The sequence below is a fragment of the Rutilus rutilus genome, assembly GCF_951802725.1.
Source record: "Rutilus rutilus genome assembly, chromosome: 13".
Classification (NCBI taxonomy): domain Eukaryota; kingdom Metazoa; phylum Chordata; class Actinopteri; order Cypriniformes; family Leuciscidae; genus Rutilus; species Rutilus rutilus.
Genome location: NC_140218.1, coordinates 37,503,680 through 37,575,768, shown reverse-complemented (window position 1 = coordinate 37,575,768; position 72,089 = coordinate 37,503,680). Strand labels below are relative to the sequence as shown.

At 41.1% G+C, this 72,089-nt stretch overlaps 1 protein-coding gene across 1 annotated transcript; it reads left to right on the top strand.

Moving 5' to 3' along the window:
- The first annotated feature begins 12,913 nt into the window (after window positions 1-12,913).
- On the top strand, window positions 12,914-39,449 carry tnnc1a (troponin C type 1a (slow)). Its single transcript, XM_084427737.1, has 8 exons — window positions 12,914-12,971; window positions 13,050-13,186; window positions 13,476-13,626; window positions 29,752-29,782; window positions 32,541-32,687; window positions 37,504-37,618; window positions 37,704-37,840; window positions 38,733-39,449. The coding sequence occupies exons 3-8, from the start codon at window positions 13,603-13,605 to the stop codon at window positions 38,762-38,764; spliced, it is 486 nt and encodes a 161-aa protein (XP_084283863.1). The 5' UTR covers window positions 12,914-12,971; window positions 13,050-13,186; window positions 13,476-13,602; the 3' UTR covers window positions 38,765-39,449.
- Window positions 39,450-72,089: the final 32,640 nt, after the last annotated feature.

Genomic DNA, 72,089 nt, shown 5'->3' with positions numbered 1-72,089 from the left:
TTACTTCACGACCACTAAAAAGGTATGATTTATATAGTATGAGTGTGTATAGTATGAATGTAATCCGGACATACTACATTTGCCATAGTGTCATCATCATGTGACCTACAGCATCAGTTGCGTCACTTCACTGCCATCCTCAAATCCTCTCCCGTGGCCTCATGGGATAGTAAAGTGTCCATGGAATGCACACTTCAGAATCCAGTAGTAGGTCGTCTAGGTATTTAATGAGTACTGTGAAGTCAGACATACATATTTTGTCACATACTGCTTTTCACCTACTATAGGGAAGTATGCCATTTCGGATCCAGCCTAAATCTCTGGCAGTCTGATTTGTCTCTGTGGTCTCATTTGAGGATTGAGGAACAACCCCGCCACCTAGTGGCTCACTCTGGGTTGGCATTTTATCAGAAATCATCTGCTGTGTTCTCTGTTCCTGATTTGACTGGTTCTGTCTCTGATTGGTTTTGCTGTTCAACTGGATCATCATTTACATTCTCACTGAAGAATTTATTCACAAACCTGGTGTTTCTTTTATGTTGTGCTCCACCTGAATCTTCAGTGGTCACAGAATTTCCCATGCCACGTAATGACCAGGAGATAAGGGATCATGATGCTGAGAGCAAAGCTTTACGAAAATCACCGCGAGAATTTACAAAAATCAACCACCGTAATGTGGACTCATGCATTTTCTGTAAAGCTGCTTTGAAACGATGTGTATTGTGAAAAGCACTATACAAATAAATCTGAATTGAACAACAGTAGTATTGTCAAATTCTGGTGAGTTTGCTCCACTACCACGACCCTCGCTGTGAGAAATGCTGCAAGCGGAGTGATACAAATGGAGAAATGGTTCCCGTGTTGATACTACCTCTCAGCCAAAAAACTCAACGAGGCTGGGAAAATGGACTAGTGAGTAGATGTGTTTTCCTGTTCTCCTTACAGAACGAAAATATATCTCTAAGTATTTATGATCAATATATTATATGGTGTAAATATACTGAAATTAACATAATGTGTTTTATAATAAAATACATTGAATAACACATAAGGAATTGCCGCTTTTCATTTATTGGAAAAAGTATTTACACTATATTTACACTGTAAAATGTAATTATTTGAGTGTACTTAGAAAACATGAGGAAAACAATTGCCTTATTTCTCAAGGAAATTTTACTCAAAGTTGTAAGTTGCTAATACAAAGACACACAAAAGAGTACTGGGACAATGATAGACTGCATTTATTTCTATTTATTAAACTGAAAGAAAAAAAACAACAAAAAAAAACATCAACTTAACAAAATAACAGACATCACTGCAATAGAGTTCTGCATTTTAAATAAAGCAACATGCAGTCCCAGCAAGCAATAGCCGTCTTTTCAACGTCTGGGTTAAATATAGACCCGATATAGTCCGGCTATGTGTAACCCACTTTTAGCCCAAATAACATTTAATTTGGATAAATGTATTTTTTTCCAAAATAACTTGTGAGATGTATGATATTCCATCATGTAAGCAAAGTCTACCGTGATTAAAAGTTGTTTGGTTTACTTTATTTTAGATGTTATATGTGTAGGCTGTGCGTAGCCACGATTTAGCTCGTATTCAGACCCGGCTATGCGTAACCCACATTTAGCCCAAATAACATTTAATCTGGATAAATGTATTTTTTTCCAAAATAACTTGTGAGATGTATGATATTCCATCATGTAAGCAACGTCTACCGTGATTACAAGTTGTTTGGCTTACTTTATTTTAGGCTACATGTTAGGCTGTGCGTAGCCACGATTTAGCTCGTATTCAGACTCGGCTATTGTAGCCCACTTTTAGTCAAAACTGATTGTAGTTTTTTTGCCAGGCAGTGCATGAAATGGTTGATATTCCATCATGTTCGCATTGGTATGATATCTACAAGGTTCAATATGTCATTTCACGACATGGTCGATCTGTAGTCACGATTTAGCTCCGAATTGGACGGCTATATGCGGTCTGCTTTAGCCCACCTGGCGAAATCAAAGCAATCTGGTCTACGTACGGCTTGGCTATAGCCCAGATTCAGACCAGCGATCTAGTATAAGAATATTACTCTTTTAAATGTTTTCGCTCACACAGCTTAATATGTTTTATGTCAAACATTCATACACAATCTACGATAAAAAATCAAATCAAATGCAATTGCATTTCCCAACCGCTAGATGGCACAATCGAAACACTACTGAGACATTGCGCGACTAGATCACTTTAGCCAAATTTCGCGAAAACATTTCCGCCATTTTATTTTACACGAGGCAGCTGTCGGAGAGCAACGGTCTGAGTGAAAATCTGAACATTTATACTTCGATCTTGTAAGTATGCGTGTTATTTTTGATATGTTCATTGTTTAAATTAGTTAGTTGTTATAATGTGTAGGAACCGTGACATTTTAACATTAACATTGCAGAGTACTATTTTTCTCCAAAAAGTTAACGTTACCTGCACGTGTATTGCAAATGTATAAATTCAATGAATGTGTAGCATGAAACTATGAAACTTATCATTACTATTTTTTTTATTATTAAAAAGATACCAGTGTTTGGTTTTTAAATTACAGTTGATTTAAAGCAAATTTTGTAAGTACTTTATATAAAATTTAACAGCAGCAGAGTGCAACATGAAAAGAAAAAAAACATAAAGTCTTGTTTGTAAATAATTAAAATATGCAGCATACATTCAGTTTTCAGTGAATTTGTTTCAGATATAAATCTGAATGCTGCTTCTCCATGTTTTGTTTGTTCAACAGAAGAAAGACATATACAGGTTTGGAACCAAGTGAAAGTGAGTAAATGATTACATGTTTTTTTTTTTTTTTTAAGTGAACTACGCCTATAAGTATCTTTTTATTTTTATTAGAGTTATATGAGTAAGTGATAAAGAATGATTTATAGTGATAGTTCACTTTGAAATTAAATTTTGATATGTTTTAGCTCACCTTATGGGCATCCAAGATGTAGGTGTCTTTGTTTCAGTAGTTTAAATTTTTATATTTTTAGGTTGAACTGTTCTTGTCTGTCAGTCATATAATGAAGGTCTATATGGTCACCACCTGAAAGAGCATGCACAGAGAAGTCCAAATTAAACAATTCCCCACCATAAGTACACACTGATGGCCTAAGACACGAAACGAGCGGTTTGTGTCAGAAAACGAACAGTATTTGTATTGTTTTTACCTCTTATACACAGCCACGTCTAAATGATCTGAGGGCGCGCGTGCCGTTTATTTATAACGCCGTTATTCCCATCACTGTGTATGTATATGAAGAGTTCAGATGCAAAAGCCTCTAAGTGTCATCTGAAATTTTCTTCTCGAATGTTCATTTTTATCAAGCTCATATATGTAAGTTCAGTAATTTCACTTAAATTTTCATTGCCATTTAAGTGAAATTACTGAACTTGCATATATGAGCTTGATAAAAATGAACATTCGAGAAGAAAATTTCAGATGTATATGTACAGGTGCTGGTCATAAAATTAGAATATCATCAAAAAGTTTCTTTATTTCAAGAATTCAACTTAACAGGTGAAACTAATATATTATATAGACTCATTACATGCAAAGTGAGATATTTCAAGCCTTTATTTGTTATAATTTTGATGATTATGGCTTACAGCTTATGAAACCCACGAAATCAAAATCCCAGAAAATTAGAATATTACATGAAATCACACAGTAATTACACAGTGATACCATGGTCATTGAACCAGGTTTTGGTTATTTTGGCAGTGTGGGCAGGTGCAAATCCTGCTGGAAAATGAATGAAGCATGAAGTGCTCTGAACATGTCCTGGTAGACGGCTGCGTTGACTCTGGATTTAATAAAGCACAGTGGACCAAAGTCCTCTTTTCTGATGAGAGCAAATTTTGCATCTCATTTGGAAACCAAGGTCCCAGAGTCTGGAGGAAGAATGGAGAGGCACACAATCCAAGATGCTTGAAGTCCAGTGTGAAGTTTCCATAGTCTGTGTTGGTCATCGGCTGGTGTCGGTCCACTGTGCTGTCCACTCAACGAAGCCGTCTACCAGGACATGTTCAGAGCACTTCATGCTTCCTTCAGCAGACAAGCTTTATGGAGATGCTGACTTCATTTCCCAGCAGGATTTGCACCTGCCCACACTGCCGAAATAACCAAATCCTGGTTCAATGACCATGGTATCACTGTGTAATTACTGTGTGATTCCATGTAATATTCTAATTTTCTGAGATTTTGATTTCGTGGTTTTCACAAGCTGTAAGGCAAGGCAAGGCAAGGCAAGGCAAGTTTATTTATATAGCACATTTCATACACAATGGCAATTCAAAGTGCTTTACATAGAAGAAATTAAAATAATAAAAGAAATAAGAATAATTAAAACAGTTTAGAAAAATAAAATAAAATACAGTACAGTACAAACAGTCGGACGAACAGTGGCACAGTGCTCATTCAGTAAATGCATAGCTAAACAGATGTGTTTTGAGTCTGGATTTGAAAGTGATTACTGTAGGAGCACATCTGATCTCCTCTGGAAGCTGGTAAGCCATAATCATCAAAATTATAACAAATAAAGGCTTGAGATATCTCACTTTGCATGTAATGAGTCTATATAATGTACAAGTTTCACTTTTTTAATGGAATTACTGAAATAAATCAACTTTTTGATGATATTCTAATTATATGACCAGCACCTGTATGTGTGTGTATATATAGCCTATATATGTATATATATATATATATATATATATATATATATATATATATATATAATATGCCTTGTACAGAATTGTTCAATACGCGTATCGTTACACCCCGTATTGCATCACCATTACGCGAGCAAAAATTTTCAAATATTGTCTATATTGATATAAATTATATAGTCTCAATCTATATTCTGTTAACTCTATATTGGCCAGCTCTAGTGTGCATCCTAGCAAAAGTGATTGACTGTAATTAGTTAAATGACTGTCAACAATGCTTTTCTTGAGCAATAATTCTTTCCTTTTTCTCATTTGGCAGACGCAGTGATGACCAGCTGTCCATCAGCTACGGAATGTGAAATAAAAAACGTTATTTCAAATCATTTCAAACAAGCTCCAGGGAGGGCAGGGGGTGGGGGTTATGGATCTAAATAAACAGTTGTTAATTAAAAAATTTAATATCTTAATTTGTTTTACATATTTTTCAAATGTTTTATTTGTTCATTTTTATGTTTGAATGTTGTCTATATAATTGTTCAAAATAAATCCCTTTATATTCAATTAGTTTGGATGGATTTTCATTTATGAGAACCTGTTATTTTTGAGTGAAAAGAATCCTTATGCCTCATTTTGTTGTCTATTACATGTATATGTAGTGTAATTGATGACTAGTCTATTCTTGGGCTATGGTTGGCGTCTATTAGATTTTCACTGACAGCCCAAAATAAGCCTTGTTTTAGCCTAGACCCATATTGCCTGTCTATTAGACGTATATATGTAGTCGTTTAATAGTGGTCTAATTGATGACTAGTCTATTCTTGGGCTATGGTTAGACGTCTATTGGACGTCTAAATATAGTCGTTCAATAGCTGTCTGATTGTCTATTCTTGGGCTATGGTTAGACGTCTATTGGACGTATAAATATAGTCGTTCAATAGCTGTCTGATTGTCTATTCTTGGGCTATGGTTAGACGTCTATTGGACGTATAAATATAGTCGTTCAATAGCTGTCTGATTGTCTATTCTTGGGCTATGGTTAGACGTCTATTAGACGTATATCTGTAGTCATTCAATAGCTGTCTATTCTTGGGCTATGTTTAGACGTCTATTAGATTTTCACTGACAGCCCAAAATTAGCCTCGATTTAGCCTAGACGTCTGGGCTGTGTTTAGACGGCTATTAGACGTCTATTAGACGCGAAATTGCTTGCTGGGCGTATATCATCGGTCCGTGTAACGCTTTGCAGTTCTTTGTTCAATTTGAAATTTAATAATCAGAAATGAGAAAACGGCCCCTTTATTCGTTTTTTTCGTTTTTTCAAAAAAACGAAAAAACGAGATTTCGGCTTGATTTTTCGTTTTTTGGTTCACAGGCAAAAAAAACAACAAATAAATGACTTCAAAATTCGTTTTCCACATCTGGGCGGCCTGACACGCCCCCTTCCGCCGATTGGTCAAGCCAATCTGAGCATGTGACGTCATCAGTTGTCGCTCAGGTCAGGTCTGTTCAACAAAATAATAGTCCTCTACTATGGCTACAGATTCTTAAACTGTACAGGGCAGGTCCTATTGGGCTTTCTTCTGTGCAACTTTACACGTTTCACAGAAATCATTACATCAGAAATATTAATTATTAGTCTGCCACCAGCCTGTTTTATTTAGCTGTGTGTGGTGAAGCTGCGCTTGACAGCGCCGAGCGGGAGAGGCTCACTGACCAATGTCCAGTCAGCAGTCAAAACTTTTCTTTTAGACGCTCCGTTTTGCCACGGGATGGTGATTGCAAATACTGTAATGCCAATCGGCTGAGGGTGGGTACCGATGATGGTGAAATACATTTTTACTGAAACTGTAGGCTAATCATATCCGCGACCCATGAGAATGATACAGGTGATTGACAGGACGATAGCGGAGGCAATTAAAGGCGCAAGATAACTTATGTTAACAAAAACATAAATAAAAAAAGTGTTTAATATAAGTGACTTTGTCTTTCTTTTATTGTTTTTGTTGTTTTTAATCAAATAATTGTTAACCACAAACTGAGCCTTTGTTTTAAAGGGCAATTTCCAAATATATTTTATTCATTTGTTATAATATGGGTATTTTATAATACAGCATAAATAAAAACAAACACACGTAATATGTATGCCTATAGGCAAAACACCACAGTTTTTTGGTTTTGTTTGTGTGAACTTTCATCCCCAACCATATTTCTTCATGCTCCACGCTCAGCACCCCTACTTCCCATGGTAGGCCTACTAACTGTAATTAACATGTAAAATCTTTGGTATATCTATATGTAATATTTAAAAACACTTTACAGTGTGATGGAAATAAACTTTTCTTAAAGCGTGTTGTATACTGTAATAGACAATTGTCCTGCAGAATGATGAGGTTTTTTGTAAGAAAAACATTGCGAGCAAATGTCGAATTGTTGTTTAAAATATAAATCAACAACGTAAGAGGCTTTAGGCTGTCTGATGAACTCTGTATGAACAAACACCCAGCTTTGCAGTAGGTGGCACAGAAGCAGCATCTGACCCTGCATTTAGATGTACTTTACACACTGTCTAATGCAGCTCAAAGGAGGCACTGTGAATTTGCATAGCAATTTAATTCTAAGCGGCCATTAAATGTGAAGTGACAACATGAAACACTACTTTCAATATATAAAAAAGCAAGTCAGCCTGATAATGATTGAATACCAAATTACTCATTTAGGCTCACAATAAGCAGATTACATAATTATACCATGAAAAAAAAATTATATAGACTATATATGTGTGTGTGTGTGTGTGTGTGTGTGTAATGTGTGTGTGTGTGTGTGTGTATGTGTGTAAAGGTATGTCACTTACTGGTGGAACCCAAACAGAAGTCCAGTTCTGGCTGTATAATCAAACAATAAAAACGAGAAACAATGCATGCCATCAAGAACATTTATTGATTCCACAGGAACTTGATCCAGTTTCCCCCATTTTTACTAATAACTACTTTGTGTTAATTCAGAGGACAGTAAGGCAAACTATTAAGCATGAACTCGATGAACAAGATCAATTAACATTTTCAAAGCATTTTGGAACTCTTCTTGGTGGAAATTGACAGCACTTTCAAAAAGAGATCAAATGTCAGGATACTGCATAGAAAACGTATGGAGTTCAATTGCCTTTGCAATATTTTGCATTTATATATTTTTGTATATATTTTATAGTTTTCAGATGATTTGATATAATTTAATTGATTAGTTTGTTAAATACACATACTTTATCTGTTTGATTATTGTATTATATTTAATACAATATCTCTTCAGTTTAAACCATAAACGCATGCTCTCCATTCAAGTGGACATCTGAAAATCTCTTTGAAAAATTTGTAAAATGAAAAATAAAAAATAAAATCTTGTTTTCCATGCCCTAAGAGCAATAAAAACACATAGGAAAAAAAATCCTGACTGAGGTTATCATAATTCATGCATGAAATGGTTAAACAGTTTTTTTATTTATGTTTTTGTTAACATAAGTTATCTTGCGCCTTTAATTGCCTCCGCTATCGTCCTGTCAATCACCTGTCTCATTCTCGCGGGTCGCGGATATGATTAGCCTACAGTTTCAGTAAAAATGTATTTCACCATCATCGGTACCCACCCTCAGCCGATTGGCATTACAGTATTTGCAATCACCATCCCGTGGCAAAACGGAGCGTCTAAAAGAAAAGTTCTGACTGCTGACTGAACATTGGTCAGTGAGCCTCTCCCGCTCGGCGCTGTCAAGCGCAGCTTCACCACACACAGCTAAATAAAACAGGCTGGTGGCAGACTAATAATTAATATTTCTGATGTAATGATTTCTGTGAAACGTGTAAAGTTGCACAGAAGAAAGCCCAATAGGACCTGCCCTGTACAGTTTAAGAATCTGTAGCCATAGTAGAGGACTATTATTTTGTTGAACAGACCTGACCTGAGCGACAACTGATGACGTCACATGCTCAGATTGGCTTGACCAATCGGCGGAAGGGGGCGTGTCAGGCCGCCCAGATGTGGAAAACGAATTTTGAAGTCATTTATTTGTTTTTTTTTTTGCCTGTGAACCAAAAAACGAAAAATCAAGCCGAAATCTCGTTTTTTCGTTTTTTTGAAAAAACGAAAAAAACGAATAAAGGGGCCGTTTTCTCATTTCTGATTATTAAATTTCAAATTGAACAGAGAACTGCAAAGCGTTACACGGACCTATCATCAGTGTTTCTTGGTCTTCTGCTGGACTGAAGCTCAGGCTCTACTCTTCAACACAATGATGACCCACAAAACTCACACAACAGAAACCCTTTAAATCCCGACAGAACATGAAACACTACCAGATCTCTCAAGATCTCAGCAGAGGAGGATTAAACAACAAAAACAGCATTACCAGCTCCACTTATTACTAACAGTTTGACTTTATTTCTGTCATCTATAGAATTTCTTATTGAGAATCTACAGAGGTTTAGATGTTGATGATTTTTTGAAAATAGTATAATGTTATAGTCACAGTTATGGTGATCGGTGTTTGCTTTAGTTGAGCTCTTGAATTTATAACATTAGTTTTTCTCTGCCTGCTGTAACTGTGTGTTTATAAGACCAAAGCCAAAGAAGATCCAAGAGAAATTCTGGGGATAATTTGTTGGGTATTTATTGATGGTGACATAATCATCATTAATTATAATAAGTCACAGATCTCATCCCAAAATTTGTCACTGATTGTGTGTTAAGTGTATTTTTGATATTGTATAATAAACATTGTGAAACTATGAAGAAAGATCCAGCACTGTTATGGTAAACAGATAAACTTTTGACACACACAGACACACACAGACATCAAGAATCAAGAATCAGCATATTAATCTCAACAACGGTCACACTCACACGCTTCACGCTGCAATGCATTCTGGGCACCACCGTAGTATAAATCTCCTCCTTGGTTCACCAAAATGCATCGCAGCATGAAGCATGTCACCATTGTTGAGATGCATCTGCTGATTCTTGATGTCTGTGTGTGGTTAGTAATAAGTGAAGCTGGTAATGCTGTTGTGGAGTTGTTTAATCCTTCTCTGCTGAGATCTTCACAGATTTAATGTCTTCTTTTATTCTCAGTTGATTTCATCTTAGGCTGTGGCTGAAGTCAGTTGTTCACAGTAAAATCTCACAGTAAAATGTACTAAACAAAAAAAGTAAAAGTATGTGAATTACTTTATGTGATTTTTATGTGCACTTAATGATATAGTGGAGATCTGTTAGTGTTTAATGTTCTGATGGGATGTAAAGTGTTTCTGTATTGTCTGTTTGTGGGTCATCATTGAGCTGGAGAGTAGAGCCTGTGCTTTAGTCCAGGATTAGCAGAGAAACACTGATGATATGCTGTGTGTTGCTTTATTTAAAATACAGTAACTGTGTAGTTGCTGATGCATTGAAGTTCGTCAACTCATTCATGTGTGCTGTTGTTATCTAGGATTTAGTTAAATTTATGTTAGTAAACTCATAAAGTCTTTTTTTTTTGGACTGAAATGTAATAAGCTCACAGTATAAATATGTAATGGCAATTGACCAATCAATTTCCTCAAATGAAATGAGTTATCTCAGGTTTCAATTCAGTGCATTATTACAGTTTTTTTTCAACTGCTTACACACAAAATCCTTACTTGTCACACAATTTCTGAAACCTGACACTCAAACACCATAACCACACACCAAATCTGCAAAACCATACACCAATTCATGGCCTTCGACTCAGTTTTCAATTTCATAAAACACTTTTTGCAAACCACAACACACAATTCTCTATGTAACACACAAATCTAGGAAGTATCTTGATTTCCTTTTTCAAACACAACCCCTCAAAATGCCACAGTAATTCATCAGAGCCTCACACACACACACACACACACACACACACACACACACACACACACACACACACACACACACACACACACACACACACACACACACACACACACTCCTCACATGTGCAAACACTCATTGCTTTAGAATAGGCCTATAAAAGGCCAAAGGTCGAGTTATAGGTTTTTGGGACTGTGTAATACTGTAATTCACAACCACAAATGCTTACAGTAAAAAAAGGAATAGTTTTGTTTCAGTCTTGCTTTCATGTTTACCGTGAAGTTTTCAACATCTCTCTGCCAATTACTTTCAGTCTTGTACAAAAATGTACATAGAAGCTCATGAAAGAAGAGCTTTAGGTTTTTAATGACTGTGTGCATATGATATATCCAAAATATAATACCATGGCAAAGGTGTTTGCAATGTAAGACAAATGTTTGATTTTGAGATGTGTTTGTGATATTTTGAATGCAGTGCTTCATTTTGCAAGAGATGTGAGGCGTTTTGCATGTTGTGTGTGCAATTCTTGGATTTGTGTGTAAAGTTTTGAAAATGTGTGTAAGCAGTTGAAAAAAAAACTGTAATAACAGTAACACACTGTAAAGATTACATTAAAGAACTGTAAATTCACAGCTGCTCTTGTTTTGCTGCTTTTTCAGGTGTGCTGTATAATTTTAGTTTATGATTTACAGTACTCTTATAAATATTCGTTTAAATCCCTGGGATCGATGCAGAAACGACCTTGTGTGGAGACCATTGAGGACACACACTCTGTGTAATGACTCCCAGTCTTGTCATGTTTTTCAGTTCAGCCTCTACTTTATCACGCATTGCCACAGGTATTCGACGAGGGAGCCGGACACCTGGAGTGACGTCTGGGTTGATCTTCATTGGGTACGTCACAGGTAGGGTGCCCAGCTCATCATCAAACGGGTCAGCATATTCTATGAACATTTCTTGTGGCAAGCTTATATTTTTATTGAAATCAATTCCATGCACTTCTTTTTTGAAGGGTATCAAGTTTATTTTTAGACAGTCTGGCAGGCCCAGCAATGATTTTACATTTGTATCAACCGCATGAATTTGCAACAGGTTCGTTTGCTGGTCAGACGCTGCAGCATCACAGTTCCTTTTGTTTCAATCGCTGTGCCTCCATAAGCCACTAATGTTACTTTTGACTTCTCATGAAATCTCTCTTCTTTCCAAACTGCTTGATACAAGTGGAGATGACATTGCACTTTGCTCCTGTATCAATTCTACAATCGAGGGGATTGCCATCTACTGTTAGGCTACAATGAATTTCGTGCTTGTGGTGATTGACTGCATCAATGTCACTGCCCGTCAATGTGAAATGATTCTTCACTGCTGTCTTTGTTCGTGTCAGTGATCTGACAGACGGATTTAAAATTGTCTTTTGATACAGATCTGCACTAGGACTTTTTACAACTTTTACAAACCTTTTACATCAATGGCATTAGCTGCGTTTCCATTACCCTTCAAATTGCGCAAATTGAAATTGCGAATTGAAAATACGCTCAATGGAAACACGTCAATTTCGCAAAAACTCCCATTTATCGCAAAAAAGTTTTTCCGCTCGCATGAGGAGGTTTTTCAGGCAAGGAATATTTCGCAAAACTGCAATGGAAACAGTTTTTGCGCATTTACAGGTCACCTGACTTAGTGTGTTTGGACAGAATACGAGACAGAGCTCTTTATCAAATTCATAAAAGACAAAAGAATGACAGAAATACTGGATTCTAAACCTCAAATAAATGCCACAATCAAGACCTCGAAGCAGATCTGAGGGAGAAACACCCAGAAACACCTCATATGAGCCGCTCACAAGTATAATAAGGGTCTTTCCTTCCATTAATGCTTGGAGAACACGCCTACGTTTCCTTCCATTAATAATAATAATAATGTCTAGTGCGGTGGCTGTGATATAAACTTACCAACGTCTGTTGCCATGATTTTTGGAATGACTTATCGTGAGATGAAAAAATTATGTTTTAGTCGCGTAACATCAGTTAATGGAAACGCCGTCATTTCACAATAGTTTTTTATCGATATTTAGAAAAAAATCGCAAAAGTTTTGCGCAAATCTTTAATGGAAACGTGCCTACTGTTGTCCAAAAGCCTTGCGTAGATCACGCTTTGCTGGATTTTTACAGTTAGCAATGTTCTTTGTCCCGACGGCTCACAGGCCCACTGCGCGGCGCAGCTCCTTAGGTTATTTTACTGATGCTATTTTACTGATTTTGAATGAGTTAAATCACTTTCTCTGAGCAACACTCTTCTCACGCCATCATCTTCTATGCCACACACCAGTCTGTCTCTGATTAATTCGTCTGTGCGGCACCAAAGTTACACGTTTCCTCTTTATTTCTCAGCGTCCTCAGGTAAGCCTTGAAGGTTTCTCATGGTTTTTAATTTCTGGTGTTAAACGAACATCTCTCCATTGTCATGTTTGTCTCCAGCATCCTTCTCTGAATCTCTGGATCTTCTCTTGACTCCACTGGTGTAATCACATCTTGCCCATTAGCACCCAGTATCGCCGGAGCATATGTGAATGAACGCTCTCTTTCAATCTCCGATGGTCCCGCAAGATTGAGGAGTATGTAGGCTTTAGTTTTATCTGGCTTTTCGCTGTCAAATTTGTTCAAATTGTTCACCAGTTTTCTGCCATGTTGCCTTTGAAGATCAGCGGGTCTGGCCATTGTGTCCTCTTCTATTCTCTTCCTTTATTGATTATTTTAACTTCTGACACCATGTAGTTCCTTAAACACATCTCAAGTAGAAGTGTGTCTTAACTACCTGGATGGCACATCATCAGTTATCTACACTGATAGTTTGCCCTTCCATTCTTGACTGAACCCCTATCATGACTATATCTGTTTTATCAGGGCTGTGACTGTGATGGGCCATCCCGCACTCAGAGGGGCCGGAGGGAACAGGCTGTCCCGTTCTCCTGCTATAAAGCTCCGTGTCCTGCACTAGCGCCACTTCATCTGTTCATCTGATCTCCTCACAATGAACGATATCTACAAAGCAGCGGTGAGTCTGTGCAGTTTTTCATAGAACTTTCTTGGATTGAGTAAAACAATGCATTCAATCTAGACGTCCTAGTGTTAGTGTTGAAATACTTTAAGCAATACTTATACTTTTTAATGAATAGTTGTGACTACAGTTATATAATACATTGTAGTTGCACTTCTAAAGAGTGTGGTATTTCATTTGTTGTCTTGACGCTTTCAGACATCTGTGCTAGTCTTTAAACTCTATAGGCTAATTGAGTGAAATCAATTAATCAGAATTGCCTTTATGTAAGTCATATTCAGATGAATCTCTTTTACTTTGCTTTGTCTGTCGATTTTTGAACTAAATTGTCAGAACACAATTTTAATAGAATGGTTGATTTAGTATTTTACATTAATGACACATAAAAAGTGCAACAATGACTGGGAATCATATTATAATGTGCATGAATTAGGCATCACTCAAGCAGCCAACATGATGTCGTAAGCTAAAAAAGACAGCTCAAAATACCTTGACTCTTGAGCATTATCAGAGTTAGATAGGAGCCACTCGAGAGGCCAGAGACACTATCCTTCATGACTACACATGGAGCACCACCTCCCCCCCATGGCTAATTCTGGCATGCTTTGCTCAGCTGTGCATGTGTGTCTGCGAGCTGGAAGAGCAGGCGCTTAAGATAAAACACTCAGTCAGATTCCAGAACTGTGTGTGTGTGTGAGAGAGAGAGAGAGAGAGAGAGAGAGAGAGAGAGAGAGAGAGAGAGAGAGAGAGAGAGAGAGAGAGAGAGAGAGAGACTTTATTACAATTTTTCACATGAACCATTTTTTCAACAAAGCAACATTTACCATTTTACATTTACCTTTTATACCACAAAGAAACACAAAAAAAAAACAAAAAAAAACGTTCTACATTAGCAGAAGAGAAAAAAATATTTTTCCATCAATAACAGAGCACAGAGCCTCATTCTTACACCATTTCATTTCAAATGTGATAACGTCATCCATGGAACTATAAAAACGAAAATCAATGAGTATTCTGGATTTAACTGTGGCTAAAAACAGAATATTAATATCTTGATCTGCACCCATTTCTATCTTGTTTTTTCTACTCATATAGATTGCCAGCTTTGCTTGACCTATAAGAACATTTTAACATACTGACAAATAAACCTATTTCTTCTAACATATTTAAAACCAACAATAAATATGTCTATAGAAAAAGATTCATTAAAAATAAAAAATAAATTATGTAATAAACTAAACAACCTTTTCAGTCTAAAACAATCCATATAAGCATGAAAAACAGTTTCTCTCTTTAAACAAAAAGGGCATTCTGTAGTGACATCAGGGTTTAGACCTGAAATAAAAGCATTGACTGCTATTGCACCATGTAAAAGTCTCCATTGTATGTCCCCAGCTCTTTTACTTAAAGGTGGCTTATACAGGGATCTCCATTCTGGTTTACCATCATCACATAGTTTTAAAACATTACGCCATGGTGTATCAACCCTCTTATCAAGTACTTTTTTGTTAAAAACAAGAACACAAGCTTTATAAAAAAAATGTACCAGTACTTGAAAAAAAATTAAGACATAGGGATTTTCCAGAGCTAAAAAACATTCCTGAAACATCATCTAACACAGGAAAAATTCTTCTTTTTCATTAGGAACATTTTTTTTTTTTCACAGTAATCTGATAAAAGTTTCAGCTCATCAGAAGTGAGTCTTTGTTTCCATTTTTCTAATATATGAAAAACAAATCGTCTAGACTTAATTTTCAGACTCAAAGCAACTTCTTCCATGTTCCCAAAGTCTGGCCCTGTCAAGTTAACTAGACTCCCCATTGTACATATTTTGGAAGCCACAAGTGTTTCCGTGAGTCCAGGAATTGTACAGTCATTGTGTGTTAAATCAAAGCGTGCTCCATATATTAGCGGTTCTTCAAGGAGCCAGTGAAGAGATTCAAAATGCCCTTTTACTTTGAACATGTTCCACACTTTAAAAACATTCCGATAAAAAATTGCCTAAAAAAATTGAGGTTCAGTTTTGACAAGTCCATAAAGAAAAGATTTCTGTCCATTTTCAAATTTCCAAGATTTTGTAGTATTTTACATGCAACTACTTTCCAACTTGAAATTATTGAACCATTAAGAAGTCTTTGCAAAAACTGTAAACGAAAAGCTGCTGCTCTACTTTTGAAGATGTACCAATCCTTGTCCTCCTTCTTCTGTAGGAAAAAACAAAACACTCTGAGGAACCCAATGTAACTTGTCCCAGAAAAAATTAACTAAAATCGCTTGAATCTCTGCTAAGAGACGCAAAGGAGGATCAATGCAGGTTAACTTATGCCATAAAGAGGAAGCTACTAAATTATTTATAACTAAAGGTCGACCTCTGTATGATATATTTGGGATTAACCACTTACATTTTTCGAGTCGACCTTTAACTTTTTCAAGAGTTCCTTCCCATTTTTTTTGCACAGTTGCTTCATCTCCTAAAAAAAAAAAAAAAAAATATTTAAAGCTTCCTTTCTTCTATGCTTTCTAAGCCAGGAGGAAGGGAAAAATAAAACATTTTCCAATCCCCTATTAGTGTTGCTTCACTTTTTTCTAAATTAATTTTAGCAGAGGACAGTTTTTTTAAATCTTCAAGTACACTCATATAAAGCTGTACATCACTCTGTTGACTAACAAACACTAAAACATCATCAGCATATGCAGAGACTCTTATACTTTTCCCGAAATTAGGCAAATTAAAACCTTGTAAATTTTTTCTCAATTGTTGTAGCAGAGGTTCTATTGCTAGCGAATAACATTCCAGAAAGCGGGCATCCCTGCCTCACTCCTCTAAAAACTTTAAAAGGAGTGCATAAGCCACCATTCATTTTGCTCTCAACATCACTGTACAAAACTTACTAAAACCAAAAGCTTTTAACGTTTCCCATAAGTATGTGTGTTCAACTCTGTCGAAAGCTTTTTCTTGATCGAGCGAAATCAATCCAATATCACTATTTGATAACTTAGAGACATCATACATATCCCTAATAAGGGAAATATTATCAAAAATGTACCTTATTGGGACACAGTAAGTTTGGTCTGGATGGATCACCTTATTCATAATTATTGACAATCTATTTGCTAAAATCTTTTAAAGAAGTTTAGTCACTACACAGAAGTGAAACAGGTCTCCAGTTTTTGATCTCCTTTTTTGGGAAGGAGGGTCAGGACTGTCATGAGTGAGAGAGAGAGAGAGATGTCATGAGTGGTGTCAGAGAGCCCCACAAGGATGGCAGTATCTGAAATCCATTTTGGACATTTTTGGTCCCCATGAGGAAAACAGCTTATAAATCACACTCAGTGATGTTTTTTAAAGATGTCAAACTGTTTTCTGTGATGGGTACTGTTTTCTGTGATGGGTGGGTTAAGGTGTAGGGGTTAGGGAATAGAAAATATATATATATATATTTTTTAATTTATTTAACCAGGAAAATCTCTCTGAGATTAAAAATCTCTTTCACTGGAGAGTCCTGGCCAAGAATGGACAGCAGTTACAGTCACAACTTACAGATTGAAACAACAAATATACAATTAAAACACTTTGCAAATTGCAAATCAATGTGTCTTCTTCGAGTGACCGAATAATAGATTTAAAATGTTCCATAGGCACCAGAGTTTGTAATTTCAATTTCGATTGGAGTAAATTCCATTCAAATGGAGCTGCGTACATAAAAGCCTTTTTCCCAGTTCAGTTCTTACAAATGGAACAGCGAGAGTAAAACAATTATCAGACCGGAGGGAATATTTCCCAACACTTTTCTTTTTAATTAGACAACCTAGATACAAAGGCAACAACCCCAGAATAGTTTTATAAATAATTAGGTAATAATTAATTTTCCTTCTAATAGACAAAGATGGCCAGGCTACTCTATTATACAATATACAATGATGAGTTAAAGGTTTACAATCTGATATAAATCTTAAAGCGCTGTGATAAACAGCATCCAAAAAAGAAAGAAGTTGAGAGGAAGCAAATTGATACACCACATCACCGTAATCAAGTACAGGCAAGAAAGTGGCAGAAACTAACCTCTTTCTTACATTAATTGTACAGTATAAAAAGCATTATGTCTATAGCCCCTTTCACACAGAGATTCCGGAAAATACACAGATAAAGTGACCCGGGATTTGACCCGGGTTCGTTTGATTTTGGTTCATTCACACTGCCAGTGATTTTCCGGAATCAGAGAGTGCGTTCACGTAAAAATCCCGTAAAGACACGTGACATCGATGTGACTAGTAATGTCTCAGCAACGTCTTCAGTTTGCTTATGAGCTGCGATTTCTTTCTCCAGAAACCACGCTTGTGCATTTTTTCTCTGATTCGATCATAAATTTGCGCATTACGTACCGTTTCACAGCTGGCAAACGATCCCGGCTTCAGCGTCATCACTACGACACGGCATTATTACGGCTTTTGTTCACACAGTGCGCGTTCCGGGACTGAACACGGCAATGTTACTAGGGTCCCCAACCCGGCATCAATCCCGAGTCGTGTTTGCGTTCACACAGTTCTGGCAATTTGCCGGCAATTTGCCAGGATCATCGCGTTGTGTGAAAGGGGCTTATGGAATGTCCTCATAAAACATGAAAAACACACGTTGTGTGTGTGCTTGTGTCTGTGTGTGAGTGTGTGTGTGAGGGGCACTAGGCTATCTCCACTGATCTCTGTCTGAGATATACATGAGACTGTGAGTCTGGGAAGAACATCCTGACACAGGTTTATGTGTCACATCAGTCTGGTGTTTGTGTTGGATCCAGCATGGAACTATAGACAGTAACTCTTACTAAAGCAGCTGTCTCATGAGTTAGCTTTGCTGGATTACCCCTCCATTGTTGGGCCACCTCATATCATGTCCTTTATATGCGGTTTGTTATTTTTAACTCTGATATACCTTTATCTGTACACTGTAAAATCCAACAGTTGTTCTAACAAACACTTTTTAGTTAACTTGTACTTAAAGGGATAGTTCACCCAAAAATGAAAGTTCTATTATCATTTACTCACCCTCAAGTTGTTCCAAACCTGTATAAATGTCTATGTTCTGCTGAACACAAAGGAAGATATTTGGAAGAATGTTTGTAACCAAGCAGATCTCACAACAACTTGAGGGTAAGTAAATTATGACAGAATTTTCATTTTTGGGTGTACTATCCCTTTATTGTCTTAACTTAATAGTAAAAATCTAGTAATTTGTACTATTCACATACTATGCCTTAGTTACTCAGAAAACCTAAGTTAAAATTAACTGGTTTGAGAGACATTTTATCAAGCAAAAATGGGAATAGACTTTTCACTCATTCAGTCTGTCTCTAGTTGCATTCACTCATTTCCCAAAGTCATCTTGAATGTTGAATTGTCAATACAACTGAAAAATTTGAGAGAACATCACATAAGCTGACTTCATAAATTAAATGTTGATTTTCCTAAAAATGTTTTTGTTTGAACTCACCATTATGGTGATCAGTGTTCCCGTTGGTTGGGCACTTGAAACTTAATTTCTATTATTGTAATTCTCTTTCTATTGATGCAATAAGAAATCACAGATATGTTTTCAAATAAAGGGAAATAATAAATAGGTTGCTTTTAAAAGGTGGTCTAACTTCTGTCTGAATCATTAACTTGTGCTAACACTTGCATCATAAACACCTTGAGAAACTTTTAATTTCGTTGATATAATCCATTTATATTTGAGGGAATATATCACACAATAATATATTCATTGATATATTCAGCATGCAAAACACAACAATGGTAACAATGAAATGGTATTTATTATATATTAGTTGTAACAATTACAGTTTTATTAGCTGTTTCTTGTTGTGCTACTGCTGACACAAGACAGCAAATAAAACTGCCAAATAAAACAAACATTCGATTTTTACAGTGTAGTGTGTAATCTGCAAAATAACTCAGATCAAACCTAAGTCTCTGAATTTTAATAAAATATGAGTATGGACTAAAGGAAACCTGTTTTTAATGGGAACATAACTTTGAAATATGTTTTGGCAATGTACACGAACAGGGTACACATTTAACCCATACATTTTCCTGGTTGAAACATTGAAGTGTGAAGCATTTGAGCAGAGTCCTTAATCATTTCATTGATTCATTTTTTTTTTTTTTTTTTGTGGTAGATTACTTATTGCCCACACATGCAAAGTTGATTACAGCATTAATTAATAATTGACATAATTCCTTGTTTGCATAGGAAATACATGTATAAAGTATTTTATATTATTTAAGCATCTGGAACCTTTTGATGATAACTGGATTGAGTTCAACCAACCTGAAAAAATGGTTTTATTGAAGTGAAACAAATGATTTAAGATTACTGATTATAACTGAATTCAACCAACCTGAAAAACAAGGTTCCCTTTCGAGGGAACTCGCGCTGTGTCGAGAATCGACACATTGGGGAACGCCTTCGGCGTGACGTGTCTGAAGTCTGTATAGAACTAGTCCAATCTCGATTGGTGTTGCATCATGACGTCACTCGTGACGGTGACGCGGAAGCTATAAAAGGTCTTTCTGGTTTCTGGTCTTCAGCAAGCGTTCTGTGTCTGCTGTATGTCTTATTTGGTGTTGTTTGTCCCTTAGTATGGCGAGCAAAAGCAAACAGTTCAGGCAGTGTGCGTCCCCTTGCATGCGCTATTTGAGTGAGGGTGATTCACACTCGCTCTGTGTAGTTTGTTTGGGAGTGGAGCATGCACGGGCAGCGCTCGAGGGCGCTGTCTGTGCAAACTGCGATCAAATGCCACTGAGAACGCTCTGCTCCCGCCTGAGCCTGTTTGATGAATCAGGCCAGGTTCGCGCTCCCCGTGGATCGGGTCCCGCGTCTGCCGAGGCAGCGCGGAGCCTGCATTCATGGGGATTGCAAATGGAGTTGGTGGATGATGCTGAGATGGCCTCGGCCCTTTCTCAGCATTCAGAGGCCAGCTCCATGGATCCTGCTCAGGGTTTGGAAGCCCGCTCTGCGGCTTCTTCCGCCCACGAGGAGGATCCTATACTCGAACTATCTGGCTCCGAGGAGCTGGATGTTTTGAGTATCGACGCAGGAGAATGCGAGGACTCGCCACCCCATTCTCCTGCCTTTGAGGAGCTGCTGGAGGTTGTGACCAGGGCTGTGGCTAAATTAAACATCGATTGGCCACAGGAAAAGCAGGAAGAGAAAAGAAAAAGCAAACTTGATGAACGTTTCCTGCAAGCCCGGTCACAACCTTCATGCCGGAGCCTTCCATTTTTCACTGATCTCCACACCGAGGTGTCGAGATCGTGGAACAAGCCCTACTCTTCTCGAATTGCGGGCCCCAATGTCCATCTATATTCCTCCATCCTGGGCTCGAAAGAGAATGGCCATGGGACGATGCCACGGGTAGAAGAATCATTTGCTTCCCATCTCTCGCCCGATTCTGCATCGTCCCTAAGAGCTCCGGCGCTTCCCTCCAAGCCCTGCCGTACAACATCGGCCTTGGTTGGGAAGGCATATATGGCGGCAGGTCGGGCTGGTGCATGCCTGCACACGATGGGGCTCCTGCAGGCATACCAGGCCGACCTCCTCAAAGAGGTGGACGACAGTGGGGAGGTCGCCCTCGACGACATTAAAGAAATGTGTCGAGCGGTCGACTTGTCTCTCCGGGCTACCAAGGAGACGGCCCACGCCATCGGCCGCTCCATGGCAGCTTTGGTAGCTACGGAGAGACATCTGTGGCTGAACTTGTCGGGCATCGGGGACAAGGGCAGGGCCTTCCTCCTCGATGCCCCGATTTCGCCCTCCGGCCTCTTCGGCGATGCCGTCAACACCGTTGTCGAGAGGTTTCAGGAGGCGAAGCGACAGTCAGCCGCCCTTAAACATCTTATCCCCCGCCGTCGTCCTAGGTCTCGTGGGTCTGCTGCCAGGGGGCAGTCCCACGAGGCAGCCGCCAGCTCCTCACACCTGCAGGTCCTGACGCGATGCGCAGGCCTCTGAGGGCGTTCCCCCCCGCGATCGAGCACCAACATCTCGCTCCTTTGTGGAGCCCTCAGGAAATCGATGTTTGCCTCCCGCCGTTAAACACGCTTCGGGACGCATCGGTTTCCAGCGAACGCGAATCGCAGAGTCCGCCCGAAAATACTGCGGCCCTGCTGATTTCGCGCCCTCTCATGAGACCTGCAGAAAAATTATTTCGGTTAGCTCCTGCCAGTCAACTGCTTCAGGTCACCGAAACCCAAAATATGACAACCGAGGTCAGTCCAGACAGACTGATCCCCCTAGTAGATTATTTTGACACCTGGAAGGGTCTTCAAAATATATTTCAGTGGGTCCTGCGTACAGTGGAAAAGGGATACAGAATTCAGTTCGAGTATCGTCCACCAAAATTCAACGGGGTCATTCACACACTTGTCAGCCCCGAGCAGGGTCAGGTCATGGAACAAGAAGTTCAGTCCCTCCTAGCAAAGGAAGCCATAGAGTTGGTTCCTCCTCAAGAGAGGGAAGCCGAGTTCTACAGCCGGTACTTCATAGTTCCCAACAAGGATGGGGGGTTACGTCCTATTATAGATCTCAGGGTACTGAACCGGTCTCTGAGGAGATTCAAGTTCAAGATGCTAACTATCCCCTTAATCGTGAGTCAAATCAGGTCCGAGGACTGGTTTGTCACGATAGATCTAAAAGATGCGTACTTCCATATATCCATCCTGCCCCAACACAGGAAGTTTCTAAGGTTCGCATTTGGGGGAAAAGCATATCAGTACAGAGTTCTTCCATTCCGGCCTAGCACTGTCACCTCGCACCTTCACGAAATGCATGGATGCAGCTCTTGCTCCTTTGAGACTTCAAGGCATCCGTATCCTCAATTATATCGACGATTGGCTCATTCTAGCACAATTAGAGGAGATGGCGGTTCAACATCGAGATGTTGTTCTAAACCAACTAAGGTGCTTGGGATTGAGACTCAATGTCAAGAAAAGTTCACTAATTCCTCTACAGAGAACTATTTTCCTGGGAGTAGAATGGGACTCAGTCACGATGCGGGCACAATTGTCTCCTGCTCGTGTAAATACCATCTTGACCACAGTAAAGAGTATCAAGCTAGGCCAGGCCATCACTGTCAAACATTCCCAAAGAGTTCTGGGTCTTCTAGCAGCAGCGTCCAATGTGATACCTTTTGGCCTGCTGTATATGAGAGCCCTGCAGTGGTGGCTCAGGACCAGAGGGTTTTCCCCGAGGGGGAACCCATTTCGCATGATCAAAGTAACGCGCAGATGCCTTCGTTCTTTGACGATGTGGAAGAAACCATGGTTCCTGTCCCAGGGCCCTGTGCTGGGAGCACCGTGTCAGAGAAAAATAGTGACCATGGATGCGTCCCTCACAGGAGGGACCACCATCTCTCTTGGCACATCAATTGCCTGGAGATGCTGGCTGTATTTCTGGCACTCAGATATTTCCTCCCGGACCTCAGAGGCCATCATGTTCTAGTACGAACAGACAATACGTCGGTGATCTCATATATAAATCGACGGGGAGGCCTGAGATCGCGCCCTCTATGCAGATTGGCACATCAGGTTCTTCTGTGGTCCCAGGGCAAACTTCTTTCAGTCAGAGCCATGTTTATCCCTGGGGACGAGAATGTGGGAGCAGACATCCTGTCGAGGCAGGGGCTGAGGCCCGGGGAATGGAGACTCCACCCTGAGACGGTGGAGTTAATATGGAGGAAGTTCGGCCAAGCGGAAGTGGATCTGTTTGCCTCTCACGAGAACACCCACTGTCCGCTCTGGTTCTCCCTCACTCATCCAGCTCCCTTGGGACTGGATGCCATGGTGCAGACGTAGCCGAGGCAATGTCTGTACGCATTTCCCCCGATCGCTCTGCTCCCAGGGGTTCTAGAGAGGGTCTGGAGGTACGGAATCAGTTTTCTCCTAGTAGCCCTGTATTGGCCGGCCCGAGTATGGTTTTCGGACATCATGTCTCTTCTAGCAGGCCCTCCGTGGCAAATCCCGATCAGGAGGGACCTTCTTTCTCAGGCCGAGGGCACAATCTTCCACCCTCGGCCGGAGCTATGGAAACTATGGGTCTGGCCCCTGAGGAGGACCAACTCTTAAATGCTGGTCTCTCAACTGAGGTTGCTGAGACCATCCTAAACTCTAGAGCCCCCTCCACGAGGAAACTGTATGCATTAAAATGGAATGTATTTGATTTATGGTGCAGAGAACATCAGTTGGACCCAGTTAACTGCCCAGTGGCTTCAGTGCTGGAGTTCCTCCAGAGTCGTTTCTCTGACGGGCTCTCCCCGTCCACGCTTAAGGTCTATGTGGCGGCCATAGCTGCCTTCCACATGCCGTTAGGGGTTGACACCCACTTATTGTACGTTTCCTTCGTGGAGCTAGGAGGATGAGGCCTGTCGTCCAGTCCAGGGTCCCCACGTGGGACCTGGCTGTGGTCCTTGAGGGGTTATCCCTGGCACCCTTCGAACCATTGGACGAGGTGTCTGAGAAATTTTTATCTTTTAAGATAGCCTTCCTGCTCGCTATTACTTCACTAAAAAGAGTGGGCGACCTTCAGGCACTATCTGTTGCTCCCTCTTGCCTCGAGTTCGCTCCCGGCAGAGTGAGAGCTATTCTCCACCCCAGACCTGGCTACGTACCTAAGGTGCCCACAAATGTGGCACGGTCTGTGATTCTTCAGGCATTCCATCCTCCACCGCATGTGTCAGATGAGCAAGAGAAGCTACACCTATTATGCCTGGTCCGAGCCCTGGAGGTCTATGTCCAAAGAACCTCGGGCTGGAGAAAGTCGGATCAGTTACTTATGTGTTTTGGGTCACCTAAGAAGGGTTCCCCTGTCTCTAAACAAACTATCAGCAGGTGGATAGTAGAGGCTATTTCTTCAGCTTACAAGGCGCGCGGTTTGCCTTCACCTTAATAAGAGCCCACTCAACCAGAGGAGTGGCATCCTCTAAAGCCCTGCTAGCAGGGGCTTCCCTTCAAGAGGTCTGTGATGCTGTCGGCTGGGCCTCCCCACACACCTTCATAAGACACTACAGTCTGGATCTACCCTCTACACCGGGTTCACAAGTGCTCTCGTCTTGAGTGTGCCAGATTGCTTCACACCAGGGCGTTTGTCTCTCAGTGTGGCGCAGTGGGCATTTCGTTCCCCAATGTGTCGATTCTCGACGCAGCGCAAGTTCCCTCGAAAGGGAACGTCTTGGGTTACGACTGTAACCCTTGTTCCCTGAGAAGGGAACGAGATGCTGCGTCCCTCAGCCACACTTCGCTCCTGAGAACGACTTGCTTCGACCAATCAGAAGCTGACGCGGTTATGTGCCGGCGTCCTTTTATAGCTTCCGCATCACCGTCACATGCGACGTCACGAGTGACGTCATGACGCAACACCAATCGAGATTGGACTAGTTCTATAAAGACTTCAGACGCGCCACGCCGAAGGCGTTCCCCAATGTGTCGATTCTCGACGCAGCGTCTCGTTCCCTTCTTAGGGAACAAGGGTTACAGTTGTAACCTGAGACGTTTTACTGAAGCATAACAGTCAGTAGATCCTGATTTCTCCAGCAAAGAAAAACTACTTATGGTTGATATAATCTTTTTCATCTGACAGAGTTGTTCATTATTACACACAATACCTATACTGAATTACTAAAAACAAAAAGACAAGTGTCAGTTCTCATTGTCAAACATTGAGTGACCACAGCCCACAGCATTCAGTAACAGAAACTCCTCTAAATGCCCAACATAACTGAACATTTAACATTAAAATAAAGTACAACATCTTTCCCTTTACTGAAATTTACCATAAAAAAACATAAATTTACTCCGCTAATGCAGTCCCTTGCAAAGCATGCTGGGAACTACAGATCCACTGCCCAGGGCTGCGTTTGAAGTTGATCATAGAACAATTGCCACCAATGGCCTCTATGATCAATTTAGCTCACGATGCTTTTGAAAAATGTGGACTGTGTGAACGCAGAGCGTTTTGAAACTATGCACTTTTATGGACTTCAAAACAGACATTTTTTAATATAACTCCGATGTGTTGCCACTACGCTTTCAAAATAATTAGTATTTAAAAATAATTAGTATTTAAAAAATCATATCTTTAACACACAGAGAAATACAATGTATTGCATTTCTGTATAAAATATAAAAATATTCCAGGCTACAACACAAGCATAAATGCATTAACACCAGTTATGAGGTCAAGGCAAACAGGTTTCAAACAGCAACAACTTTTGTGCATAAGTCTGCTTTAAGAAGTTTACTTTAAATAGTTTCATCATTAAAAATTCTTCTTTCTGAGGAGAATCATCAGGGCTGGATTGGGCTTAAAATTCAGCCCATGTTTCCCCATTAATATTTTGCTGGGGTAAGGGCCTTTAATTTAGATAAATAAATAAATAAATAAATTACTGAATAAATAAAGCCAGAAAGAAATAATAACAAGATATTTTTGAACATACTGAATAATTAGCAGTTACAGTTTATTAGAAATGAAGATATCGACACAGAAGAAAAAAGCTTCGTCCTGAAAATTGACCAAAGTTCTTGCATAGAGTTTAACAGTAAGATCATGACACAAGCAAAAAATAAGCTCCTCATTTCCATGTTTTTTTAGGTTTCTATAACAAGAAAAACAACAATAATACTATTACTAATAATAAACTATGGTATTTGTAATGAAAAACATCTTGAACACTATAAAACAACCTCTATAAAAGTGACTTGTTTGCCTTTATATTGCCCAATATTTAATGTAAGGCTAATAATAGTAACATTATAATAAATACCATAATGTCATATTTCTACAGCTTTCGTAACTGCATGGTAATTTTTATAGTGGTGGTATATAGTATACATAATTACTGTTGTCTGCAGTTTACCTCAATAATTCAGTTTACATGGAGCTATTCAATCTAGTTTCAGCTAGGTTCACAACAGAGCCTTTAATGATCACATAATGTTGTGCTTGTATCTAATTCAAATGAGAGCGACTTGCACTGGTTATTGCTTCAATAGAGCAGCGAAAGGGTCAAGAGTTCGTCAGCATGCATTTGTTCTTGAGGGGAAATAATTGAGGCTGAATCATAAAACGCTGTCAAAGGTTGTACATTTACAGCTGTATTTCTGATGCTTTTGATGTTTTGATTTTCCCAGTGAAGAAATCCATAAAGGCATTACTAAACTCCTGACATTACTAAACTAATGACATTGCAAGCTGTGGAGCTTCTGAATGCTGGTGCTGGTCCTTCTCATGGAGGACTCAGTATCTCATTCAGGGCTCCTCCGGAGATGGTCATGGCACCATGGCACGCTCCGAGTGACCATCACTCCGACCTGCCACCAAGCTTTCAGCCCGTGGTCAGGCCTTGCATTTCTACGGGCCAGAGTTCCCCTAGAACAAGTGTCCAGGCATGTTGTTGTCTCAACAGATGCCTCCACCACCGGCTGGGGTGCCGTCTGCAATGAGCATGCTGCCTCGGGCTCCTGAACAGGACCTTATCCTTGCTCTTCGCCGGTTTCTTTGCTGCAAGACAAGCATATACTAGTCCGGACGGACAACACATCGACCATTGCGTACATCAACCGTCAAGGTGGTCTACGCTCCCGTCGCATGTAGCAACTCACCCGCCATCTCCTCCTCTGGAGTCAGGTCGCTTCGTGTCATTCATATTCCAGGCGAGCTCAATCATGCAGCCGACGCGCTCTCACAACAGCTCACACTCCCGGGAGGCGCTCAGATAGACCTTTTTGCTGCTCCGGACAAGTACCACTGCCAGTTTTTCTATTCCCTGACCCAGGGGACCCTCAACACGGATGCACTGGCAAACAGCTGGCCCCGGGGCCTATGCAAGTATGCGTTTCCCCCAGTGAGCCTGTGCAAGGTCTGGGAGGTGACCTACCCTCAGTGGTAGTAGACACTATGACTTCAGCCAGAGCCACCTCTACGAGCCGTGCTTATGCATGGAAGTGGAACTTGTTCATTGAATGGTGCTTTTCACACCAAGAAGACCCCCGTAAATGCCTGATCAGAGTCATCCTTATCTTTCTACAAGATGGGTTGGAGCGCGAAGGCTGTCTCCCTCCACCCTAAAAGTGTATGTTGTTGCTATCGCCACACATCACGACGCAATAGAAGGTAAGTCAGCGGGAAAGCACGATCTGGTCATCAGGTTCCTGAGAGGTGCGAGGAGGTTGAACCCTCCCCGACCTCGCTTCAGGATGTCGACCTCCCTCTTGGCATCTCTCTCTGGTTTTAACGGCCCTGCAGAGAGCTCCCTTTAAGCCCCGTGCTCAATTTTCTAAAGAGGGTCGAGGACCCGCAAGTATTTTCGGTCAACGAAACGTGCCTGGAATTCGGGCCGGCCTGCTCTCACATCATCCTGAGACCCCGGCCTGGATATGTGCCCAAAGTTCCCACCACTCCTTTCAGGGACCAAGTGGTGAACTTGCTAGCACCCAGCCCTAGCGTCTCTGTGCCCTGTACGCGCTATATCTCAAGTCAAGTCAAGTCACCTTCATTTATATAGCGCTTTTAACAATATAGATTGTTTCAAAGCATCTTTACAGTGATAATCGGAGATTACAGTAACAGAGGTTGTTTTGGCTTTACAGCAGCTCTAGAATAAAGTTATTGTCCAGCTAAAGTTAGTTTTGATTGATTGATTCACTTCCGTTGCAAAGATCGTTAGTTATCAACTTAGGGGCCGCTAACACGACACCGTTCTAACATAAAACACTTACCCCTGGTTTCACAGACAGGGCTTAAGACTAGTCCTAGACTAAAATGTAAGTCTGAGCTGTTTCCACTGAAATAAACTTGCACTGACTGATCTTAAAAATATATCAGTGCCTTTTTAGTTTTAAGATGCACATCGGTAATGTTTTTATCTAAGCATGTTTATAAAAATTACTTAAATGTCCTAATTGATCTATGGTCTAATCCTGGCTTAGTCTAAGCCCTGTCTGTGAAACCGGGCCTAAATGTTCTCCGGCCCGCTTATCCCGACAATGTTTTATCTGTAGAGAGGTAAAGGGAAGGAGAAGGAGAAGGAGGCCTTCACAGGGAGAGACTAGTTGACACTTCAGGACTGCGTTGTCGTCGCGTCCAGGTGCAGGTCCTTCATCAGATCTGGATACGCCCTGGATCCGGCGGACTGCGATAAACCTCGGGATAAACAGAGAGACTAATATTAGCATAGACGCCATCCTTCTTATGATGTAACAAGTACATCAGGATTTATGGGAAGTGTTCTCGGTTCTGGCTGACCTAATCTATACAGCCTAACATTGAATTATAGAAGTCTATAATGTGTTATGTGTATGCTAGGTCAAAGAGATGTGTTTTTAGTCTAGATTTGAACTGACAGAGTGTGTCTGCTTCCTGGATAATGTTTGGAAGACTGTTCTATATGCAGACTGCACACAGAGCTTCAGGACCTCAGATCAGCTCTTTGTATGTTATGGAGGCCAGCAGAGGTCTCTAAGCAGAGGTCTCTAAGCAGAGGCTGGGCCACAGGATTGCGAATGGCATCGTCTTGGCGTATCAGTCCCAATGCGAGCTGTGCCCCCTTAGGGTGAGAGGATGTGGTCTCTATAGCGCCCCTTTCAGCTTGGATTAGGCACGCATTCTCAGTGTTATCCAATATTCTTACTGTGTGGGAACAAATAGGAACAGCAGTGATTGAATTCTCTGTGTAAGCCCTGTCCTTCAAAAAAAACCTTGTTTTGGTTATTTTCTATGAGTTTGCAGAGATGGTCCGTAATTGACCGTTGTTCTTTGTGAAGCATAAATTGTAAAATAAAAAAATAAAAATTTCAGAGGACACAGCCTTATATTAGAAGAGGGCAGGAAGCTATATCTGTTGTTGTGGTATCTTTTTTTTATTTTTTTTATTTTTTTTTATTAGAAACCTTTTAATTAATATTTTTAATATTTCATTTACTGTTTGTTACAAAAACACCAAAATCACACAAATCCACTTACCAAAGTCCACTGACCGAAACGTAATATCTCTGTGAATGCATGTTTGTGTTTATTTGTGTAGTGTACATTATGTTTTGACTTTGTCATAATTATTGATCCATTGATGTCTTCAACAGGTAGAGCAGCTCACTGATGAGCAGAAAAATGGTATGGCATAGTAATACTATACGGCATTTGGTCTCAGACTGGCCAAAAATGTTATGTTATATGTTTTAAAATGCCTCTAGATTATTTTATTTTTTTTACTACCTACAGTGCTGTAAAAAAAAGTACAATGGTGTAAAATAACAATGAAAATAGAAACAGCCCACTTAAAGTCCCCCCACACTATTTAAATTGGATTTGAGATTTGGACACCAATTTGGCCACCCCAAGTCACTCCTTTGTTTGTAGTTTTGATTGTTTTGGGTCAATATGTCAAAAGGCCTACTTAAGCTTGAGCTTTAATTTTAACAAATGGCCTCATGGTGTCCTCAAGCACTCTTTGGTATCTACATTATTTTTAACATAAGAATGGGCCATTTGTAACTTGAATGTGCGTTTTCCTCTTTCAGTTATTTTACCTGTACACAAACACTGGTTTGTGTTTGCATGATATTGCAAACTGATAATTGTTATCAAATTGTTTTAATTATCATTTTTAATAAAAACACTGGTTTATAGCACAAATTGTTTTGCTGTATACTGCATTTTGTTATTCTTCTAGTTATTTACCTTTAGCGACTTATTTTACAATGTGGAAGTAAGCTATTTTCTGTGAATGTGGGCAACTTCCAATTCATAAGATGGATAATGTGGAATTCATAGTTCACATTATGATAGCAAGTTTGCCTGGCCCTATGGCAGCAAAATACCCACAAATAATTATAATATACTGGTGGTGATTCAAAGTTGGTATGAGGTTCTTGAAATGCATGTCACCAGATTCAAATGGTCTGATCGAAGATATTTTCAGGCATTGCTTGAAGTATGGCAAAGTGACGCAACCGGGTTACATACATAACCTCAGACAATCCCTTTCAAATGAAACTCAACACTGCATCATGATGTTGATGCTATGGGAACGTTAATACCCACGTCACCATACTGAAGGCATGCCTGACCAATCAGGTTGTGAAGTATGCAAAAGCACAAACCCTATGGTCCAAGAATGATTACCCAAAAGAGATGAACCTGGGGAAAACCAACTCCATAATAAATATAAGTGAACGTGTATGGAAAGGGCAAGCCTGTCACAGCACAAACATATAAAAGTATAATATTTCTCCAAGAAGGTAGAAGTGAAGCATACTGCGCGCCTCAAAGGAATGAGAACTGATACAGAAGAATTAACCCAAAAGGACATGAGTTCCTGGGGTTGAATCCATATTCAGACTGTAAAACCTTATAAACATGTGCAGAGAGGACCAGCCTGCCACAGCACACTTTAGCTAGTGCCTTAGAAGTATTGACACTCCTAGTAGAGTAAGCCCTGATACCTCAAATCAGCTGGACCGCCTGGGGGTGGAGTCTCCACTCTCCCGCGAGTGTGAGCTGTCGTGACAGCGTTAGCTGCACGATTGAGATCGCCCGGAATATGAATGGCACGAAGCAACTGGAGTCATTTCTGACTCCAGAAGAGGAGATGGCGGGCAAGTTGCAACATGCATCGGGAACGTAGACCACCTTGACAGTTGATGTACGCAACGGTCGATTTGTTGTCCGTCCGGACTGGTATATGCTTGTCACACAGCAATGGCAGAAACTGAACCGCAACTGCACGCTTCACCTGAGAGATGTTCACGTACCCTTTGGCCGCCCTGCCATCGAGGGTAGTGAGAGTGGAGAAGGCTCCTGAGTAGCTTTGGGCAGAAAAAGGTGCCTTCCACGACTTCGTTACCTTCTCGTGCACTTCTGGGAAGAAGGGCACCAGAGCAGGGCACTGTTGCTCATTTGACCCCACCCCTGGGTACCAATCATCCAGCCTTGAGGGTGGAGCAGCAAAGTTTGCCGCAGCAAAGTTTCTCAGGAAGATGATCACCGCTGACGCACCATCACACCAACACAGGAACACTTCCGGGTTCTGAAGTCCACACGTGTTAGATGAAAGCAGAGCTGAATCAAAGTAAAAACGCTCGGCTTCGAAGCAAAAACTTGCTGAATGTGTCTCTGATCATTTCCTATACCCGCAGCACGGGGCGTGGTTTGCGATGCAAATCTCACTCACTAATGTACATTGGCTGGTTCTGTTAACACTCGAAGATGATAAGGCTCTCAGGCGCGATCCCAATTTGGCAGTCACTGACGTAACTCATAGTGACTGACTGAATAGGAACATCTGCCAAAGCCTCCAAAGTAGACCCACAAAGAAGCTGGTGACGTGCATTTCAGGCATCTATTTATGGTCTCAGCTGATGCTACATCACCTGACCACACTTTTGACCAATCAAGATCGGTGTTTCCCACCGAAAACAAAAACTGGCTGAATTTAACACCCATGCCCAACTAATAAAAAACAATAACAGCATTATTTATAGCCTCCCTGCTAAAAAAATTCAGCAATGCTTGTCACCAGCATAAGTTATGTTTTGCATGCTGGGACCAGCATGGGATGCTGGTTGCTGGTTTGCTGGTCTCCATGGGAAGCAGGAGTGCCTGTGGACCAGCTACACCAGCTTGAGAACAGCATGACTATGCTGGTCCACCAGCTAGACCAGCACTATTCCAGGTCTAGCCAGAATAAACCAGCCTGGACCAACATAGAATTAATGCTGGTTTATGTTAGGTTTTTCAGCAGGGCTATATGCAATAAAGATTTACTAAACTGATATTAATTAACAATATCATTAAGTTGTTCATGACAGAGACACTATAAACCTTACGAAACCTTAACTGACTGCTTAAGTTCTGTGGTTGTGTTTTGTAGAGTTCCGCGCAGCATTTGATATTTTCATTCAGGATGCTGAAGATGGCTGTATTAGCACTAAGGAGCTCGGAAAGGTAATGAGGATGCTGGGCCAGAACCCCACGCCGGAAGAACTCCAGGAGATGATTGACGAGGTGGATGAGGATGGTAAAGTCTAGAACAATCCAGAATAAGTAACATTCCAGAACCCTAACCTGTAATGTCAACAAGTGTTTTAGTCTAGTCCACCTAGCCCGAGACCAAGTCAAGACCAAAACCAGTGTGTGTTGTGACCAAGAAAAGACCAAGACATTGTGGGGTTGAGACCAAGGCAGGGCAAGACCGAGTCAAGACTAAGACCAGACCAGGTCTCCTCAAATTCCTCTAAAAAAAATCCCCATTTACTGCTTGAGAAATGTCTTAATCAATAAATACAATTAGAAAAATAAGACAATCTATAGAGCTGTTACCAATCAAATGAAATCACTAACAACAAAATTCATCTTTGCACTGCAGAGATGGCACAGAAGCTACAATTACAACTATAATAAATAATGTTGAGATTAATGTTTTAAAAAATAAAATTTTGTTTATTGAACGTTTGTATAAAATCAATATCACGTTTGCAATTGTGTTCATTTTTGTGAAAACAGTTCTCTTGCTCATGTGATATATCATATGTTATGATAAATAAATAAAAACAAGATCTCATACAAGTCATTTTTGCAATCATATCTTGAATTTGACTTAATATGATATGGCCACAGTCATGTCACCCTGTATCCCAAGACTGGTTGCCCACTGAAGCTAAGCAGGGCTGAGTCTGGTCAGTACCTGGATGGGAGACTCCTGGGAAAAATCGGTTGCTGCTGGAAGAGGGGTTATTGTGGCTAGGAGGGGGCGATGCTCACCCTGTGGTTTGTGTAGGTCCTAATGCCCCAGTAAAGTGACAGGGACACTATACTGTAACAAGCACCGTCCTTCAGATGAGACGTTAAACCGAGGTCCTGACTCTGTGGTCATTAAAAATCCCATGGCACTTCTCGTAAAGTGTAGTGTGTCCTGACCAAATTCCTTCCATTGCCCTTATCAATCATGACCTCCTAATAATGCCCATCCACTGAATTGGCGCAATCACTCTCCTCTCCACCTATAGCTGGCGTGTGGTGAGTGCACTGGCGCCGTTGCTCTGTGGCTGTTGTTGCATTATTTAAGTGGATGCTGGTTGAGGAGAGACCTCCTGATATGATTGTATAGTGCTTTGGATGTACAGTAGTGCATGAGAAAAGCACTATATAAATACCTTCATTCATTAATTTCATTCATTCATTAGGTGACATTTTTGACAATCCCTTGTAGGGCTGTGTAATATATCGTTTGCAATATCGTGATTGTTATTTTAATGATGTGCGATCTGACATTATCAAGTATGTCCCTCACTTTACAAAAACACACCTGCTCTACGTGATGTAACTTAGTCTAGTATGTTAGACTAGTGCGCTTGCGCTAGTGCACGTTTTCACTGCGTGATTTAGTTATTTAGTAAAAAATACCTCTGTATGTGTCACGTACTGACAAGGAGGTTGAGGATCCAAATGCAGTATTTATTTTGAAAGGGTAATCCAAAGACGTAATCTAAATCCAGACAAGGGTCATACACAAACAAGCAATCCAAACAATAACAGAAAAGGGCTGAGGCAAGGAGAGAAATCCGAGGGAACAGGCAGAGAATCAAGGTGACCAGGACACAGGAGAAACAGGATACAAACACGCTCAGAGATGCAATCTAAACAACTAACAAGTCTTCGCAGGGAATGAATGTGAAAACCAGGCTTATATGGGGTGAGCTAAACAAGGTAATGACATACTGGTGAATGTGATCATGGCTGATTAGTCTGGGCAAAGGATTATGGGAAATGTAGTTTGTGGATGTGTGGTGATTGTCCGGGTTGGAGTGCCCTCTGATGGTTATCCCGGCCACTCTTCACTGGTGATCGTTACATAGCCCACCCTCAATTGCCCACCAAAATTGTCCAGAAAGGAGGTGGAGAGGGGGCGGACCCGAGGGCAGGATGGAGGGCCAGAGAAGACCTGTAGAGTGAGGCAGAGCAGGCGGCCGGGGCGGAGCAGGCGTCTGGGGCAGAGCAGGCCTGGCAGGTGTCCGGGGCGGAACAGGCAGGGCAGGCGGCAGGGGCAGAGCAGGCGTCCAGGGTGGATGCAACGCTTCAGGGGGCCAGGGAGGCGCCGGTTGCTCAGGTGCAGAGGTAGCCATCTTGTCTGAAGACACCGGCGTAGAGTCGGCCATCTTGTCCGAAGACAAAGGCGTAGCTGCTTCCATCTTTTCCGAAGACACAGGCATAGAAGCTGTCATCTTGTCCGAAGACACAGGCCTAGAAGCGGCCATCTTGTCCGAAGACACAGGTGTAGAAGCTGCCATTTTGTCTGAGGACACCGGCGTAGACACAGGCGTAGAGGTGGCCATCTTGTCCGAAGACACAGGCGTGGAGGCGGCCATCTTGGCTGAAGACACAGGTGTGGAGGCGGCCATCCTGTCCGAAGACACAGGCGTGGAGGTGGCCATCTTGTCCGAAGACACAGGCGTGGAGGCGGCCATCTTGGCTGAAGACACAGGTGTGGAGGCGGCCATCCTGTCCGAAGACACAGGCGTGGAGGTGGCCATCTTGTCCGAAGACACAGGCGTGGAGGCGGCCATCTTGGCTGAAGACACAGGTGTGGAGGCGGCCATCCTGTCCGAAGACACAGGCGTGGAGGTGGCCATCTTGTCCGAAGACACAGGCGTGGAGGTGGCCATCTTGTCCAAAGACACAGGCGTGGAGGCGGCCATCTTGTCCAGAGACACAGGCGTGGGGCGGCCATCTTGTCCAAGGACTCTGGAACGGTGGCGACCATCTTGGCTGAGGGGTCACGGGATGGAGTTGATGTGTGTGCTGCCCACAGACACAAAATAGCCTTGGCCATGTTGATACTGATTTAATTTGATTGTTAACAGCCCTATTGTGTCTTATTATTCTAACAGAATTTGATTTAATGTAAGAATTTGACAAAACAAAATGATGCATGCATTTAATTAGGTAAAAAATCCTAAACCTGCAAAGGTACCAGCACAATAAAATCACTCAGCAAAATATCGTCTAATTGTTGTTATCGATAAAATCCCAGAAAATATCGAGAAACTGTATAGTTTTTTTGTCAATGTCGCACACCCCTAATCCCTCGTTGATTTCTGACCTGGCATCATAATCAGTAACATTTCTAATTTGATTTCTTTTCTTACCGTTTTTGCCAGGTCAGAAATAAAAATATTAAATATTGCATTTGTTGCAGGAAGTTTACATCCAATCACAGTAAAGATGTTAACAAATAAATCGGACAATACACTAGAAATTTAGTGAGATCCCCACTGTTGTGGTCTTGATCTGTCTTGAAATAAAATCCTGAGTCCTCTTAGTCTGAGACAGAGACAAGAGCAAGTGCAAATGCAGTCGAGAACAAGACAAGACCAAGACCTTCAAGAAATGCTCAAAAATGAGGTACTGCAACACTAATCTCAACTAAAATACACTCAGTTGTAGCAATCTCCTATATCTTAAAGGAAATAGCAAGGCAACTCTGACTTTTAACAACATAACAATGATAAATCTTCATAAAAGCCTACAATCTGTTTGGAGTCTCAGAGGTTTTGATATTACAGTCCAACTTTCTCCATTCAAGGGATAGGTCCCCAAAAATGAAGATTCTGTCTTCATTTACTCAGGACATAAGTGTAAAAGTAATCTGTACAACTACCAAGTAGGGATGGGCACATCGATACTGCAGTATCGATATAGATACCTTTACAAAAACATATATATATATCAATATTAGAATGATATTAATACAAAATGTGTGTGTTGGCATCTCTTTCAAATGTTTTAAGTACTTTTTTAAATATTTGTGCCAAAACCCAGAAATTTTTAGCTGGCCTGTGACACATAATAATAATAATAATAATTTGTTACATTTCTATGGCGCTTTTTCTGAGACCTCAAAGCGCTTTACATAGATGGGGGAATCTCCTCAACCACCACCGATGTGCAGCATCCACTTGGATGATGCGACGGCAGCCATATTGCGCCAGAACGCCCACCACACACCAGCTTACTGGTGGAGAGGAGACAGTGATGAAGCCAATCAGTGTATGGGGATGATTAGGAGGCCATGATAGACAGAGGCCAAGGGGCAGATTTGGCCAGGATGCCAGGGTTACACCCCTACTCTTTTTCGAAGGACATCCTGGGATTTTTAATGACCACAGAGAGTCAGGACCTCGGTTTAACGTCTCATCCGAAGGACGGTGCTCTTTGACAGTATAGTGTCCCCATCACTATACTGGGGCATAAGAACCCACACAGACCACAGGGTGAGCACCCCCTGCTGGCCTCACTAACACCTCTTCCAGCAGCAACCTGTTTTTTCCCAGGAGGTCTCCCATCCAGGTACTAACCAGGCTCAGCCCTGCTTAGCTTCAGTGGGCAACCAGTCTTGGGCTACAGGGTGATATGACACATGACTGTGAGAAGCGAGTGTAGAGTATATGCAGGATGGCAGAAAGGAAACATACTGTTGTGTGGTGTGGTGCTAAATGTACAGCAAGATGCAATGATATACAGTATGATACATGGTATTTAATTTTATTCATATTTATGTTATAATAAATTACTTTATTATTAATCACAATATTTATATAAAATACAAGATTATTTTTTACATCTATTGGTACACATTTTTATTTAATTGTTCTCATATTTACTTTTGTGATAAATTTGTTATTAATGGCAAGTATGTGTCATGTAGTAGTGATTTTAAAAATGTGAAAAAACATTAAAATGCAGCATAAAGTGTATAAAAAATAAAATGTCAGTGCATGTACTGTCATTGCATGAAATGAGCATGTGCTAAAATGATTGTTTGTGCATGTGTGCAGGCAGTGGTACGGTGGATTTTGAAGAGTTTTTGGTCATGATGGTGAGATGCATGAAAGATGACAGCAAAGGAAAGTCAGAAGAAGAACTGGCAGAACTCTTCCGTATGTTTGATAAGTATGTGTGTCCTTAAACTAAAGTAAGATAACTAACCTGTGGTGGGTTTAGTGGTTTCTGATGGTTTTTGATTGGTTCTGGACAGGAATACAGATGGGTACATTGATCTTGATGAACTGAAGCTGATGCTGGAAGGTACAGGTGAAACCATCACTGAAGATGACATTGAGGAACTGATGAGGGACGGAGACAAAAACAATGATGGAAAAATCGATTATGATGGTAAGCATGTGTTATTGTTGTCTTATACTCAAGTTCACTCAACAACAAGCTTCCAAGCTTAGTGCTTAGTTTGTTAGTTTGAGATCTACAAGCAAGCATTGGTCAGCATGGCGTAGTTGGTATGACGTCCCCATAGCATCAGGGGTAGGAGACGCTAATACACATCTTCTGTAAGAGTACAGAATCTCCTGATCAAAAACACAGGTGAAAAAGAAGCAGAAACACGCAATAGAAGCCTTGATTATGCACATGGTGTAGTCTTTGAAAAATAAAACTAGATTTTCTTAACTTTTCGTTAAAAATGTATTTCTATGAAACTTACCAACAGGCAGTGTCCATGCTGTGATGTTTTGGAATGATGGGAGATTGCTTTAAACATTTTGCAATGTTTCTACAGAGACAGTATTTGTTTCACAACCCTTTAAAGGTGCAGTGTGTGATTTTTAGCGGCATCTAGTGGTGAGATTTGCGAATTGCAATCGGTCAATAATTCGTGGCCTTTCCTTGAAATTTCAAACTCGAATGAGAGGCTACGGTGGCCGACGTCGTCTTTTTCTGCTGCTTCTCATTCAAGTTAGTGATAGAACGCGCTCTGTAGCGCTGTCTGTTCGCTGTCGGCTATGGTAGAAACATGACGTCACGATATGTCGACCTTCATAGAAGGGGGTGGCTGCGGTTATGTACATATAAATGACTCATTCTAAGGTAATAAAAACATAACGGTTCATTAAGTAAGGTCTTTATACACCACTGAAAACATAGTTATGGATCTTATATTGCATTTCTGTCAATAGATCCTCAGAAATATCACACATTGCACCTTTAAGACCCAATGTGATGCGAATCTATCCTCTTCTCTGTCCCATGCATCTCCACTATCCTTCTATTGCAGAGTTCCTGGAGTTCATGAAAGGGGTGGAATAAAGGATGAAGTCTTCCTGGTGTTTCTCCCTGGATTGTCAAACACAGTAAACAGTAAATATTCAAGCTTGATGAGAGACAATATAGACTGACAGATCCTCTATTGTTCTATCTTATTAATATGTGTATAATTTTCAGGACAATATTTTCATAAGATTCAATTATTGTAAACACCCGTAAACATATTTTGAAGTCAGGGCCAAGCTGTGTAGATTTAAGACTTTCTTTTAATTGGTCTAATAATTTATTCATTTACTGAAAACATTTTACCTTCACATTAATTGAGTAAATCAGTTATGATTGGTTACACACTGACCAGACTTGGAATCTGAGCCTAAATATTTGCATGAGGTTGCTTTCGAATAATAAAAAGGTACCAAAAATCTAATGTTCTTCTCGTTTCCTCAAATTATTTCTAAAATTTAATTACATTCTACTGCAGTTTGTTTTACACTTGGAAAGACATAACTATCCTAAAGGGATTCCCATAATCCACATCTTTCAATCTTTTTTTTTTTTTTTTTTTTTTTTTTTGTAAAGACTGAGTTTACATTTGAGAGTGTATTGTTTTCCAGCCTATGTCAAATTAACAAAATGCTACTTGTCTGCTTGTTCATGAAGATAGAATAAAGCTTTTGAATATTTTGGCCTGTTTTTTCCTTGAGTCATGCACTAAAACATAACAAGGATGCCCTCTTTCACAGACAAGGCTTACGCCTAGTCCCAGGAGTTTGCATGTTTGAGCTGTTTTAACTGAAAGCAACTTGTATTGAAATATCTTGCAATATGTCAGTGCCATTGTTTTGTCTCAAGATGTACAATCATTTTTCTTTTTCCTATGGCACATTTTAAAAAGCTACTTAAATGAGAGTATTAGAGAGTTATACTAGCATCACTAGTATTTATGGGATGGTCAAGTCACTTTCATTTATATAGCGCTTTTAACAATATAGATTGTTTCAAAGCAGCTTTACAGTGATAATAGGAAATTAAAGTAACAGAGATTGTTTTGGCTTTACAGCAGCTCTAGAATAAAGTTATTGTCCAGCTAACCCTTACGAAAAAGAATACTTCAAGTTAATTTTATTAAGTATATTTTTAAGTACACTTTATGTTGTAAGTATACTAATATCAATGTGTACTTGTCAACTTGTAAGTGTACTATTTCAATACTGCTTGGGACTAAATTGGCCAACTTTAAGTATATAAAAGTATACGTTTAAGTGTACTATAAGTGTAACAGTAGTAGACTAAGTACACAACTAGGTTTCTCATTTGTAATGCATCTGTACTACAAGTGAACTTATAAGTATACTAGTAGTTCCCTTTCGTGGTCACTCCGAGTTACGGCGGATGACGACGAATGGGGTTTCGCTTAGAAAGCCTATCACCTTCGAGTATATAAAACGAGCCAATGGCAATGAAATGCCATGGGTCTGCGGAATTTGCATAGCGTAACTCCGCCCCACCCTGGGGGTATATAAGGAAGTACGCTGGCAACATACAGATATGTTTTCGCTTCGGAGCCGAGAGCTTTCTTCACTCCTGTAAGCCGAAAAATTCCTGAGTTTACTCTTTCTCTTCCCTTCGAGACGAGCGACTCTCCGGATTTGGTGTGACGGTGATCTCCAGCGAGTGCACATTACCCTGCTGATCTGTGCAGTGATCTGCCAGTCTAGTGTGTTTCTCCCTGGTCGCTTCAGCATCCGCAGAGTTTTCCTGTCACAAAACGAGCTTGCACGCGGCACGTCTTTTTAAAGATGCCTCACCCGTGCACTTCTGGTTGTAGTCGCAATGTTTCTTCATCTGATGGGCACAATCGCTGCTTTGTGTGTTTGGGCATTGATCACGCTAAAGCAGCACTTGTGGATGACTCATGTTCTCACTGTGGGAACATGACCATCTCCGCGCTACGGTCGAGACTCAATGAGCTCGTTAGAGCGAGAGTCCCCTCATCCACACCCCGATCTACGGTCTCCCTGAGAGGCTGTACTTCGGCTGATGGCAAGGGTGACCTGAGGGTGATGGTGTGGAACAAACCGCCGATTCGTCCACGGTCCACACCCCCCTCTCCAGCGTCGGTACCCGCGAGTGTTCAGACTGAGATCGCTGGTCCCTCTACGGCCCTGCGAATCTCGTTTGGCGCTCCAGAGGAGGATGCAATGTCGATCACTGCATCACAAGGTGGGCATGAGTCATCGGGAAGTGATGATTCGACTGTGCTGCCGCCTTCGGGTGTGCCAGCATTGCCCGAGTCAGATCCCGAGATGACGGCCATGCTTTCCCGGGCAGCCGTGGCCATTGGGCTCGAGTGGTCCCCGCCACCCGAGCCTGTGCGCTCGCGGCTGGACGATTGGTTTTTGGGTGCGGCCGCTGAACCCCATCGGCGTCCAACCCCAATACCTTTCTTCCCGGACGTGCATGAGGAGGTCACGCGGTCCTGGAAGACTCCATTGTCTTCCCGCGATCGTTCGTCGACCTTCTCTGCCTTTCCTCCCCTCGATAGAGCTGCTGCTTGTCGGTACACTGGGGTTCCCCCGGTGGAACGTTCTGTCGCGATGCAGCTGTGTCTGGCAAGCGCTTCCTCTCGTGGTGACCCTAACACCCTTCCAAAGCCTTTTGATTTTCGTCTACCCTGGTGGCGAAGTCTTACAGAGCGGCGGGACAGGCAGCTGCCTCTTTGCATGCCATGGCCATCTTGCAGGTCTACCAGGCCCAGATGCTCAGGGACATGCACGAGGGCAGGACTGACCCAGGGCTCTTTGATGAGCTGCGTGCCGCCACCGACCTTACTCTCCGAGCGACAAAGGTGACCGCACGCTCCCTGGGTCAGGTGATGTCCACAGCTGTGGTCCAGGAGAGACATCTGTGGCTGAATGCCTGCTTGTAGACTTGTCTGCTCGACACCCCCATATCCCAGGCCGGCCTCTTCGGCGGAGCGGTCGAGGACTTTGCCCAACAGTTCTCGACCGCTCAGAAGCAGACTGAGGCGATCAAGCATATTTTGCCCCGACGGCCCGCTGCTGACCCAGCCGTCGGCACAGAATCCTCAGCCTGCTCGCTGCCAAGGGCGCCCTCCCACCCCTCCCGCATGGCCCCAGCAGCAGCCAGCAGCACCCATTTTCACCCGGGCCGCGTCGCGGAGGAAGCCGCAGGAAGGCGCCACAGCCCTCTCCGGCCCCGCGCCCCGCTAAACGCCAGGCTAAGCGCCGCCCCTGAGATGGGCTGCTCAGGATTGGCGATCAGTTCTTCGCAGGAGGTGGTAGCAGGGCCACTCCTTCCCTCCACCGGGGTAGAATCTTTTGTTCTCCACTCCCCGCTGCCCCGCTGGTCCTCCCCTGGCCTCCTCTGGCAGGACGCGGTTAATGACCGTGCCCCCGCACAGGGCCGCTATGTTTACTATTTTAATACAAGTAGTAATTTTTTTAGTTTATGAAAGTACACACTGAAGTGTACTCTCAGTAGTTTAGTAGTTTATACTGCAAGTATACTTGTAAGTTTTCTTTAACTGAACATAACATTATTCGTATAGTTTACCATTTATATATTATTTTTGCACTTGCAGTATACTACTATGTTCAAATGTAGATATTATTTTTTATACTTGAAAAATACCTTTAACCACACTTTAACTAATTTTAAAAACATTTTATTAGCTTCATGCATTATTTTTTCAACACTTGAATGTCGGTAAGTTTAACCCTCTGGGGTCTGAGGGGTTTTCTGGGCCCTGGAGGTGTTCTGACATGCTCTGACATTTTTTTTTTTTTTAGTTATTTATAAAAATGTTAATGGCAAAGGTGTAAATTCACTCTATATAGCACAAACAGAGCTACCATAATATCTGATCAACATGCTTGTAAATCTTTGTATTTTTAAGAGAATAATGTTTATGCGTGGTTATTTGAAAAAAATAAAAATGAAAGTTGCTGATATAAGACCACAAAACACATACTAAATATGTGTCCACAAGACTTTTGACTAATGTATGTTGTCGCTCCGAGTTCTGGCTTCAAAATGATGTGAAAATCATCCTGCCTAATCGTTCTCATAAAACAATACATTGATTTAAACTTTGTAAAACAGTTTTTTTGTCAGAAGAGGTTTATGCATGGGAGGGGTAATGGCCCATCAATATTAATGAGATTCAGACCAGGGGTGTGACATAGACGCTCCCCCAATGGCTAATGGGCCATCAAGTGAGGCAGCCTGAACAAAGTAGAGGAGATTCAAAGGTTTTGTTTTTCAGTCTGTTTTATTGTAATTCCTCTATGTGGAGGAACTAAATGTTCTAAATTTGCAGGTATCTCACAGTAAATGCTTATGCCCCGTTGATGTGGGCTCTAAGCAAAATAAAGCAAAATAATGCAAAATGAGCAAAATAAACTAAAATAAAGGCAGATAGAATATAGTTTCATGTCTTGGTGCCATTTTTGAAAACAGTTCCTGTTCAACTGAAGACACAAGTGAACATTACATGCCTGGCATTTCCAAGGTGTCCTGCCTTTTACCAAGCTGTCCTTTGCAAAGCACACAGATCTTGCGACCAACTGTGCAAATGTTCTTTGCATCTGAGCTCAGCTCAGCTCAGCTCCTGGAACCGGCACATGGTCACTACTGGTTTGTTTTGGTGCTACTTTCTGTGACACACCACAGAGCTCTGCAATAAGCTGTTCCATGAACTGTAGATAACACAAAGAAAAAATATGTAACATTATCAACCAACCTCCAAAAATAAGTCATACAGGCTCATATTGTAATAAGTATATAAACAAAATTGAACGAACATGGGTAAATATGTACTTACTCTTTCTGATGTTTGACTGTGTTGCTGCGGGCCCTCCGAGTTGCAGATGAAGGTGATGCAGCTACATTCCTTTTTTTTTAAAGTTGAAAATTTTATAACATATTATAACATAAATATTTCAAAGTATATTACCATTAGTCTATATGAATAACTGATGCGAATAATTGTAGACACGTGCTGTAGGCATATATTGCGTGTCAATGGGCCATTACGGAGATAGCAAAACGCAAACATTAACACATTTGCAATTCATCAGCTGGGCATATTTACACATTTCAGCACATACACACATTTGCAATAGATATTTGCAAGCACTCTTCATTGATGATAATGAGGCAGCATAAACACTTGTCAAAATATAATCTAAACATACATAATATTTTCTAAATTAATTTCAAGATTCTAACTTTCATACAGACCTATGATCTAAACATATCGTTGTACATATTATACAGCATGTCTAGGCTATGCTGTATAAAGTCTTCTGAAGGCACGCGCCGAAACGCGTTTGTGCAAATAAGTTTATTTATGCATGAAGCCTCTCTCCTACTTTATACAGCATAGCCTAGACCATTTAAATATAAATTACTCTGAATGGCAAGTATGGAAATGGTCCAACCAGTAAAATCTGTAGCCTACGTTTATATAAAATAGCTTGTCAACTAATTTCTCTGTACTGTAGGCTAATTGGCCTACGTGTTGTAGCCTAGTCATTAACCCTCTGGGGTCTGAGGTGTTTTCTGGGCCTGGAGGTGTTCTGACATGCTCTGACATTTGTGCTTATTTCTGTTACTTGTGACATTTTCATGGCTAAAGTCTGATTACACTGTATTCAGCACAAACTCTGCTACAATAATATATCAGCAGCATGTATGTAAAAGTTTGTAGTTTTGAGATAATGACATTAATGCGTGGTTTGTGAAAATACAAAAAATAATTGTCACTGAAATAAGGTCATGAAACCCCTACTGATTATTTCTTCACAAGACTTTTGAAAATTGTATCACGTAGCCTAGAATATTTGCTCCAAAACTATGTGAAAATCATCCTGACTGCTCATTCAGAGAAGACAATATATTGATTTAAAATTTCTAAGACGTTTTTTGTGTGAGAAAGCTTTATGCGAAGGGGCGTAATCACCTCATTAATATGTAAGCTTTTCACACCTGAGAAAGACAAAGACACTCCCCTAATGGCCCTATTTTAGGAGCTATCAGGCCCTGTCATTCTGAGCAACCTTGCACAAAGAATGAGGAGATTTAAAAAAGAATGGCTTTTTGATTGTTTGGATTTATTTACAACTCAACATAATCCAAATATACACAACAAATGACAAAAAAGCACACTATTCAAAACAATGATCCAAAGACAGAGACCTTTGTGCTCAAACTTGACTTTTGACCACTATTTTAAAGTTACTGTACTCTGCCTTTGTATTGTCTGCAAAAAGTGAGAAGTCATGCCAAGGCAAAAGGCAGTAACTTCCACATTATCAATATCTGGTTGCTGATCACCATTAACAAAATCATTATAGTAACACCTGTATAAAATCTAGTGATCATGGCATTTATTTTGTATGATTTACAATTATTTATAGCCATCTACATATTGCTATCCTGTGCTTTGGTTGCATTCTGATGGCATTATTAATACATTTGACATGACAAAATACCTCCATAGATTTATTAGTCCAGCGTTGGGTCGACCGTGTTTAAGGCGGTGCTGAAGGCGCCGGCGAAGTTTTGGCACTCTGCCAGCTAGATGCATGAGTGTTTCAACCAGGTCCGGTACCCAAACTGGGTGAGGCAGGGCTTTAGTTCTTTGTTGTCTTCATCTGCTATGGCATGTGTAAAAATTTTCTGTCAACTCTGCATAATCCTTCGCAATCGATATCGCACGTTTGTCGATGGAGCGGTTTCAGACCATACTAAATGTTCTGACCTCATTTGTGCAGGACAAAGCTCTGAGGACATCAGACGTTAGAGGGACTGATGGCAGCTGTATAAAGTACACAGGCTACACCGTAATTAAAATTTTAATGGACAGTAAAACAAAGACAGATAACCGTACAATCTGGTAGGTAGCATTATTTGATAGAACACCGGCACAGTAACTTCATATTGACGCGCGGCTAAACAAAGGCAGAGTACCGTAACTCAATTTGAGCATTCCAAAACTGAGCCAAAGAGCGGTAACTGGTGTTACGGTATTCTGCCTTGGTTTCTCATGGGCTTTTGTAAGTTACTGTTAAGACAACTCATTATTTTCTCGAAAAAACAACGGAATTGATTCAAGATACTTATCCACATGATAAAGGAGGTCTTGAATGTGCCAAAAATATAAATAACTAATTTTCGACCAAAAACGAAGTTACGGTCTTTTGCCTTTGCACGGCAGAATACTCACCGTGTTTGTTGACTGATCGATCCTACTTACCACAGTTGTTTCATAGACTCTTAACCCCCTGGGGTCAGCGGTATCGCCGGCGATACCAGCTCGCTTTTTTTTCTTATCAGTGCAAAAGAGACTCAAAATACTGAGTCTGTTGATTTTGATCTTACATACTTGTGTTATACATCAATCGATCCTGTTAAGTGTGTATTTTTTTTGTGTATACTCACAATAAAAACAAACTGTTGTGCTTTTCGCCAAATAAAGAAAAATAAACATGATGCGAGGTCTGCCTTCTCTCTGTCAGTGAATTGCATTCTGAAACGCGTCCGAAAATAAACCGTAACTCAGCGAATACCAACCCGTTCTCATCTCAGGGCGTCTTATAAGGCCGTTTTGTCACATCCTTCGGCGTTTTCTGCCCACGCATATAGCACCCTTTTGCGTATAGATGACACGCACATGGCTTTCAACCAACTTCAATGTAAAACCATCCACGATGTAATTACACGCTCAGGGCTTCGCCAATCGTCAATTCACCTCAACATTGACCGACTGCACAGACTAAAGACGTTTTCAGCAATGACTTATGTTTGATCTATGATTAGGATTGCCTACACCTAACATAGGAGGTCATTGTTTTCCATTATTTATCTTTCAAGAGGAGTCTATTTGCCATTTTCAACACCCTTATCGTCTGTGAGAGACGCTCGGCTTAACCACCTCCAATGCAACCCACCCGCGTTTTACAGGACGCAGTTGGACTTTGCTAGCCAATCCAAGTGCGTGATATCAGACGCTTTCAGAAACAGTAGCAGTAGGCATGCGTAGGCTACAATTTTGTTTAGTTTTAAATTAGCCTGTGGTAGCCTACTCAATTAAAACGTGAATGTGTGCTAGGTATCCTAACTAAAAACACGACAATATAGGTTCCATCATCCCTTAATTGCCCGCAGGAGTATATTGGCCGAATTCAAAACAGACCCTTTATCGTGTGTGAGAGACGCTCATGGCTTTCAACCATCAATGCAACCCACAGGCGTTTTACAGGACGCAGTTGGACTTGTCACATATGGACGCTTGGCCAGGACCCCTTGGCGTCACTTTTGAACGCACTGGGTAGACCTTTGGCGTCATTTTTCAACGTGCAGGGTAGTCCGATTGACTTCTATAGAACTCTAAACCGGAGCCTGCAGCGTTGAAATTTGACGTCTTGGGTAACACCGCAACCCGTCTGCTGTGTATGGCTCGACCAGGCTACAATAAATAAAAATAAAAAGGAATAGACTACAATAAATGATCTATGCCAGGGCTAGTCAAATGGCGGCCCCCAGATGATATTTATCTGGCCCTCCAACTGGTTTTTGATGTTTAAAAACCCTCGGCAAAGGTTTAGCGCGTTCATAGGCAACCGCATTCAGCGGTGAGTTTAACAATGCTCAACTGCAGGTAAAACGGCATTCAGAGGTGAGTTTAACCAAAACAACGCTCAACTGCAGGTAAAACTGCATTCAAAGGTGAGTTTAACAATGCTCCACGGCGCGTGCAAGTAAGCAGTTTAACCGTTTTCTAGTCATAGGTAATAATAATAATAATTCGTTACATTTATATAGCGCTTTTTCTGAGACCTCAAAGCGCTTTACAAATGGAAGGGGGGAATCTCCTCAACCACCACCAATGTGCAGCATCCACTTGGATGATGCGACGGCAGCCATATTGCGCCAGAACGCCCACCACACACCAGCTTACTGGTGGAGAGGAGACAGTGATGAAGCCAATCAGTGTATGGGGATGATTAGGAGGCCATGATGGACAGAGTACTGGCAGAGCCATAGAGGGTACTGGTACATAGGTACACTGCTTTAACTAGAGCATGCTGGGTAACGTATTTTTATCGGAGGTTTGTTGATGTTAATAAATATATATATAATATGCTACGATTGTGTTCAATTAATCTTTTTTTATTTTTATTAAATCCTCTAAATTAATAATGCTGACGTCACTGTATGGGGCGATCCCAAGGTCCATTGCGATTTTTCCACTTGGTAAGTAGAAGAGTTAATTAATAGAGATGGATACTATTCTTAAATTTGCACATCAAAAACTGTTGAATCAGGACAAGAAGTTGTGTTTAGAACCTTTAGATGTGTAAGGTGGCAATTTCATATGACGGTAAATAATAGAAGGCATTATAAAAATATAGCTTGGTGCACCAAATGTGTCTTTGTTTGGAAAAAAAGTTTTTTTTTGTTTTTTTTGCGAAATAGAGCAAAACTTACATTTATTAAAAAATGTTGTCTAATTTCTGTCTAAAATGTAATTAACTATATTAACTTCTTGTTTATTGAACTATATAAAAGGAATATCACATAAAATCTAGCCCATTCTGGCAATACAGATGAAGAGAATACTGGTGTAAAATGTTCAATTCTGTTTTTTTTCTTTAGGTCCCTCTTTGGCAGCTTCAAAAATTTTCACACACACACACACACACACACACACACACACACACACACACACACACACACACACACACACACACACACACACACACACACACGCACTTTTAAGAGCCATGTCCGTCTTGTTAATCTGTACTCATCAGTCTCTCCCTCTCTCTCTCTCTCTCTCTCTCTCTCAATCTATATTTGTTTTATCTATCCATCTCTTCGCTGTGAGTCTCTCTGTCTGTTTGTGTTTCTGCCCATCACGATGTCCAAGAGTGATTCAGAAATCCAAGAACACCTCATGATCTTGGATAACCTGGTTGATGACCAAGAACTGAAGGATGAGCTCTAAAGTCTTGATGACCTCCTTGGTGAGCTGCTAGAAGAGGAGGCTGCAGCACCAGTGAAGAGACCTGAGCCGAGGGACGTGGAATGGAGAAAAAGAGACATTACTGGAAATATTGTCTATGTGAGGCCAAGATCAAGCAGGAATCAGTCAAACAAGGGTCAGTATTGTTTTTCATTCACAATATTTTGAAGATCTACATTGTTTAGGCACTTATGAGTGTATCAAATCAAGGAATACATGTATAGCTTGATATGTCAGGGAAACAATCAAACCAGAACCAATCATTTGATTTTTTTTTTACATAAAAAGTAGATTTATTAAAGATGTCACTAGTCTTGGATTAAGTGAAAGACACATTAAGGCTAATATTACATATTTGTGTAAAGCAGTATAAACTACAAAGTTAGCGCACAAAACATAGTTTAATTGTGGGCTGTATTTACATTGTCAGGAAATCTTGTCAATATGGTTATAATGTCAAATGAGCTACCCATTTTACTAAATCTCTTGCAAGTTATTGGTCTTGGCAAGGGTGTGTTTAAAACAGTTTGTTCTTCAGAGTGTGTTGTCAATGGCCAGGCAGCTTGTTTCTTTTTAATCTGCTTCTATATTAGCATTCCTATTTGCTGTCATCATCTGTATGGCACCTTATATGCAGATAACCAACAGTAATTGGACTGCCCCATTAGGGTTTGGGAAATAAAAGTGTACTAGTATTTCTCTCTAGCTATATGTTAAACAGTGAGCTTGCACCATTTTAGGCTGGTAACCAGGCCTTGGGACAAGTTATAAATGTTGATTTGTGTTGTTTTTATCCTCTACAGCTGATCACATTCGGAAGACTGATCCTCCCTTCATTGCTCCTGACACTAACTGTGAGGTGGCCTTTATTCCAGAGACTGTTGGTATGTACTTCATTGTGTTTCCATTAGCCCTTGTATACAGTATATATATCTGACAGTGGGTTAGAATGTAAATAAATGTTTCTATTTTAAAATTTGCTAGAATACTGATCCTTTCACAGACAAATGGAGTACACTTTAATATTGTAAAATATATATATATATATATATATATATACATGGAAGGAGATTATTGTTTCTGAATATTCCATACCATTTACAGAGTGTTTTCTACAAGATCTCCAGCACTCACTAAGTGAATCCTCAGATGATGAGGCATCACCTCTTGAAACCCCAAGAGATCCTCTTCTGGCTTCCTCGAACTGGAGCAAACGACAAAGTCTCTTTTCGGAGAGGTGGAGGGCAGAGAGACCCCCCCTGGTGAACACGGCTGCGGCACAAGAAAATGTGGCAACACACATCTGCCAACAGTGTGGGAGAAATCCAGCTGCTGTCCGGTGTTGTGACTGTCCACCACGTCCCTTCCTCTGTGCTGATTGTGACGTCAGCATGCACACCAGACATGTACTTCACAACAGAGATGCCATGACTGCTGGATTCTTCCAGCCATTGCCTCCAACAACTTTCGTGGTCAACGGCTCTTTCCCATTGTGGTAAGTTCTGGTTTGTGTGTGTACAACATATATCTCATTCTCAGAATAGTTAAGCTCATAAGCTTTACTATTTAAATGATGACTTTTTGTCTCTTATTGTTTTATCTTGAATGTATGTGGATACTCTGTGTCAGTCAGATTTTTGAGCATATCTTGAGTACTTTTTCTGCAATATGCTTCATTGCCATTGATCTATTACAATCTTATATTTCTCAGTCAATACAAATTAACATAATTCAAGTGTACTGTATGATCTTTTTCAGTCCGGTTTGAACCTGTAGAGATGCCTGACAAAATCTGTGGTTGTTCACCAGAGTTATTGAGGGTTAGTCCAGGAAAGATTGTTGCTGTGGTCACAATGAATGGTAAGAATGTGAAGAACTTTATTTTGTCCTGTTTGAGAAGCATCTTTAAAATAAATATCTATCCATACGCGACACCCTAGAAGTTTGACATAGATATAAAACTAAAAATATATGAAGTATACAAAGTAATATATAAATTGTACAAAGAACCCAAACCCTGGTTTATATTGCTGTTACATTAATCAAGGTTTATTGGGACACAAATTTGCCAGACCACTCTGATCGTGAAAAGAATCTTTTTCCTGCTCAAAATGACACCCTTGCATCAGGTCAAGCCACATTCGGGAGGTCTGACCTTTGCCACTTAAAGGCCACCATGTAATGCCTGACTCACACTACAGGAGTTTTAGGCCGATTTAACCCAAATTTTCCCCTCCCGAGAATCTGAGAAAAAATATTGTCGAGGACCTCGATCGGTTCCGATGTTCGGCGCAGATTATCTGGTAATGTAAGGCATTCATAGATCGAATCTTGCACCTCCCGAACTGCTCACAAATCGGGCTCGCCCCGATCATATCATACATGTTTGATATTTAGGATTTTAAATCGGGATGAGCAAGACTGTGATTTTGTCAGTACAGTCACAATAGCCAATAATAAAAACAAGTATACGAGGAGACGGAAGTGTAATGTGTAATTTTGTAATGCGCTATAAAGGTAAAAATTCTAGCAAAGAATTCTGGAAGAAAATCTGCAAAGATTCTCCTTAAGTGTGTCCTGCAATCACAATCGGTTAGGATTTTAAAACTCCTATAGTGTGAGCCAGGCATTAGCCTCAGTGCATTCAGATTTTTCAGATATCTCTGTTTGCCCATGGAGCCACATGGTTCGAGCTTTCCACTCAGAAGAGAGAATTCCTGACTCTGTCATCTCTCCGAATAACATCTCTGAAATTCATCCTTATAGCAACTTCACTACTTCTGAACGAACAAACCATCAAGACTTTAATCTAAGACTGCATCCAACTCCAATAAACAGAGGTTTAGCATATGAAATGTACAGATTGATTAAACAATACATGACAATGGGAGTGTGCTTGTGTATTACCTTAAGAGTGCGAAAGTTGTTTAGCCCGATGAGATCTGTATGTGTACCGAGTTTCATATTAATTCATGCAATCGTGTTTGAAATATGGACCAAGTTTTCGGACTCCGTTCAAGGGGGCGCTGTTGAGCCCTCCGCCACGCCTGGGTACCAGCTTCAGCCCGGCCCTGATGGCCTGTTCTGACTTGTGTGCAAAGTTTCAAGAGTTTTCGAGCACTTTAAGGGCCACAAACCCCCCCAAAACCTTGAAAAACAATAATTAAAAGCAATTATTAAAAGCCCCCCCCCCCACACACACACACACACACACACGCACACAGAGACGCAGAGAGAGAGAAAATGCTACCAAAATATCTGACTTCCTGTTGGTATAAATACATAAATAGAAATGGCCTTGGCTCTGAAAAGTGTATGCAGATGAGCGTGAGTTTGCAGAGGCAGAGAATAGATGAGGTTGGATTAGGCTGAACAACAGACCTCTGTGTAAAGTCCCTATTTACTGCATGTAATTATAGCACTATACTGATGTGCATCTGCATTGAGTGTGATTGTATGCATATATTGCTCTGCATGTCTTTCACACATATCTCAACACTTTCCTGCCCTGTTAGAGATGCAGATGGGTGGAACCGTTATAGAGAACAAGGAAGCAGAAATGAGAGACAGATAAAGGATATGCATATGTTTGTTAATCACTGTTATCTGACACGACTGTTTCTTTGAATATCCTTGAGACTGAAGTCAATCTGGAATTAGAGCTTCCATTATCATCATCATCATCATCATCATCATCATCATCACCATCATCACCATCACCATCATCATCATCATCATCATCATCATCACCATCATCATCATCATCATCACCATCATCATCATCATCACCATCATCACCATCATCACCATCACCATCATCATCATCATCATCATCATCACCATCATCATCATCATCACCATCATCACCATCATCACCATCACCATCATCATCATCATCACCATCATCATCACCATCATCATCATCATCATCATCATCACTCTCTGCCTGATCTCAGGTCAGTTCTTTACTGGTCTGTCCCGGTCAAATAACTTATTATTACATTTTATGATCCAGCTTGATCATATTTAATAACCCAGCACAAATGACCTTGTGTTTGGCAGGTCTGGTACTTTGTTTCAAAGTGATTGGATGCTGAGTTTCAATGTTCAAGCGCATGAACCCGAACCAGAAAAAGTCTAACTTTTGTTTGTGGTAACACTTTAGAATAATGGTCCGTCATTAATAAGTAATTAACTATTAATTAATATAGAAACAAGCTTAACTAATCAGTAAGTAATATCAAATTTAGGAGACAATTCCCTATTAGGCAATCAATAATTACTGAATGAGATTAGCCTCATTAGAACTAATAGGTAATTATGACAAATTATAAAGAATTACTAATTAATTACTAATCACAACATTAACGTGTGTAGCAACTCATAATGTAATAACTGCACATAATGTAATAAGGATTACGCTATTATTGTAATAAAATGCTCATAATGTAATCATTTTCTCAAAACGTGATAAAATCTGATATATACACCAGAAGAATGGCTGGGGAAGCTCTCTGAAAATGGCTTAGACTTTATTAAAAGTGTGAAGGATAGACATGTCCATGGACAGACAAATCTTAATAATCGATGAAAGTCTGAATCAGGAATACGGCCAGGATGAAAGCCATGGTCCATGTTTGAGTGAGGAATAGGCCCACAGTTAGTGTTGGAGATAAGACAAGTTGCGACTCTGCCTCCTTAATAGACTGAATAAATGGAGATGCTGTCCCATGAAGACTAACATAGTCTAGACTAGTGGTCCCCATGACCTTTTGCAATGAGGCCCAGAATTAGTGACATTTGAAGCGAGGCGTCGGAGCGTGTGTCGAGAAAAAGTGGGCGTGCCAGATGAAGCCGTGATTCGAGGCTTGTGTTGTTAACGTGAAAATCACGTGACTAATGACAAACGAGGCCTCGGTTTGTGTGGATACGTCACCGGTTCGGTCTGAGTGTCGCTTCCGGATAAAAGGCGGTTCGAAACTCGCGCCTCTTTGTGGGTGTTGTCAGGAGTAGTAGAAGCAGTTGTAGTAGTGTCAGAGAGTCAGAGAGTTAGATAACTATCATTGTCATTGTTGTGTCATATGTGAGGGCTGTATATTATTACATTATCAGGTTAGAATAGTTATAGTATATTATTATTATAGTAGGCCTAGCTATATTATAGTCTTGCTATATTAATTAGATAAGATTATTTGGATTGCTCTGGATTTTTGCATCTGGACTGGACTGTTTTTTGATTTGGATTGCCCTTTTGGATTTGTTTGGTCTTTGTGACTCTTCCTTCTTCCTGGTAATGGAGCCAGCAAGAAAGAGGGAATCCTCCCCTGTCTGGGCTCAACTGAAGCATCAGTGTCCTCATTTGTACCACTGCCATTTTTACATTCCCCTGCATCCTCTGTTCCTTGTGAAAGGAACTTTTCCAAGGCTAGAGAGATTTTGTCCAAGAAGAGGAATCGTCTAAACCCCAACACACTTGAAATCCTTTTTATTGAAATATTGTAATCCTTCCTTCTGGACTATTCTGTTGCAGTTTACTTTAATCTGTTATCTATAATCTGCTAAATGAATAAATGTACTTTATTACACTCCCTCTAACATAAGCACTGCACTCAACACGGTGTCACTGTTGTTGTTCATACTGTCACTATCCAAACAATTTATGAATAATTAATTAACTGTGAGTGTGACTCTGCACAAGTAAATTCAGACAGAGAAAGATACATATTTTATATTATACACAGTAATGGACAAATGCCTGATCATGTCTTTTTATTATTGCAATTAAGGTTATTAAGGTTACAGAAATCAACAGTGAGTACAAAATAAATAAATAAATATTTTTATTTATAAAATATACATTAAAATATAAATATACAAATAAATATAAATATCTATTTGTATATTTACATTAAAATATATTTTTTATAAAATTAGGGAGGGAGGGAGGGAGGGAGGGAGGGGGAGGGCGACACTGGTTCAGAATGAATTAATTTGTCTGCTATTTCTTTGCACAGTAGCTAGGTGTCACTAGTGAGCAATGCTGAATGAAGCTTCGAGTAATGAACCTTTGGCTGAAGCAATGGGCTGCGAGGTCTCAGTGGTTCAGGAAGCCTCATTTTGCCATCACTAGTAAGCGCTATGAAGAGATGACTAAGCCATCTTCTGAGAAACAAGCTAGATGAAGGAATTAAACAACTTTTTACCAGCGTACAGATCAGCAGAAGCGAGCAGCAAGCATGTATGAGCAAACTGAATGTGCTTTAAATAGGGCGCCTTGTTTGAGCTTTGGCCATTGAGCAGCGAGGGGAGTTAACGAGCTAATGCAGCTCAGCTGGAGCAGATCAGCTGACGGGACAGGGTTCTTAGCAAACAGCATTAGCAGCGTCTTGACTACCTGGCCTGCCAGAACTGACGCTGACGCTCAATTGAGTTCACAGCACTCAAATATTACCGAAACTTGAATGACTGAAACAGAACTCAAACTGAATGAGTTATAGAACATTTCTAGATCCCAGAATGATAATTGTATAATTAAGTGATTAATTAAGTGATGATTGAGCATTAGTGATGAGCACCTGCTGTTAACAAGCAGAATCACTGAAGGAAAGAGAAACACAAGAACTACAACTGACTTCAGCCTAGGGATGGCTCGATACCACAATTTTGGTTTCGGTACGATACCAGAAACTAATACCTCGGTATCGATACTAAATCGATACCACAGGTGACAAATAACCAGCCTCAAAATTTAAGTGAATTGAAACAATTTTATTAAAAAACACTGCTTGAAACTCTGCTGTACCGAAATGTGCAAACAAAAAGTTATCAAAATGTTTTAAAAAAAATTAAAATAAATTAAACAGTCAGGGAACTTACAGTAGGTTAAATTTTGATTTAAAAAAAAAAAAAAATTTTTTTTTTAAATTCTATAATACTGTTAGGTCAGGTTAATGAATGTTGACAATGTAGCTTAAATGTAAAGTGTTACTCTAACATTCATATTATATCCATATTACTACTATTACTCTCTCTCTCGGCTGATTCCTCAGTCGGACGCCACAGCAGCAGTGATATGCCATTAATTTTACTATCACTAATACTAAAATTAATATCACTAATCTCTTTATTCATTCAAATTCAATTAATATATGACTGTTTGAAAGTGCAAAAATTATGAGGACTAAACTTCATTGGTTCTAGCGTGTCATGCAATCACATTTGAGCTTTCATGTTTACCGTGTCATATTTAATTGATAAGCTCTTATGTATGTGCGCTGTAAATAAAAGTCTAAATTAAATCAGTTGAACGATGGACTCACCTGTCGATCTCTGAACTCTTTGAACAAGTCAGTATGATCAAGTGACAAGTGGTTCTTAACGTTAGCCAGATTTGATGTGTTGCCTCCCGTGGCTAATTTAAAGCAGCGTTTGTAGAGTGGTGGATTGAGGTCTGTTGCTTCACCTTTCTCATTACTTTTGTAGGCAAAGTAAGGCCATATTTCACTCCTATTGCTCTCTTTATTTATTAATTTCGGGCGTGTAGAATGAGCTTCATCTGTTTGATCCATCGTGTTCCTCCGTTGTCACCGTTTGCCGGTTTTGCGTGACCCGCGTCAGTTTGGGTAGCGCACTGCCGCCTAGCGGTGAACTTCGAAACAACAGCGCATCAAATACCGAATTGAGCAAAATTATGATATTGTACCGTTTGAAATATAATATATACCGGTATTTTTGCAGTACCGGTATACCGCGCATCCCTACTTCAGCCACAGCAAAATCAACTGGAGATGAAAGAAGACATTAACCCTCTGGGGACCAAAAACGCGCCGGCGCGTTTTGCTCGTTTTTTTTTTTAGCAATGAAAAATAAACACAAAATGCTCTGTTAATTTTGATCTTTCATTTTCGTGTAATACATCAATCGATCCTGTTCAGTTTCTATTTTTTTTCTGTATACTCACAATAAAAATAAAGTGTTTTGCTTTTTGACAAATAAAGAAAAACTAACATGATGCTATTTCTGCCTTCTCTCTGTCAGTAAACTCCCATTTGAAACGCGTTCGAAAATGATCTATAACTCCGCGAAAATTCAGTCAAACAGGCAAACAGACCCACGGGCATAAAGCTTGAGATCGCAGCTTTTAAATGAAGTAATTTATATAAAAAACAAATATTATCAGCTTCTGTAATCTGTATAAAAAGAGAGCGACTCCAGTCGAGCTCATTACGAGATGATTCACAGTAATTTGACCACGCCCCGGAGAGCGCGTGCTATTCAAACGCAAATTCTGAGAACCATTTCAGTCTGTGAAACGCCCCCACATCAGCTGTAAACAAAGAGGCATAATATAGCCTACCTTATGGAGAAAATTTTCCGTGCTGATATGAGGAGCAGATCCCGCTGAGGAGTGAGGTAGGCTAAGTTATCCTTTCTCAAGTGTTAATGTGGAATAACGTTATGGAATAACGTTAGTGTAGGCCTATGTAAACAAAAAGATGAATCGCGTTTCTATAATATGAATCGCGTTTCTGTGAGATGAATGAAGGGTACATATTTGTAAAGACTGTTTAGCCTAAATATGAATCGCGTTTCTGTGAGATAAATGAAGGGTACATATTTGTAAAGACTGTTTAGCCTAAATATGAATCGCGCGTCTGTGTGTGAATAAACTGCTTTGCTAGAGCCTACTGAGATGAGTAAAAATCGACTGAAATATGTTGAAATAAAATGTATTTGTATAAGCAACGTATTAAACTGCAAATGAACATTTATAGGCTATGCCCTAATATTTCATAAAAACAACGTTACAGTCAGGCGAAGTATGAAAGACAATATTTTGTTGACTAGATTTGGGTACAGTTTTTACTGTAGAATATACTGTCACATCAAATAAGCTTTTCTGCTCATATATATAAAATACTATTTTGTCAAAAATAAAGTCATAGACTAAGATGTTCCAATGTTGGCTATATTCAAACTAATGAATACATATGATAAAATGTAGGCCTATAATCTTTTTTTTTTTTTTTACAAAGAAAGAGTACTTTTTTTGCAGAAATATTGCTGAAATTGTAATTATTGTTGTAATTGTAACCTTTTTAATAAAATAGCAAAACATATTTACAAGATAGATGTAAGCAAAATCTTAAATGGTCAATATAAGTCTTCTTCTAAATATATAGGCTATTTTGTCCTTGCATTGTGGCTCAGTCAGTGTCACACCTGAATGAATGGCTAATTATGCAGAGTCATTATGCAGAGTGGGTGGGACTGGGTAATCTAAGGTGTAAACTACTCCTCCCCCTCGCATATTGGCTTTCCAAGCAAAACCTGTTTTACACCATTTAAATCAATGTATTTTTTTTTGTGAACGATAAAGCAAGACTATTTTCACATAATTTTGAAGCTAGAACTCGAAGAGAAAACATCCATTAGTCAAAAGTCTTGTGGGCACATATTTTGTATGAGTTTTGTGGTCTTATTTCAGCAACTTTCATTTTTATTTTTTTAAATAACCACGCATAAACATTATTCTCTTAAAAATACAAACATCTACATACATGTTGCTCGCATATTATGGTAGGCCTGTTTGTGCTATATAGAGTGAATTTACACCTTTGCCATTAACATGTTTATAAATAACTGAAAAAAGCACAAATGTCAGAGCATGTCAGAACATCTCAAGGGCCCCAAAAACAGCTTGGTCCCCAGAGGGTTAAATATCTCAAGATCTCAGCAGAGGAGGATTAAACAACTCCACGAACAGCATTACAAGCTTCACTTATTACTAACCAGACTGACTTTATTACTGCCATTCGTCTACAGAAGTTCTTATTAGAATTAAAAAAGGTTTAGAAGTTGATGATTTGAGTTTCATTTAAGGTCACCATGATGGAGATCAGTGTTTGCTTTAGTTGAGCTCTTGACCCTTGACTTTTGCACTTAAAGGGGTCATATAATGGTACATGCACTTTTACAAGTTGATTGTACTGAAATGTGTGTTGGCAGTGCCTGCACACAACCATCATAAAATGATAAAAATCCATCCAGTGTTTTTTTTTTTTTTAATCTTCTTATATGTTTCCTCCTGTCTCAAATCAAGCTTAGGACGCCTCTCCCACGATGGCTGATTGACAGCAGCGTTTCAAAACACAGACCCGCCCTCGTGAGCGAGCTGTCAATCATATGATCGGGTGTTGATGGTGAAGGATTGATGATAACAATCATCATTTAGAGACTTGATTCACTGATTTCATTCAGAGTCTGATCTCTGATTAAAAGGGCAACATATTAGTTTCACTCAAAACTGTGATTCTACAGCATAAGAGCCAGCCATGTTGTGGCCATCAGATAACATGAAGGATTTTACAAATATTTGTGCACAAAAAGTTTCACAGAAAAGTTATTGCATTACTAAGACTCACACAGACATCAAGAATCAACATATGAATCTCAACAATGGTGACCATTAAAAAATGATTCATGCTGCAATGCATGCTGGGTACTAGCATAATACAAAACTTATCCATGGCTCCCAGCATGCATTGCGGCATAAATCATTTTTTAATGGTCACCATTGTTGAGATTCATATGCAGATTCTTGATTACTGTGTAAGTCAGCATGATACCATAGAGGTTTTTAAAATCTGATTGTCACAACAATGGGCCTTACAGCAGAATCAGTTATATTATAATGAATAATACAAGTAATACATCACCTGTCTAATCAGAGATCTAAGTCACTAAATGATGATTTTTATCATCTTAACACAACCACATGCTCATATTTTCTTTTGGCGTATGTGCCATAACAAATGTGTTTTATAAACACTCAGTTACAGCAGCCAGAGGAAAAACTGGTGTTATAAAGTCAAGGGTCAAGAGCCCAACTAAAGCAAAGACGGATCACTATCAGGGTGTCTTTAAATGAAACTCAATAAATCATTATCATCTAACCCTCTGTTCATTCTCAATAACAACTTCTGTAGACGCATGACAAAAGTCAAACTGTTTAGTAATAAGTGAAGCTGGTAATGCTGTTTGTGTAGTGGTTTAATTCTCCTCTGCTGAGATCTTTAGAGATTTAAACGTCTTTTATCTTGAGTTGATTTCATCTAAGGCTGTGGCTGGAAGTCAGTTGTAGTTCCCTTTCGTAGTCACTCCGAGTTACGTCGGATGACGACGAATGGGGTTTCGCTTAGAAAGCCTATCATCTTCGAGTATATAAAACGAGCCAATGGCAATGAAATGCCATGGGTCTGCGGAATTTGCATAGCGTAACTCCGCCCCACCCTGGGGGTATATAAGGAAGTGCGCTGGCAACATGCAGATATGTTTTCGCTTCGGAGCCAAGTTGATTCTTCACTCCACAGCCAAATTCTGAGTTGCAGTCGAGACTCAATGACCTTCGTGGTAGAGTCCTCTCACCCGCACCCGATCTACGAGCTCCATGAGAGCTGGTACTTCGGCTGGCGGCCAGGGTGACCTGAGGGTTACGGTGTGGAACAAAGCGCCGACTATTCCACGCTCCACACCGTCCTCTAGCGCTGTGCAACCCGCGAGTGCTCCGAATGAGCCTGCAGTACAGTCCACTGACTTGCCTCACATCTCATTCGGCGCTCCAGAGGAAGACCGTATGTCGATCGCTGCATCACAAGGTGGGCAGGAGTCCTTGGGAAGTGACGAATCGGCTGTGCTGCCACCCTCGGGTGTTCCAGCATTGCCCGAGTCTGATCCCGAGCTGACGGCCATGCTTTCCCGGGCAGCCACGGCCATTGGTCTTGAGTGGTCCCCGCCACCTGGTCCAGTGCGCTCGCGGCTGGATGATTGGTTTTTGGGAGCGGCCGCTGACCCTCGTCGCCGCCCAACCCCAATGCCTTTCTTCCCGGATGTGCATGAGGAGGTCACGAGGTCCTGGAAGGCACCATTGTCTTCCCGTGATCGCTCGGCGACCTCCTCCGCCTTGCCTCCTCTCGATCAGGCGGCTGCCAAAGGGTACACTGGGGTTCCCCAGGTCGAACGCTCTGTTGCGATGCAACTGTGTCCTCAGAGTGCTTCCTCCCGTGGCGACCCAAAGCACCCCTCCAAGGCCTGTAGGTTCTCCTCCACTCTCGTGGCAAAGGCCTATAGAGCTGCGGGGCAGGCAGCCTCCTCACTGCATGCCATGGCGACACTGCAGGTCTACCAGGCCCAGTTGTTACGTGACATGCACGAGGGGAGGACTGACCCAGCACTCTTCGATGAGTTGCGTGCCGCCACCGACCTCGCTCTCCGGGCGACGAAGGTGACCGCACGCTCGCTGGGTCAGGTGATGTCCACTTGCGTGGTCCAGGAACGACACCTGTGGCTTAACCTGGCTGATATGCGGGAGGCCGAGCAGACCCGGTTCCTCGACACCCCCATATCCCAGGCTGGCCTCTTCGGCGGTGCAGTCGAGGAACTGCCCAGAAGTTCTCGACTGCCCAGAAGCAGACTGAGGCTTTAAAACACGTCGGCACAGGTGCCTCAGCCTGCTCGCCGCCGAGGGCGCCCTCCTGCGGTTCCCGCCCCTCCCGATCGGCCTCAGCAGTCATCTGCCTCCGGCCCGCGTCGTGGAGGAAGCCGCAGGAAGGCGCCACAGCCCTCTCCCGCCCCGCGCCCCGCTAAACGCCAGGCCAAGCGGCGCTCCTGAGACGGGCTGCTCAGAGATGGCATTGAGTTCTTTTCAGGAGACGGTAGCAGGGCCGCTCCTTCCCCCGGTGGAGGGCCAGGGGAGAATCCTTGGTTGTCCCATTCCTGCTGCTCGTCCCACGACGGGCAGCACCCTAATATGGTTAAAGAAAGAACTCACTTCCCTATCTCTGAGCACACAGAGTGCGCGGATGACAGTGCGCGCCGCTCACGAGCCTCGCCACTCTCGTCTCCCTCTGTCGCCAGTCCCCTGCCAGAGCACGCCCCCGTGGGACGCTGGTCTTCCCCTGGCCTCCTCTGTCAGGACGCGGCTAATGACCGTGCCCCCGCACCGGGCCGCTATGCCACCCACGCCTGGGCCGGTCATTCCGCCTCGCTGCTCCACCGAGGGTACGTCTGTGGTCCGTATGACCCCGCTAGCACAGTTCCTGGGAGCCTGGTTAGAGCTTCCCAGTCTGTCCCGCTGGGTCGCGAGGACCATCAGGCTCGGCTACGCGATTCAGTTCGCGCGGTCTCCTCCCCGCTTCAGGGGAGTCCGCTTCACTATGGTCGGTGGCAATGCCCCTGTCATGAGAGCGAAGGTCGCCACCCTACTGGCGAAGGGTGCGATCGAGACTGTCCCTCCAGCCGAAATGAAGTCCGGCTTCTACAGCCCCTACTTCATTGTACCCAAGAAATCCGGTGGGTTACGACCGATCCTGGACCTGCGCGTCTTGAACCGCTCCCTTCACAGGCTGCCGTTCAAGATGCTCACGGCCAAACGCCTTTTCGAATGCGTACGGCCACAGGATTGGTTTGCAGCGATCGACCTGAAGGACGCCTACTTCCATGTCTCCATTCTTCCTCGACACAGACCGTTTCTACGGTTTTCTTTCGAGGGGCAGGCATACCAGTACGCGGTTCTCCCTTTCGGGCTAGCCCTGTCTCCTCGCGTCTTCACGAAAGTCGTCGAGGCAGCCCTTGTTCCCCTACGAGAACACGGGGTTAGCATCTTGAACTATCTTGACGACTGGCTGATCCTAGCTCACTCTCGAGACCAGGTTTGCGAACACAGGGACCTTGTGCTCCGGCACCTAGCTCGTCTGGGCCTTCGGGTCAACTGGGAGAAGAGCAAACTCTGCCCCGTGCAGAGGATCTCTTTTCTCGGTATGGAGATCGACTCACTTTGCGCAAGATCAGGGAGGACGAGGAGCAGGTAATTTTGGTTGCCCCGTATTGGCACAACCGCACCTGGTTCCCAGAACTAGTACTCCTCGCGACAGCACCTCCCTGGCCAATTCCCCTGAGGAAGGACCTGCTTTCTCAGGGACGGGGCACCCTCGTCCCGATCTGTGGAACCTCCACGTGTGGCTTCTGGATGGGACGAGGCAGGTTTGAGTACCCTACCACCAGCGGTGGTGGCTACCATCACTTCCGCTAGAGCATCGTCCACGAGACATGCCTATGCGTTGAAGTGGAACCTCTTCGTCAACTGGTGTTCTTCTAGAAATCTAGAACCCACGAAATGCCCTATCAGTGTCGTGCTTTCCTTCCTGCAAGAAGGGTTGGAGTGAAGGCTGTCTCCCTCCACCCTGAAAGTGTATGTTGCCGCTATTGCCGCACATCACGATGCAGTTGATGGTAAGTCCTTGGGAAAGCACGACCTGATCGTCAGGTTTCTGAGGGGAGCGAGGAGACTGAATCCTCCTCGTCCTCCCCTCGTACCCTCTTGGGACCTCTCAGTGGTTTTAACTGCCCTGCAGAGTGCTCCCTTTGAGCCTCTGCAATCAGTGGAGCTTTAGTTCCTGTCAATGAAGACAGCGCTCCTGGTTGCATTGGCCTCCATCAAGAGGGTAGGGGACCTGCAGGCATTTTTGGTTGACGAAGCGTGCCTGGAATTCGGGCTGGCTAACTCTCACGTGATCCTGAGACCCCGGCCTGGATATGTGCCCAAGGTTCCCACCACACCCTTTCGAGACCAGGTGGTGAACCTGCAAGCGCTGCCCTTGGAGGAGGCAGACCCAGCCTTGGCACTGCTCTGTCCAGTACGCGCCCTCCGTGCTTACGTAGACAGAACGCAGTGTTTCAGGACCTCAGACCAGCTCTTTGTCTGTCATGGTGGGAAGCTGAAGGGAAAGGCTCTCTCGAAGCATAGGTTGTCTCACTGGATAGTGGACGCCATTGCTTTGGCTTACCAGCAGCAAGGTCGACCGTGCCCCCTTGGTGTGACGGCCCACTCCACCCGGATTGTGGCATCCTCTTGGGCTCTAGCGCATGGCGCCTCGCTAACAGACATCTGCAGAGCTGCAGGCTGGGCGACACCTAACACATTCGCGAGATTCTACAATCTCCGAGTTGAGCCAGTTTCTTCTCATGTACTCGCTTCAACTAGCCGGTGCTAGATTCTGCTCAGGTGTCTTCGCTTGCTTGCCATTCCTCTCCACGGACGGGATACGTGCGATATTCTCCTCAGGTGAGCCTCATAAGCCCTGAGTCTCCTCCAGCACTGTTGACGTCAACGCCAGAGTTATGCCACTGGCAGCTTTCGCGCTTGGCTAGGTGCCTCCATGTGCATGGTTCCCCCTCCGGGCGACCCCCACATGTGTATTTCCACTGTAAGCCTCTTTGAGCATGTGTCTTTCCCTTGGCAAGCCACCTTGCCACCCCTGGGGTTGAAATATTCCACCTGCGGCTGGACACCCCAGTGATTCTCCATATGCAGCCCCGCTGGGTCATATGTGTATTCCAAGTCCCCCCCTTCGGGTTGGGCATAATTGCATATTTCCACTGAGAAATGCTTCCCAGTGTACCTTGGTATTCCTGTGTTAAGTAGGAGTCCTTCGTCCGTGCCAGTCTCACGACAGTCTCAAATGTTAAGTTAGCTTAACTTATTTAATTTGACTTTGTATTATTGTTTTAGTGGTCTCGATTAAAATAAGTTCAGAGTACTCATAACTATTGTTTTTATAAACTTAATTGAATTGAGTCAATCGGTTTTCTCAAATGAAATGAGTTAGCTTAACTTGTTGGGTTTTACAGTGTAATTACTCAAGTGTTACTTAGTCACTATTATGCAGGAATTACTAGTGATCTGGACCAGTATTTTAAAGTGAAATACATCTTTTTCACTTAAAAAGTATGGTCGAGATCACTAGTAGTTCCTGCATAATAGTGAAAAGACTGAGAAACGGGTAGTTATTGTAAAAAAGAAAAAAGAAATGAAAAACTGTAATACAGAAACAGGGCCACAAGCAGAAACCTGTTGTAAATACACAAAAAAAGCTGGTAAATACGAAATGTATATGCTCATTTAATTGAAAATAAATAAATAAATAAATAAACACAATGTATCCAAATGTTCCACAATACTTTGACCCTGTTAATTAATATAATATAACTGTGATAAAAATGCAGATACAGTTGAAGACCTCCGATGCAAAAGCCTCTAAAAGCCTCTGTCAAAAATGAGATGATAATATTCTCCACACAGAGTACACGTTCATCAAATACTTTCACTTCAAACTCACTAAATCCCAGCCTCAGCCCATTCAGAACTGCCGGTACTTGGCTAGAAACCTATACGTAGGAGCCTGATAAAAATGTTCATATTAAACAAAAACTTTAGACGGACTTAGAGGCTTTTGCATCTGAAGTCTTCAATTACAGTTGTTTTTACAATCGCTACACATTTCTCAATACTTTGGTCACTTTTTCAAAACTCTTCACATTTTCATTTAATTGTATTTAATTTGACTATAAACTATTCTTGGAGCTCAATAGCAGCTGGACTGAACTGACAGGAGCCAAACATTCAGATGTGGATGAAAATAAATAAATATATTCATTTATTCAAAGTATGTTTAAACAATTTACAGAAAATGGAAAATTATTGTAACTTGTTTAATTTAAGCCTAAATGAATAAATCTGTATTCTTTCAGTATTTGTCTTAATTGGGGCAGAAGGTCATGTGACCTGTTATTGACATCTCCTGCCAGCCAGCTGAAGATTGAACCCACACACACAGTTTACTGTTCACAGTGTGTGTGTTTGTCCTCTGGGTTCACCTCACACAACAGGATATTTTGAAATGAGTTAGCTTAACTTGTTGGGTTTTACAGTGCAGGATTACTGATCGTAAATATTCTTGTTGTTTCAATATTGTTATGATTCATCATTCTTTCAAAGGCATATGCCATTTTTAATTTCCTTAACTTACCTGAAGTGAAAGGGCCCAACTTCACTCTTTATAAATATCTTTGTTAATTATTATTATTATTTTATTTTATTTTTTTGGGTGAAAGGAAACGATATAAAACCAACTCAAAGTGGTTTGCTATAGTCAGTTGCTATAGTAAACTGGTTTAGCTGGTCTCTCAACCCAAACCCCTCAAAAACCATTAAAACTGTTTGGCCAGACTGTGAGACCAGTTTAGGGTGTTCTTCTTAAAAGGTTTTTTTCTTTTCTTTTCTTTCAGGAACTCAAAGTGCAGCAGTAAACTTAGACCATGGAGGACAACGACAGATATTCTGAAATCAGACTGTCCATCTTCCTCATCGCTGCTGTGTGTGTGGGGGTGCCGTGTCTGATTTGGGCTTTTTATTTAGTGCATCTTCAGAGAAAGACCAGAGGCCGGATCTCAGCCTTCATCATCCTCCTCCTCCTCTGTGACCTGTTGCAACTGCTCCTGTATATATATATAGTGTCAAAACTTCTTTCTTTCAGTCGTTTCCATGTCTTTGAATCAGTCATTATAATCTTTGGATATTTGTGTCTGAAAATGTGTGGCGTTCACCTGCAACAGCTGGTGTCTCTGGAGGGGGTTCTGACACTGAAATATCCACTGATCTCTGCTCAGATTTTCTCAACCCCCTGTTACATCATAATCTCCATCATTATACTTATTTTTCCTGTAATGTGTGCATTACCGGTGGTTTTTGGTGGCAGTGATGTTGGTTTGTATCTCGCTTTAGGCTCAATTCTGGTACCTGTGTGTTTATTGGTTGTCACAGGCATAATCACATGCAAAGCCCCGCCCACTCCTGCCAGAACACCTGTCAGTGACAACAGACCAGGCGCATCGTTGTTTCTTGTTACCATGGTTACCGTAGTTGTGCTCTATTTACCATTTGTGTTGCACTGTGTGAAAATCCTCATCTTTCACATGCCAGAGTCTTGGTCTGTGATGTCTCTCGGCTTGTTGAGTTTGACAGTGATTTCAGAGCCTCTCCAGTGTGTGCTGATCTGTAGAGAGAATCTCAAAACTCAGACCGAACAAACACACATAGAGCTCAACTATGAACAGACATCAGTCTGAACTGAATATCCAGACGAGGATTATTTCTATATAAAAAACAAAAATTGGTTAAACTTTATTTTGATGGTCCCTTTAACACATTCTGTTGACTATAAGTAATGTTGCACCTACATGTGTACTAACTCTCATTAGAGTATTAGTAGGGTATTATCAGACTGGTAGGGTTATGGTTACATAAGTTGACATGTAGTTGCAAAGTTACTTATAGTCAGTAGAATGTTCAAAAGGAACCATCAAAATAAAGTGTTACCAAAAGTTTTAAAGAAATATAATCACAAATGCTTAATACATGTTTCTCTTGTGCTGAAGTTTGCAAAATGGCTTAAAATGGCTTATGACACCTGTACACACACACACACACACACACACACACACACAAGACAGTTGCAGCTCATACAGAACGCTGCTGCCAGAAAATATGAACATATCACACCAGTCCTCGGGTCCTTGCACTGGTTTTCGGTTGCATTTAGAATTGATTTTAAAGTACTGTTAATGTAAGCTTAGCGTTAAGTTCTGCCAGGAAGACTCAATCAGCGCGTCATGAATTAACTCACTTCTAACCAATCATGTGTTCACACTCTCAGTATAAAAGAATGGTACTTACATCCGTCTGAGTTCGCAGATACTGACGGCGCCAATTACCTCCATCCTCCCCAACCACCTCCAAGATGGTCCTTTCCCTCCATCCTCCCCACCACCACCAGGATGGTCCCTTCCTTTACCTCCAGGGGGTCGGCTGCGCCCCTGCCTTCATCTTCAGGCGGGATTTGCAGATTCCGTTACCCTCGCATTGCTTGCTAAGGACGGGGCCTACGCCAAAGACTATGCTTGCAGAGCTATTAATAAATTTACTCTTGTTATATCATTTTATCTCCTGAGTCTTTCTGGTAGAACTTGTTTATAAATCACGCAATGGTCTAGGACCTCAATACATTGCAGATATGCTCATCGAATATAAAACTAACAGATCATCAGGATCAGGTGTAGAGACAATGACAATGACATCTGGTCAGCTGCTTTTCAAATTAGTGAATCCTGATCTCACAAACACATCCTTCATTGTCTGAGAAAACAAAAGGGCTGTTCACTCCTGCACTGGCTCCGTAAGTCTGCTTAGGACTGTCAATATTGCAATTTTGTGGCTCTCCAGAGAGACATTAAGTCACACATTACCCTGAAACAGAAGGAACCCTGTTGTTTAAAATCCCCCCAGTTCAGCGTGAACTCCCTGTGACTTTATAGACTCGAGACATTCCAGATACTCCAGACACACACACAAAGAGACCAACCTTTGTGTGTAATTCAGGATAAGCAATTTCCCTTTTAAATATATGTACAATTCCATTATGCATGTGTGGTTAGTCTGCCATTATAATAGAGGTGTGGTTTGCTAGAGTATAGTTTTGAATTCTAAAGGTTCACTGAAAGAAGGTTCCTCAATAGTGTCTTGTAACCCGACCCCGACCTGGTCATAAACTTTATGATTTCAAAGCTGCAGCTCATCCAGTTCCTCTGCAAGCCAACATTCCATGACATTCCAACGCACACACACAAACACACTCTGGACTTTAAAACAGACATTTCCACACATGTGATCCAATAGCAATGTCTTTGATATGTATTTTTATGTGTGTATAATTGGCCAGATAATGTCTGAGGTATCTATGCAACGTTATTATGTTAATCCAAAATCACTATGCTAGTGATTATGAAGAAATTATGTAACCCTGTATTTCTTTCATGCACAAACGTCATTCGAGGTGTCAATGTAATGGGAAAAACATGTCGGAGTCGAATCTTGACTGCAAAGTACAATAATATGCATTTATTCCAGGAAATACCATATTTCTAAATATGAATGCTATTTTCGATCTCTCACATGACAGTCAAAGTAGGCGTTTCTTCACAAACAAAGAAACTTTCTTCCCGCCTCAGATCAGAAGATCTGATTTGCTGTTGTCCCAAAAAGAGGGCATAAACAGATGTCTTTTAAAAGAAGAGACCTCTTCCTCTCCCAACTCTCTCATCTCTCATCGCTCGCTCTCACCCCTTCCTCCTCTTCTCCCCGGCAACGCTTCTCCAGGAACCTCTGGAAAGGCTTCGGCCTTCTCCTCGGACCAACACATGTTCGAGTCGTAGCTGCCATTTTTTGCAACTAAGTTCCTACCCGCCTTTCCCCTCCAAAGGGAAATGATCTGAACTTTCTCGGTAATGACCCAGAAGACGAAGCTAGATGCAAACCAGCCGGACACGCGCACGCGCGCGTCCCTCTTCCAGCATCACACTGAAAGAGTACAACATCTCGCAAGTATCTCTCTCTAACAGCTGATTCCTGGTGTCTAGCTCGTAGGTCTGTGAATTAAGTTACCCTCTATCTCTTATCTCTTTCTTTCTTTCTTTCTTTCTTTCTTTCTTTCTTTCTTTCTTTCTTTCTTTCTTTCTTTCTTTCATTCCGATCACGTCATGTTTGTTTAAATGTTTGTTTGTTTTATTGTTTGCATTTTACGTACGTTTATATTTGTAGCTTTTATAATCTCTAGTGTGTGCCATTTTGTTAATAAACCCATTTATACTTTTAATTGTCTCTGTGTTTGAAAACCCACCTTATAAGTCAATGAAATCAAAGATCTAAGCTACAAGCTCGATATTATAGACTACCTTGAGTAGTTTTTAATTCATAAACTCAGAAAGTTTGATGTTCGTGGCCAGAAGATAAAACTTTCTTGGAGTTTGTAAATATGGTAATAACCTGGCTGAACTGTGATAAGCTATCTTACATACATTTGCTGGACAAGTAAATGATTGATAAAGAGACCAGGCCAGCCAAGAGGTAAATACCGAAAATTGATAAAGTAAACAGTTAGAAATAATAACAGTGGTTCACTCAAAGCAAGGAGAGTCTGCTGAGTCTGGAGCCAGCTTCCAGAAGAGATCAGACGTGCTTTAACAGTAACATTCAAATCCAGACTCAAAACACTCTGTGCATTTACTGACTGAGCACTAGCTGTGCCACTGTGTGTTCGACTGATTGCATTTTATCTTATTTATGTAACATCTGTTTATTCTTTTAATTGTTTTTATAACTGTTTTACTTATGCTGTTTTGATTTTTGGTTAGGGCTGTCTGGTTGGAAGAGTTGAGAGGATTGGGAAGTGAGACGGTGATTACTGAAAGCCATCAGAGAGTCATCAGTCACTAGGAAGTCGGGAATTGTTACTAGTGTGTCTCGCGATCCGAAGCTCTCTGACTCTTCCATTCAGACAGAGGCGCACCGAATTTAGTGATCCAGGACTCTTTTGTTGTTATTTTTATATCTTATACATTATATTTTTACATTATGCATCTGTTGTGATTATTTTAAGTCAATTTAAATTCCTTCTATGTGTAAAGCATTTTGAACTACCATTGTGTCTGAAATGAAAGCTCTAGCATTAAGTTCTGCCAGGAAGACTTAATTGTTACGTCACTCTACTTTTTATCTATCCAATCACATTCCAACACTTGTGGTATATAAGATCGGTACTTACTCATGTTTGAGTTCGCAGATGCTGACGCTTCAATTCACCACCATCCTCCCCACCTCCTCCAAATTGAATCCTTCCCTCATCCTCCTCACCACCACCACCAGGATGGTCCCTTCCATACCTCACGGGGGTCGGCTGCGCCCCTGCCTTGATCTTCAGGCAGGATATGCAGAGTCCGGACCCTCAGATTACGAGCTACGGACGGGGCCTACGCCAAAGAACTTTATTGCTTGCTGGGTTGCTAATAAATGGTTAATTGTCACAGTATTTAGTCTCCCGAGTCTTTCTGGTAGAAATGTGCTTTATGAATAAACTTGCCTTGCCTAAATCATTTCAGAAGTTATGGAAAAGTCTTGGCATTGAATATAAGTCTATCATGTATCCTTAAATGCTCACATGAGGATATTGTAATTCTGTATTTGTCCACGCTGCTCTTTTTCTTTTTTTTTCTTTTTTTTTTCTCTTGAAACTGGTTAATATTAATGCTCTGAATGTTGTTTACTCTGAAAAAAAAAAAACTTGCCTTGCCTATTGTGTTTATATACAGCTAGTTATAAATACTGTTTAAAAATTTTAAAATGAGGATATCACCAACAGCCTTGAATCTGTGTGACTGTCAGGGTTCCTGAGTTTCATTGTGTGTTTCTCCCACTAATTCCCATTGAACACTGAGCATCTCATTTAATTCCTGTATGACCTCTGTGTGTTTGGGTGTGGAAATGTGGGAACTCCCATCACTGTGCGTGTTTTAGGATGCGTTCCCAGGATGCTGTCACATTTTCTCCCACTTTACTTTCCACTCCTCATTCCCATAGAGGAACTCTTTCACATGATCAAATGTCCCACCTGGACACAATGAATGCTGGATGCTTGCCCCTTACAGAACAACAATATATGGGAATATACTGCAAAATATAATGTGATATATTACATAATACATTTCCATTTATGGGAAACTAGTGCTTATATTTTTCAATATACTGCAATATATGCTTTGACCATGTATGGCATGTATGTTAATGAATATAAAATAATTATAAATAAAGACAAAAATAGCATTACATGTAATATTAGCAACATTTTATATTTTATTGTGTACATATTTTTCACATACATGTTCCCATATAAATGTGAATGTAATTACATATTGACATTACAATAATGTAATGTCATATAGCGCCCCCTACCTCTTGTTTCCAGAGGAAAATAGCATCACAGTCCAGCTTAAGTAAGTTCAGTGATGTTTCATTTTGTTGTAAAGAAGTTATTAATTTAGTTCATTTATATAATATATAGCCGCAAAACTGTGATGTCGCCATCGTCCAGCTCAGTTCAGTTCTCATATAATGGTGTCAATGCAGGCAGATCAATATTATTGTTGAATATTAAATTAAATGTAAAATTTTATGTCCCCAACTAAGCAAGCCAAAAGCCAATGGCAACAAAAGTGAAAAAAGGCGACAGTGGCAAGAAACCAAAACTCCAACACCGACAGAATAGAGAAAAAACCTTGTGAAAACCCAGGCTCAGTCGCTCACTTCTCCTCTGGCCAACAAGCGAACAGTGTTTGATTATGATCCATGCAGTAATCCAATCCAGATTGGATTGAAACATTCAGAATATTATCAAATGTGAAATACCTCTACACTGTAAAATGTAATTAGTTGACCTTACTTTAAAAAAGTATGCAAACTCGTTGCCTCAAAAAAATTAAGCAAAGTAATCTTAAGATTAGTGAGTTAGGAAAGCTTGTTTATTTTAAGTGTGCAGTACTAAATCAAGTAGTACCACTAACACATGTTTTTTATGTTCATGTAACTTA

Coding starts and splice junctions, on each gene's coding strand:
- tnnc1a (XM_084427737.1), top strand. CDS start 13,603: ATGAACGATATCTACAAAGCAGCG. Junction 32,688..37,503: donor TGACGAGGTGGATGAGGATG/GTAAAGTCTAGA, acceptor GCATGTGTGCAG/GCAGTGGTACGGTGGATTTT. Junction 37,841..38,732: donor TGGAAAAATCGATTATGATG/GTAAGCATGTGT, acceptor CTTCTATTGCAG/AGTTCCTGGAGTTCATGAAA.